The sequence below is a fragment of the Ictidomys tridecemlineatus genome, unplaced genomic scaffold, assembly GCF_052094955.1.
Source record: "Ictidomys tridecemlineatus isolate mIctTri1 unplaced genomic scaffold, mIctTri1.hap1 Scaffold_191, whole genome shotgun sequence".
Classification (NCBI taxonomy): domain Eukaryota; kingdom Metazoa; phylum Chordata; class Mammalia; order Rodentia; family Sciuridae; genus Ictidomys; species Ictidomys tridecemlineatus.
Window position 1 is genome coordinate 222,598 of NW_027521642.1, and position 72,089 is coordinate 294,686.

At 39.5% G+C, this 72,089-nt stretch overlaps 1 protein-coding gene across 1 annotated transcript; it reads right to left on the bottom strand.

Annotated features, from left to right (window-relative positions):
- Positions 1 to 16,198: 16,198 nt before the first annotated feature.
- Positions 16,199 to 37,430, bottom strand: LOC144372925 (biotin--protein ligase-like). Its single transcript, XM_078036125.1, has 2 exons — positions 37,128 to 37,430; positions 16,199 to 17,140 (listed from the first exon to the last, which is right to left on the bottom strand). Exons 1-2 carry the CDS (start codon positions 37,171 to 37,173, stop codon positions 16,224 to 16,226), a joined length of 963 nt encoding a protein of 320 aa, XP_077892251.1. The 5' UTR covers positions 37,174 to 37,430; the 3' UTR covers positions 16,199 to 16,223.
- Positions 37,431 to 72,089: the final 34,659 nt, after the last annotated feature.

Below are 72,089 nucleotides of genomic sequence, written 5' to 3' on the forward strand. Positions count from 1 at the left end.
CTTTTCTTAGGTTTCCACACCTGCAGTATCCTTCTTTGCCCTCATTGGAGAATCATCCTCAATCTCTTCCTCTGGGACACTCCTCCCATCCTCTGTATAAATCCTGAAAGTCTCCCTGATACCTTCTCAGCGGAAGACTTCCACATCCTCCTTCCTCTGCTCTTGCTATTTTATTCTCTGTCCCAATGGCATGGCCCAGATTCCACCTGAGAGCACCCTTACTGCTCGCTCGTCTTCACTACTCTACCTAGCCGTGCATCTCACCATTTCGACCTCATCAACGTCCCTCAATCTGCCCCATCCTCTGCATCTCCCCTGCTACCATTCTTCCACACCATTCTATTTCCCACCTTAATAGCTGCAATACTGTCTTGATCATCTTTCTCTTCCCATTGCTCCTCCACCTTGGCCTTTAGCATGAGTGCTCTTCCCCAGCCATGCTGCTGCTCTCCTGCTTAACTGAGTCTCTCAGAGACAGTCTACATTTAGGGAAACAAATTAGCCTGCATCCGCATTTCTTCACAGCCTCTCTCCCCAGTCTCAGCTCTCACTCCTTACTTTCCAATCTCCCTTCCTGGACTTTATGTTCTAGCCTTACTGAGTACATGATTTCCCTCAAAATGCCATTCTTTCTTCTACCTCAAAGGTATTGAAAATGCTAACTTCTTAAAAATACCCACTACTTTGATTTGTCACCTTGATAAGACCTTGAAATTGATTAGATCCAGAGGCATCCCTGATGCCCTTTGTATTGCTAAATCTGGATCATTTACTCCTCCACTGTCCCCCCACCACACCCTGACATATCATGAACATATTTCTCTCATAATAGTGCTAGGATTTTGCTTTATTTCATTCTCCACAAGATTCTAAGGTCCCTGAAAACAGGGATGTGTATTATTTGCCATTTTTATCTCCATTGTACTGCAGAAGAAATGGCACAAATTAGATGCTAGGTATAAGTTTGATGAATGAAAGGATGCTGTTTTAAATAACCATATGAACTAATGATTAACTATCCTTAAAGCATTTCCTGTGTCTAAATTCTACATTATACCTTTTGTTCATTCCCTTGACCACAGGGAAATTCTAACAAAAATTATGTAGAAATAAATACATTTTGTGGGAATCTTTGAGGCTCAAAATACTAGCAAGTAACAGAAAAGCAAAAGTTTTATGTAATTTAACTCTAAGTTAATTTATGAAAGCAGGAAGATTTGTGAAATTAAACCATACATTATAAATATCATTATAAATTAAAACATTGAGACAATTTGGAACACTTTAGATTCCATGGCTTGATACCTTTTAAATTCCACCAAAGGCAAAATTTCAGGACATTTAATAACTAAAGGAAGGAATGCTTTCCATATTCTAGCTCACAACCTAGTTCAGATCAATGGAACATTTTGTTAACTTAGACCAAATACAGGAGAGCTTCATCGTGTCCACGTAAAAGGAAATTAAACAGGAACCACACTTTGTTTAAGAGGAATCACAGCATTTTAAGTAGCTAGTTTAGAAGAATGAGAACACTGAGCTCTGATCATGTGCTGCTGAATACTGTCAAATGCTCAGCCATTGAGGAGGAAAAAATGGTCAACCAGATCACTCATTTGACCTTGTTCAAATTCCAACATTCACAATGGTTCTGCCTGCTTTTGTTACAGCACTTGATTTTAAAGTGGCTACTTGAATATAGGTAGATATTACTTTATAAATCCACAGGAGTCCCATAATAATTTGTCCCATAAGATATTTACATGTGTGCTCATATAAACAGCCCTAGGAATTTAGCAATGTAACTAAGTATTTGGCGACAAGAAAGTAAAACAGGCAGGGGTTATGTGACACTGCATTTGTTAGTAGACTGGGTACTAATGGTGATATGCAGGTATCTAATCAATTAAAAGCAAAGACTTTAAAACTGAAGAATTGAGCTTACTTTTTTTATAGCTGGGAGTATAACTCAGTGGGAGAGCACTTGCCAAGTATGTATGAAGCCCTGGGTTTATCTATAAAGTTTATTTTTAAAAAATCAGATGGACATGTACTATATTCATTTTTTAAGCACTCTTTAGCTCCCTTTTATTCTACCTACCCACTATCCTTGGAAGAGAGAGGATTCACCCCTAACCTCTCACTTTTTCTGCTTTAATCACCTGACTTCACACCATAAGAACAGCAGGGATCACGCTTCACACTTCATGAAAGTGAACCTAAAAGTGCTCATCCTTTTATCTCAGAGTCCTTATTAAAGATCAAACTTCAGTGTGAAACAAACAGGAATATGAGACAACATAGATAACCAGTATTGTTCCTAGTTAAGGAGGTTTCCTTGTTCTTAATTCTGTTACCGATGAAAAGCCATGAAGCCATTCAGTGGCAGAGAAACAGAAGGAAAGGCCATAGCAATGTGGACTAGTGTTTAAACATGTGGAAAGTGTTTAAAATCAAAAGGCTTTATGAAATTACCTGGCAGGCCTGGTCTCACCCCCTGGTATTAATCCATTAAATTCCAAGTTTCCAATTTTGCAAAGATTTCAATGAAATCAACACATGTGCATCAAAATAGAGCTAATGTATTAATATTATAACTTCTTAAGTTATCCCCAATGTCCCAAGTGAGTAATTGGTGTGTGATAAAGGATCAAAAATTAAATTGTGTTTTAAACGGTTACATATTACACTCCAATCTCTAACATATCACATGATCCCCAAATTGTGAAAAAACAAACAAAAAAAATTTCTTTCAAACTTAAGTACTCCTAAAAGGTCAACAACATGTTTCTAGTTTAAACGTAGATAATATTTTGATGCCTTTAACCAAATTTTAACATACATGATGCTGATTAATGTAGAAGAGCCCAAGTCATCAAATATACTTACAGGAGGACCTGTAGGGTAAGGGGTAGAGAGAGAAGAAGAAGAAAAAGGGAGAGATGAATTAGTGAGTGTGCAAAATGCTAAGACTAAGTAAAAGCTTGAAAGTTCTTCATCATTCTCATCACAATACAAGGGACATGGAAGTTACTAAGAACTCAATGATTATTGGTCATTTTGTTCTAGATATGGACTTTTTTAGGTCATGAGCTCCTTGAGACCATCTCAGAAAAATGCCTGATACTGGCACAAAAATTTTACATACAATCTCATGGGATTTTCAGATTCCTCAAGATCTGTTTGTCAATTACTGAGAGGGCCATCATTTTTTTGTGGGGGGGAGTGCAGGGGAGCCAGTACCTGGGATTAAATAGGGATGCTCAACCACTGCGCCACATCCCCAGCCCTATTTTGTATTTTATTTAGAAACAGGGTCTCACCGAGTTGTTTAGCACCTCCCCGTTCCTGAGGCTGGCTTTGAACTTGGGATCCTTCTGTCTCAGCCTCTCAAGCCAATAGGATTTCAGGCATGCTCCATCATGCCTGGCCAATTATCTTAAGTGAAGTCTGTTCCATTATAAGTTTAGATAAAATATGAATCAAGAAAATCTTTGGTTATTTAAGACAGACCAGTTAATGAGAATTGATATCTAACTTCTTGAGTTAGGTAATACAGCCAAATCAGAAATGTACCTGTGATTTGTTTTAAGAATTGTTTTCATTCTTAATGAAAATACAATACTATCAAAACATAAAAGACTAACTCCTAGTGTTTTTGCCAGGATTTCATTAAAACTATGGATTCTCTTCAAAGCCCAGGCAAAGTCTAAAAAAATCTCAGTATTTCCTGCACTATATGTTCAATTAAAGCACCAATTCTAAGTAGCAAAGAAGTTGAGAATTGATTTTTATGTTTCCAATAAAACTTTGCATAAGCATAAAATTTTCTTTTTCCCTTAAATGCTCTCTTTCTTATAACAAAAACGTCATTTCCATAATTATGTGACTTCAGCAATATTTAGTCACTTCTTTTACCTCAAATTTATAAAGCAGCCTATTTAAAAAGTTTGCACTTGGTGAAGGGATACCTTTACAAGTTTTCAATTATTCAGTTTCAATGAGGTTGAAAGATAGCTTTTGAGGATACTTTTAAAGAAATCCAGCAGCTATATGGCTCACATTAATGAATTTTCATAATCTCTTTTTAATTTGACAGTTCTTTTCAAAACGGAAAAGGAAATGAGACCTCCCCAATCTCCCAATTAATCTGCAGTCTGCTCCTCCTGGGTTAGTCTCCTAAGGTTTCAACACTCAGTAACTGACCATTTTGATACTAATAAACAACTTACAGAAAAAAAAATTCACAGCATGTTACAATCAAACTTTAAATTACCTTACCATGAAAGTAGGAACTAATGAGCTGATAAAAACTTCATCTGGCTATTTACATTTTTGGAACCTTAGACTTCATAAAACAAAATAGTAAGTGAACTTACCTACTGGTATTATCGTGGTTGCAAAAATATTTTAATTTGGCATTTCCATTTTGGTTTGCCTTTAGGGATTTGGCCTGAAAGCTAAAATGACTGGAGAGGGAGTCAGGACCATTAGTTCTGTTTCAAGTTTGGCTCATAAAAATTGCATGGCCTTGGAGGGATCACCTGACTGCTCCAGGCCTCTGTTTCTTCAACTACAAAATGAATATGCTGGATTGAATACCAATGCTCTTGTCATCACTAGAAGTTTTCAACTATACAAGAAGGATCAAAATCTTCAACACTTCAAAAGAATGGGAATAAAAGCATGACAAAATTGTGCCAGTTGGATGACATAATAATAAAGCTTTCCAAGGCATGTGCCTCAGTGTCCTAAGGCAGATATTTTTGCAAAAATCCTGTATTTCCTGACTCCCTACAGAGATGGAAACATGGGCAATGTCACCACACTGTGCACAGCTAAGAAACCCTCCAGTGGGCACAGCAAAATTGGGAGTCAGTGGTTATCAAACTGCAATTAATATTTTGTAAACTTCTTATGACTTGATAAAAACAAGAAGAGTAAAAAAAATATCTAAGTCTAGTGTAGAAGATTTAAACATACACTCAACCTCCAATAAGGCAGTAGTATCATTAATTAGAAGAAACAGATGTGGGGACCTCACTGGAACATGAATGACACAGCAGCTGAGAGAGACTTACCAGATTCTCCTCTCTGACCCCTCTTCCCTCGTTTTCCTGGAGGACCTGAAATACAAAAAAATACATTTTTGAGTGCACTTTAACTTTTTTTCCCAGGGTGGTGGTGGTGGGGCATTGCAAAATGGTTAGTACATGATTTCTATATATTTTCTCACTGTTTTAAACCACCAACTTCAAAAAGAGACCTGATGTTTGTAAAGAGCAATGTTGTCTTTAGTGTTTCAGCAAAACTGTTAAGCTCTATTTAATTATAAGCTGATCCGATCTTAACATTAGAGTCAGAATTTTTGTTCATCCTGCTTAATATCATCAGTAAAGAAAGGTTTTGCAAAGCAAAGTGTTTGTATTGAGATTTTGTTTGTTAAAAATATGTATTTTCTGAAAGTTTTAGTATATGACCAATAGAAAGTACTGATTCCCCAGTGACTACAATTTCTGCTCAGTCAGGTTTATCATAATCTTTCTAGAAATATTTAGTTAGCCATTAATTAAATGTAATATCAGTCAAGGAAAAGAGCTGTAAAATATTTCTATTTTATTACATGTGAATATATGAAACTTCTTTAACTGATAATCACTTGAGTAAATTTACCTCTCTTAACTGCACTGCATTTGGATAGTAAGTTTAATTTTTCTAGAGATGGGCTCATTTAATGAATAGTCTTTGTGAGGATGCTATTCTAAAGGTACAGAAAAAACTTTTTTTCCAGTGAGTTGACTCTAAGGACCACCAAGCTGGTATGTATCATACTTAGCACAAAGTTCTAGACATTCATAGCTTTCAAAGCCGTTATTCTCAATTATATAATTTCTGTCTTCATTTCCTTAGGTAGGAATAGCTTCCACTGAATTATGGTTCAGGCAAATAGAAGAGAATAATTAGCCCACCATGAGAATGGAGGGCCTATAATATTGTTGGGAAAAAAGGCCAAGGAAAATAGGGAGCTGACTGGATTTAAAGCATGAGTTGCAGTATAGGCTTCAGCACACAGTGACTCTCAGTGTGACACAGAGCCACCAGCTTACACATGGAAACACGAATACAGAAAACAATAAATGCTGGAGAGGTTGCAGGGGAAAAGATACACTGGCAGCTTATTGATGGGACTGCAACCTGTGCCAGCCACACCAGCCCCTCTGTGGTCTGCTGCCCTTGCCTGGCTGGCCAGACTCCTGGTTGGACGGTGGCTTCCCAGCCTGGGTTCCCAAGGCTGGGATCCTACTTCTCAAGTGCTCATCTGTTGACCCCAAGCACCATCATGCCACAGTGGATGGGCCCAGAGGGGCTTCTGACCTCAGTGACACTGTGCTGAAATCTGTCCCCTCACAGACTTCAGGGCAACCATCGACAAGAGACACCAGGAGCCAAGATGAACCTGGAGATGTGGTTTGTTTGGTCCACCCATTTTGAACCAGGGCTAACATTTAGAATGGGGCTATTTCACACCACCTCTTCTGCCTCTTCTGAAAACACAGCAACTCTTCCCACATGGCAGTCACTGGCTGGGGCCAAATGGGACAGACTCTCCAACTGGACCAGCATGTCCCCCAACTGGCCAGCTGCACTGTCTGCCCTTCCTCCTTCCTCCACAGGTATCTGGTGGAGGCCACTCATCTGGCCCCGATCCAGCAAATACTCCCCTGGGGCCCTTGATGACACTTTTCTAGTTAGGTACATGCTAGTTCATCAGAGTGAGTCTAGCAACACCGACCCTCGAAACAGAAAGGGCCTATAATTTTTTCTTAAAAACTTAAACAGAGAATTAACATATGACCCAGCAGTTATGCTCCACCCAGTCACCCAAAAGGGCTCAAGCAGGGACTCAGATACTGTATGCCGCTGCTCAGAGAAGCAGCGTCCACCAGCCAAGAAGGAAATGAACTGTGTCCATCGACAGATGACTGGATAAACAAGATGTAAAGGGGGCGGGACAGGCATTAGATATAATATTTAATTTAATATTATCCAGCTTAAAAAAAGAATGAAGTTTTGATACATATTACAATATGGACGCATCCTGAAAATATTACGCTAAGTAACATAAGTCAGTCACCAAAAGACAAATAACTGATTCCACTCCTATGAAATACCTAGAATAGACAAATTCATAGAGGCAGAAAGCAGAACAGAAGTTATCAAGAACTGGAAGTTGAAAGAGAAATAGAGAGTAATTGATTAATGGAGAGTTTCTATTTGGGGTGATAAAAAAAAGTTTGGGAAACAGTACCGGTGGCTGAACAACACTGTGAATGGGATTCACACCACTGAATTGTACCCCTAGAGATGGCTGACGTGGCAGTTTTACTTTACAGATACTTGATCAGGAGAGAGAAACAGGGAGGAGGCCTCGATTCCTTTATTCCCAAGAAGCTCCCTGGTCTCTGTGAGTTCACCTGCCACTCCTGAGCCAGATGGCACCTTAGCCACTCAGGGACTTCTCAGAACAAAGTCTCTTCCAGAATGACTTTCCACCCGGACCGAGAAGCAACCAGCAGCCTCTTTTGCCAACAGTATGAATGCCACACCTGTTGCACACTCGCTCCCTGCCGAGCACTGTGCTGGGCGCCCTGGACCTGGGTCCCTACTCCTCCCCAAGCCACACCACTGCCTCAGGCAGCATTAACAGCATGCCCAAACCACAAAGGCAGTTAAGTCACAGAGCTGGAATTTGAACCCTTGAAATAAAATCTGCCCGCCCCTAAATCCTTGCCCTAATTTTTCTCCCACAAACCTCATCCAGGAGACCCACGGGACCCAACACAAAGGAACATAGGAAATGCCTATCTACTGCCACCAAAATGCTGATGGCATCACAAAGAAACATACACTCACATGGTATGCAAGCATGAGGCAGTGATAAACATGGGCAGGGCTTGGAGCTGGGCAGTGGGGTGGAGGGAGCTGGGCAGTGGGGTGGAGGGAATTTGAAGCTTGGATCCACCACCCACTAACTGCAGCTACTTAGACAAAGATCCAAGAGGACATTTTCACATTTTACCACGTGAGTGAGTTATGACTGACCTCCGCACAATCCAGTTTTGGCAGAAGAGATGGCACTTTGAGAAGAATTCAACAAAGAACTGCCTGCAGAGAAGCAAAGTGCGAGGGGCGGAGAGGCACCAGGGCCAGCAGCAGGGACGACAGAGCCACTAACAGGAGCTGCTAGCCAGGAGAAGGAGAGGTAGGGACACGGCTCTGGACTCTGTCCATCAGTCCAGCCAGCGCATCCCAGTGATGTAGTCAACCAGAACTAAGAGGAAGGGCACCCAGAGAAGAGCCAACAGCACAGAGAGCAGGGTGGACAGTGTGGCCAACACCCTCCAGGAGGGAACACCATCGTAGCTCAGGGCTGGCTATGTGGACCCCTGGTTAACCACTTAATCCTTGCACTGGCTGGCCCCGGGGTGCTGTATGAGCTTCCGCACATCCAGATCTTTCCCCAGTGCCTAGACCAAATCTACCATGGCAATTCTGCGGCTCTGAAGGATCTCCCACGTAGGGTCTCACTATCCGAATCCTAGGAGTTGCTCAACGGCTGAATCAGGCCTGGTCATTTCCAGATCCCACCAATGCCCGGTCCATGTAGGCATCCAATAAATGTCTGCTAAGCCATCTTCCTTTTATCACGTAAAGTGATAGCTCAGGCTCATTTAACACAAAGTTTTAGCTTGGGTATTTCCGTTATGCCCACCCTAAAGAATATACCAGAATGGGCTGAGGTTGTGGCTCAAAGATAGAGCACTCACCTAGCATGCATGGGGCACTGGGTTTAATCCTCAGCACCACATAAAAATAAAATAAAGGTATTGTGTCCACCTACAACTTAAAAAAAAAAAAGAATATACCAGAAAAGACAAGTGTTCCAAAAGTCTGCTCACAGGCCACTCTTTCCTCTCTGTTCTCAGTCCAAGAGTCCCAAGGTCCCAGTCCCGAGTCCACCATGGTCAGAGCTCCCAGGAAAGGTGAGGGAGCACTACCAAGGGCCAGTCTGGTCCACGTGGGAGGAGCCCCGGAGTAGACAGGCACTCCCTCCCAGTCCAGTCCAGCTCAGGAAAGGAGGGAGAAGCTCCAGACCATGACATCACACTCCCCTAGGACCCGCAGTCCTCACCCACAGGGCCCCGCCCCTCCTACAAGGGGCTTGTCTACAGGACCTGAAATGCCGCAGATGGCTTTATTGTGGTGTTTCTGTACGACACAGTGGTGCTTTTCCTTCTAGTATCTGAATGCATGAAACAGATAAAAGATGGGGAATTCTGAGTTCCTGAGATGAAGGTACAAACAAAAGCCCCATCAAAACTCCCCAGGTATGCATCAGGAGCAGGGCAAGCTGTCAAGAGTTGGGTGAGGAAAACACAGCAAGAGCATGTTTCTTAAACAAGAAACAATCCATTGCTGCATTTTAAAAAATATTATTTTAGTTGTCAATGGACCTTTATTTATTTATATGCAGTGCTGAGAACTGAACCCAGGGCCTCACATATGCAGACAAGCACTCCTCACTGAGCCACAACCTCAGCCCTCATTGCTGTACTATTAATTTTTAAAATTAAACACATTACCTTTGATTTTTCTAGACCAGGTGCCAGGCACTGGTCAAGCACATTCTAAACTTTAACTCATTCAACCTCCCAAAAACCTATAATAATCATTATTACACTGTTATTTAAATAATAATTCTTTGTATCATAATGTATATTATATATAATCATATAGTACATAATTATATTTTATTAAAATAAATTGTTATTATGATATTTTATTATTGGCTTATTTAATAAGCTGTTATTTAATAATAATTCACACAGAACTTCCACAGATATTATTTCACTCTGTCCTCAGGGAATCCTGTGAGGCAGCTCTCGGGTTTGACATCTGTCTTCTCCAAGGAGCAGATGGCATCCCTCTGTAAATTCAGCTTGCCAAGGACCCGAGCGGTCAGGAAGACAGTGCCCTCTGTTGGGGCGAAGGTTATATTTCGTTCTTCTCAAGGGAGGGCAGGTGAACCTGGTGTGTACGTCACCTGGGCAGCAGGGTATTTTCTGAAGCTACATGGTCACATCACTAAACTGAGATCCCCCTGTTTAGGGGAGACAATGGAGAGACACCCCCAAGATAATCAGATTGTCACTAGGAATAAGAAACTGACAGGCAGGGCCATGTGAAGGGATTAGAAGGAACACACACCTGTAGAATTTGGCGGCCTGCCCGAAACCTGGTTTCAACAACAGGGAGCAAATGAAGACCTGAGGCCAGAGAATCCCCAAACACATCCCCAGCTCAGGGCATTTTTCTTCTAGACACAAGTGACAGGGATGGAGATCCAGAGCACTTCTGCCACAAGATGGCAGACGTCTGCACAACACAGGGAAGCTGGGACTTTCTCATCCAAAGATACGCTGAGGAAGGCCCAGAACAAAATAACTCATTTTTATCCCAAACAATTATGGTTCCCAAATGCAGCCATCCCTCGGGATCCATGGGGGACTGGGTCCAGCACTGCCTTCCAATGCACACTGAGGTCCACAGGTGCCCAGGTCCCTCATAGCAAAGGACAGAGTATTTGCATTTAACATATGCACATCCTCTGAATCCCCTAAATGAACTCCAGATGACCTGCACACCTCCCAAAATGTGAGTGCTGTGTGAGTAGTATCACACTGTTGTCTAGGGAGTGAGGACAGGAGGGAAGCCTGCACGTGCTCAGTAGAGACAATTAATTTCTCCACTGTCTTTTGCAGTTGGTTGGCTACACCCTGAGATGCAGAGCCCACAGATGTGGAGGGGCACTGTTCACTCTTGACACACACAACAGGGATCTTCCCCCTAAAAAGGGTCATAACTTGCAGACCTGACACCTCCTGAATTCCAGTCTTCTCCACCTCCCTTACCTATGCACACCAAATCAAGTCAGAGACACCCGCACATCAGTAAGAGGGTTCCTAAACTCAAAGTCAAAGCAGAAATGGAAAATCATGATAAAAATCAACATCAAAGCCAATGGAAACAGCCACAGAGCGGAGTATGAGGTGCTCACCTCCGAAGCCAACAGCAGGTACAGGGGCATTAAGGCAGGAGCTTCTCGCAGGTCACAGCTGACACCCAGGGCCAAGAGGGTCTCCTGGAGGAATTCGTATCTTCTCATGTTGCTGGATTTCAGCAGGTCGAAGTCTTCTTGGGTCTGCACCATGAAGGATCTGGGAGGTAGTTCTAAGTGCACCTGGACAAAAAGACAACACTTGTTAAATCAAGGCACTTACAGTCTCAGAGAGCTTCTTCAACGGGTTTTCTAAAAGTGTGAATCCCTCTCCTCACCAACAGCAATATAAACTTGGGACCTGAATATCTGAAAAGTAATGGCAATAAAAACAAAAATATTCAAAAGGACCCTTTCATTGTTGTTGTTGTTGTTGGTGGTGGTGTTACTGGGGACTGAACCCAGGGGTGCTCCACCACTGAGCTACTTCCCCAGGCATCTTCAATTTTTATTTTGGTGGCCATCCTGGGGGTTAATATCCTGAGTTGCCCAGGCTGGCCATGAACTTGTGATCCTCCTGCCTCAGCCTCCTGAGTTGTTGAGATCACAGGTGTGTGCTACCACACCGGGCCCTGAAGGGCCTCTTGCACTTGTTGCTATCAGGCTGAGACATTGGGTAGAGTCAACCATGAGGGGTTATCAAACTCTTTACAGGTTGATTTTTATCACCAGCTGTGTGACCTTGGGCAAGTCACTTTAAGTTGGTTGTAAGCCTAAGTCACCTGCAGTATCCTTGTGCTGAGAGCCTAAATGAGGTGTTACTGAGCTCACACAGGGAGGCAGAGGGCCAAGCTGAAAACATCCACCCTGTCCATCAGTCCAAACTGGGAAGCAACCCCTGGAGGACAGCATGGGGAGCATCTGTAGGAACTGGAACACAGGGGACCTCCCCCACTGCCCTTCTTGACCTGGTGCAATTCTAAGACTCAGAGCCTCACGTGCTTACCCAGACCTGCTGTTCAGTGAAAATCAAATCATCTCTACCACCAACGTCTGTCTCGAACACTGGAACTTCCAGCTCCCCCGAGATCAGATTTTAGTTGTGTTTTAAAGCCTAGAGCTTCCAGGATACCAGCAAAGTGACCAGAACTGGTTTGCTTTACTTGGTTTTTGTCCACTGTATGGAGACCTTCTGACCTGAAGATTAGGAAAATAAAAAGCAAGGTGCCAGCCTTGGGTACCTGCACAACTCTCGATTCCCACCTGAGCTCTGACCAAGCCAAAGACTGTCCCAATATACTGTCTACAATGGTCCAGATGCTAACATCGAGGCCACATCTGAAAAGGTTTGCAAACACTGTCCAACATGGTTCCCATGCTCCAGTTAGGCATCAGTGGCTGGGGCTTCCCCACAGACTGAGCAGGCCTGTCAGTGGGCAGCAGGGTCCTGCCTGTCCTCCAGACAGCCCTGGGCAGGGAGGAGGCAGAAAGCGGGAGCATGGATGGGATCTGTGTACTCCTGTCTCCTTGCCCCAAGATGGGCCTCTGCTCTCAAGTAGACACAGCCAGGCTGGTGGACAAGCCACACCACAGTGGACACACTTCCTTCAAGTGAACAGGTGGCCATCCTGGGGGTTAACATGCCAGGAGTTAAAATGAAGGAGAAATAAAACAAGCACAGTTCTGTTCCCACCAGAGCTCAGGGAGAGAGGGAGGCACTGAGTGAACACACATGAATTCACTGGATGGGGTGAATACACAGAATATTCTAGAAGCTGGGGCAGTGAAACGTGCTGAACTCATCCTCACACGAGAAGGACACCGAGGGGGACTCCATACACTGAGCCACCATTAGGCCTCTGAGTTCCAGGAGACAAGCCACTGAATGGGGAAAACACTTCTACTTACTATCTTACGGTTTCAAGATTTTAGGTGCTGGGCCTGGTACAGTGTGGCACATGCCTGTCATCTCAGCAACTCTGGAGGCTGAGGAAGGAGGATCACAAGTTCGAGGACAGCCTCAGCAACTTAGCAAGGCCCTAAGCAATGTGCTGATGGGGGCCATGGTTGGGTACTCTGCTATAAAAGCAGAACCAATCCTGCCCTGAGTTAAAGACTCTGTCTCAATAAATTAAAAAGGCTGAAGTTGTAGCTCAGTGGTAAGCACTCCTGGGTTCAATCCCTGGTACCAAAAATAAAATTTAAAAAGAAACAAAAAATGCTAGTTGCTGGACTGGGGTGTAGGTCAGTGGTAGGACACCTCCTGGCATGCACAGGTCCTGGGTTCAATCCCTAGCACCACAGGAAAAGGTTTAGGTGCCATGAGAAAAGAGGCTGCATCTGGCTCTGTGCTGTTAATAAGGGACAGAACAGCACCATGGGTGTGTGTGTCAGGTGTGTAACTGGTTCTCCACGGTGTCAAATCTCAGTCTCACCCTCTGCTTATAAAACTACTACCACAGAGACAGGCCCATCTCCATAACTAAGCTTTTAAACTTCAGGCTTTTTAACTGGACTGAAAGTTAGAACATCTCTGGCTACAAATGGGGTTAAAGGCCTCTAGCAGGCAGAGCCGAGGGATCCTGCCAACCATCCTAACATGCACAAGAACCATCCCTCCCCACAAAGAGTTATTAGGCCCCAAATGTTGATGGGGCCATGGTTGGGAACTCTGCTATAAAAGCAGAACCAATCCTTCCCTGAGTTAAATCTCAATAAGAAGACACAAAAATCTTAGCTGGGCGCAGTGGCCCATGCCTATAACCCCAGCAGCTCGGTGCTGAGGCAGGAGGATCACAAGTTCAAAGTCAGCCTCAGCAATTTAGCAAGGCCCTAAGCAACTGAGCAAGACCCTGTTTCTAAATAAAATACCTTTTTAAAAAGGGCTGGGGATGTGGCTCAGTGGTTAAGAATCCCTGGGTTCAATCCCTGGTACCAAAACAAAACAAAATCTTTCTAGATCCATTTTTGAGCTTTATCTGAACAACTTCATGCCATACTCTTGATACATTTGATATCAAGAGTACAGCAAATAATAGCTTTAATCCATGGCCTAAGATTTTCCCTGCAAACTTGGTCAGCACCGGAGCATCCAAATGTGTCCTTTTTTCCTGCATCACTGAAAGTGAGCGGGCATCTAACAGGCAGCCTGCCTGCTGGGGTGCCTCAGCCAGCACAGCTGTGTGTCACCTGCAGTACTTCTCCTCCTCATGACCAAATTAATCACAGAGATGAAGACGATGAAACTGAACAGTGAAAGGAAACTGACCAGATTATAATATTTACTGGTTGATCCCGCCGAGGGATCACAGCAACACAGCCTGAGGAAGAAACACGGATTATGTCACACAGAAGACTGGAAGTCATCTAAAATAAAAAATGGCATCCTAATCCTCAGAATCTGATGTGTGGAGCGGCATCATGTTGCCTTTTGTCCTCGGGCTACGCACTGCAGTATCAAGTTTTACGACAGTGATGGGGTCAATTTAAATGGTGCAGCCAAGAGATTGGCTGTGTAACTAGAAGAAGTGGATCGCAACAGTGCTGAATCAACTTCCTACTACAAATCTGCACGCAGAGGCGGTAAAATTCGCTCTTCAGAACTGAAATATGGCTCTCGGAAGTTGGGTGTTTAGGTGGATTTTTTGAGAATGCAGTCACTATAGTGACCATATTTGCAGAGAAGATAAGAAGTACATTTATTAGAACTCCAAAAACCAACCCAGGTGGCTTGCAGCCCTACAGGAAACCTACTTAGATTGCACACATTCATCTGGACCAATGTCCAGATTTCTTAATCTTAAGCATCTCTGTCCGAGTTCTCATCAGAACAGATGGGTGGGCTTTAGGATAGCACAGAAACCAACTTGACCAACCGGAAGGGCACTGGCTCAGAAAACTCAGGGGACTGGAGCTTCCAGAGGGACAGGAAAGAGACAAGACCTACAAAAGGAAAACAAAACAGAGGAAGTGAACGATTCTCAAACCCAATAAATAAAACCAAATCCAGGATGGCCACCATTGGGAGCCTTCTGGGCAAAACACCTTCATCTCCTCAGCTCTTTAGATCCCGGTGCCTTGAGGAGGGAGCATTCCTCTAAAAACTTGTGCGCTCAGTGTTCAGGATTTGCAGTAGATGATGAATGATGCTGATCTCCTCTGTGACTTTTCCCCCAACAACAAAAAGCCAAAGGGGAAACCACAGAAGAGTCCAAGGACTCCCTAAGCTTGCGAAGGAAATCTGCATTTCTCTTGTCCTTCTTCCGTTTTCTTCTTACCTGTGTATGAGTATGCCATTATAAATCTATGCAACTTCCACCTTATTTATTTATTTATTTATTTTGGTAGTGAGGATTGAACCCAGTGGCACTTAACCACTGAGCGACATCCCCAGCCCTTTTTATTTTTTATTTTGAGATAGGGTCTCAGGGAGTTGCTTAGTGCCTCACTAAGTTGCTGAGGCTGACTTTGAACTTGTGATCCTTCTGCCTCAGCTTCCTGAGCCTCTGGGCATGTGCCACCAGGCCCGGCTCAACATTCTCTTACTAGGAAGTTTCCTCAATGCTTAGTTTTAAGAGTGACAGAAAGGAACTGTGGATTGGAGGATGTTTCTAACCCTAACTCCCTCCACGACTGACTGCAATATTTTAACAAGATGATCAGTCACTGATGTCTGGAATCACCACCCCTGAGTCTTCCAACTTCCCACATTAAATAAAGGCTCCTGATATTACCCAGAGTGTACTTGAAGGCACTGTGTTTCAGAAAGACTGCAACCAGTAAAGATGGGAACAAGAAAGAACTTCCGGGCTAACGCTTGCTTAGCAAGCAGCCCTCCTGCCTCCTGCCTCCTTCACAACACGGGGCTCCTCGGGGTTTTCACAAAAGCCCTGCACCAAACTAAACTTCCCCTCACCTCAGAACAACTCTCAGTTGGAGTCAAAAGTGCCCAGTGAGCCAGGCAGGCTCAGCCGAGGAGCACTTGCCCAGCTCACGTGAGGCCCTGGCCTCTCTCCCCAGCACCGCGGCATACAGCATTGAGACCTATACACATACAGCCTTCAAGAGCATGCTCCTTCCCAAAGACACCCAACAGCATCACACCAACTCAGTACCTGGCAAAGAATGGCTTCCCCTCTGCAGGTTCCAAAAGGCACTTGCATGATCACCTGTCCTTGTCCTCATTGTCCAGGTGGCCCTGGAGCTTTCCAGGACTGAGCTGCTTCCCGGGGCCCTCCTCATAAACACAGCCACTGCTCAGAATGCTGAGCTTCACCTCGCTCTGGTCAGCCTTGGAGAAAACCAGGCTCTGGACTGTCTTCTGCAGCACACCCTTGCTTGTCACCTGCAAGCCATCAAATGTGAAGGATGAAGACAGGCCTAGTACCTTCCTTCCCTGAGAAAGATAGGCTAGGAACTTCTGGTACAGGTCTTCAGGGATGAGCTCCCTGATGGCAATGACCAACAACAGACAGTTGTCTGGCCATGGGTCCCTGAGCACACTTTCCTCCTGCAGGTGGTACAGAACATAGCTGTCGGTGTCCACACAGTCAGCCAGGATGGCCCGCACCTGCTGGAGCCACCCAAGGGCCTCCTGGGAGTCGGGGCCTACGTACAGAAGGATGTTGGGCCCCTTTCCTGTGATGTTGACTCTCCTCCCTTCTTCTTTAGGGCAGATCTCATCGGCAACACCCTCCAAACTGCTGCCATGATCATGGGGAAGGTCTGGAATGTTCTCTGCAGAAGCAAACTTGACCGAATCAATGGTGCTATTCTCAAGTTCTAAGCATTTGTGGCAACTAGACAGGTGGAGATGAAAATGCTCCAGAGGGCCCGCTCCCTGCTCAGTGTCCCCAGGAGGCTCACTCCCAGAGGCACTGCCCCTCCTCGGCTTGGAAGAACCTTCTGGAAGAGAAGAACCTTCTGGAAGAGCCTTTGGGTCATCCTTGCCAGGGTGCTCCATAAAGTCCCGCACAGGCTCGGTCTCCAGGGAGGGCTCAGGGTTTGGCTGTAGGACTTGGGCTTGCTTGTGTACAGCCTGATCCTTGAGTTCCTTCAGAGCAGAGTCTTGCAAGTGCACAGCTGGAGTACAGGAAAGATCACAGAGGGCTCATCAGCACTTATTTGTCATGCAGCTGGCAAAAGAGCCTCACCAGCTCTCCACATTCTGCCACCTACAGTATGGCAGAGCCACCTGCACAGCTCACACTCACATCCCCACCTCAACTCTGGGCATCCCTGGGAGCCACACAATCACTGCCACCAGCTGGAAGGGTGCTCCTGAAGACCCCCAGTGAAATTCCTGATTTCCACATCCTTCCTACTCAAATCAGAACCCCAGATCATCTTCTTGACTGGTGAAGAAGGTGAGATTAAGAGGGGAGATTTTGCCTATTAGAGATTCAACTAGGCTAGGCTGTTATTCTCCTACATGACACTGAAACTGAGGAATAAAAAGGACACATTCATAGACCCTACCCAAGCATGCCCCAGGAGGAGTCATGCACAGGACACTTCAGAGGATCTGCGAAATGGTCTATCCAGTGCAACATAAGCTTACAATAACTGATCCAAAAAACAGGTATTGAGTGCTTTCTGCACATGGGACACAATATTAGGCATGTGTGCATGGTAAATCAGATTCCCAGAGCCAATAAGTGGCACTTACTTGCCCCTGAAACAAATGAAAGCGTCACACACAAGCCTAAGGAAAGCAAATCATGTGCTACCTGTCCAAAACTGTGAAATGCATATTTAAATAAAAAGCCTTTAGATTTAGACCTTCACAGTACAACTGGCTATTATTCCCTTTCAGTCAGAACTATAGGCGAGAACCATTATATTGTGTTATGTTATGTAAAATAAACACTATAAGTCATCCAATATGGATGCTATGTCACAGATATTGCAATTATAAAAAACCCTGGTTTTTAATTAAGCACTAAAGATACATCTCCCTGACCCCAAAAAACCTCAACACTTGTGTGAATCATATATTTTCCTTGTTAAATCAAATCAGTTTTCTGAATCAAACTGAAACCAAGCACTGCTCTAAGTTACACCAACAGCAGCACTCCAGAGTCTATAAGCTGACAACCTAGGACGTTCCACACAGGATAGAAACATTTCCTAAAGTTACGTACAGACAATCTTTTGGGGCACCAGTCCATTATCCATCTGGAGAACATCAATCTGGAAAACATCGCCAGAATGTTTTTGTTTTGTTTTGTTTTTAATTTTTGAGACAGGCTTTCACTAGGTTGCCCAGGCTGTCCTTGAACTTGCAATGCTCCTGTCTCAGCCTCTCCAGGTGCTGGGATCACAGGTGTGAACCATGCCCTATGTTATATGGCACACCATGTCTTTGTTCTTCTGTCAAGAAGGGGATGTTGAAATCAGCAGGAATCAGTCAGGACCCTTCCTGAGAAGTTTGCAGGGAACCAAGCACGAAAATTAATAAATGAGAATAACTTGAATTCCAAATCCCACAATACCTGGAATCAATTTTTATATATTCAAGCTTTTTTTCTCTCTTTTTTCCCCCTAAGCACATCTTTTCTATTTTGTCTAAGCCAGGGATCCACCCCTCCAGGTTCTCTTATAGTAACATTTGGAAAATTAGCTGCTTCCATGGATCAGAATTTCAGAGTAAAGTTTCCTCCAGAGCCCAGAGGGTTCCATTTTCCATGCTCAAAAGATGGGGGTAGAATGGGGCCTGGGTCCTAAATGGGACATCATTATCCCAGAGGTCTCAAGTTGTCCATTTAATCAGTGGGCCTATTAATTCTGGAATCCAGTGTTTTCAGTAGCGTATTCCCTTTGTTGAAGTGCACCTTTTCAGGTCAAAAAATTGATTTGCTCATTCAGAGTTCTGATCTAGTGTGGGGTTTATTACCAAGTCCCTTATCTAGGTGGCCACAGTTTCATGCTCTACTAACTTAAAATCCACTGTATGTAGGGAAGGCAAAATCAGACAGGAAGATTGGGGAGTTAGCTGCTTCTGGGAAAGAGAGTCTTGGTAGTGTAGGCCAGTTTTCAGGTTGATTAATGATGTATTTGTTTCCTAAATATTAGACTTTATTTACCCATTTCAAAGCGTCAAGAATACCTGCAGAGTTCCGGGGAGAAGGTGCTAGTCAGTTTCCCAGTGCAAGCCACCCTTCATTTCTACAACGATGAGTCTGAGCTGGATTCAGATGAGGAAGAGCAAGGGGAGGAAACGCAGACCTACCATCTTCAGTGCCAAGAGTCAGAAGGTCATCAGGAAAATGGCCCAGGGGGACAGGGCAGAGGCGGGCTGGTAAACCCATCTAGAGAAGGGGATGGTCTAAGGGGCGGCCCCCGTGGTAAGGGTCAGCTCCCTCGTGGTGACCCTCCTGGGGGCAGTGAGTGTGTCTCATGCAAATGAATTGGGTCTCTCCCATGTCTGCCCCACTGTTCCCTGGGGCTGCTGCAAGACCCCTGCTTGTGTCCTAAAGACAGCCCCGGCAGGGCATGACATCTTCCACTAGATATTCAGAGGCTGGGAACTGTGTGCGCTGCCTCTGCTTAGCAGGCTGAGAACACAGCTTTTACTTTTTCTTCTCCTGGTGATTCTTTTTTGGTGCACTCACGCAGACCTTTTCAGAAAAGGTGCCAGGACAAAGAGGTCTGTGTCCACACAGGTTGTTATCAGGAAAGGCCAGCTTTCAAAGCTCACTCAGCGTCATCACGCTCCTCATCAGATTACAAGTGATTCCTATTAATAGACTGTCACCCATGCTTGCCTCTCACTTAAACAGAGTCATAATGCAGCTATTTTTGCTTTTGCAAAAATAATTTAAATATTAAATCCCAATTTTAACTCATTGTCCAATGAAAAACTAGGTGATGCTCCGTAATTAGAGAGTTTGTTTCTTTAGAGACTAATTATGAACTCTGATAATCAGTGTCAGCCTTTGCCTGGAAGGAAATGAGTCACCTTCTCATTAGTAATCAAGTTTGTCCATTTTTTAAGAGTGACCCAGAAATTCAAGGATATGAGTTTCAGCAATACAAGACAGAACATCAGACACCACAAACATTATACACAAATAGGACTAAGGCAGAAAAATTAAAGTCAAGGAGGTTCTTGAGGTACTTTTTAGGATGACTGAGGTTTCAGAAAGGACAAGCTGCCTGGTGAAATAAAATGTGTCTGGCTTACACAAGAACCAACATTTCAAAATCTTAAAGGGATGAGTGTTTAAATGACTTAAGGCACTGCCATGGTCTAGGCAGGAGAATTTAAACCACTATTAAATGTTTTCCACACAGAATAGGCAGTCCTGGTTTATTCTGGATAATTGAGGGTTTGGATATGTAGTATATAATCAGAGGAAACAAGCAGTAAAGAACAAGAGCTAATTTGGGGTAACCAAAGACTTTGCTAACAGATGCTTCCTTACTCTGGATCCCTAAAATGAACAGATTCTGACCAATATTCACTGGACAAAAGAGTTTGAGACACCTGAATTCTCAGCTAAGAAACTGAACCACGCAGCACTATGAAGACCAGCCCTGTTCTCTGTTTTTCTATCACTCCCTCTACCACAATCCATTCTTTTTCTTGCCCTAGAGATTCCTGGACTGTTTGCTTACAAAAGAGTGTTCACAAGCCTACCTGGCTGCTCTGTCTGGCAGCAGCACAAGAATCAACAGTCAAGGCCAAAAAGGTCTGGGGAAGGGAATGGTAATTGCTCCCAGCTGCCCTCTGTTCTGGTCCCCTGGTCCTCCCCTCACCCTTTTCTCCAGGCATTCCATCTCCAAACAAAGCTAACACATGCTAAAGAATGATTTTTCAAATCGCTTCCCTGTCACTGTGAAACCAGATTATTCCACACACCGTCTTATTAAAACCTCACACAAATGGAAGCAGAGACAGAAAAGAGCCACCAAAATGTAGAAGTTTTGAAGTTCTATCACTGAAGAAGAAATAAAGAAACTGGTATTGACTACTCCAAGTGTTAATAGTGCTTTCTAGTTTCCTCAGTAGCCCCACCCATCCTTTTTCTATCACTCCATCTCCTACAGCTCCAATAATATTTATTCCAAGATTTAGAATCTGAGTAGTACACCAAAAATCCTTCGGTCCCATTGTAGTTGTTCCTCATGGGATGCTCAGTAGTTCTTGTTTTCCGTGCCACTTCAGGAAGTTTTATCTTATACACATATGTATACGTCCTCCCCCCAGCAAGACTTCAGAGGGCTGCCACTCTTCTTACACAAGAGAAACAGTGTGCACAGACACAAGCTCGCATGGTACAACTGTGGATAATTCAGTCATAGGCCTCGTGGTTTTTCTGCCTGTTCACAACACCCAGCATGGTGATCGGGCATAGTAGTCTGCTCAATAAATATCAGTGTGATGTAAACTAAACCTTTGTCTGAACAGAGAGAATTCTATGGTGCTTCAGAGTCCATCTAACCCTACAGCATTCAGGATTCAGGGTCACAGAGAGAGTAACTGCAGGAAACTGGCTTGAATCTACTCTAAATACCACTGTTCTACACAATCACCAAATCACACTATTTTCTCACTAATCTTCTCTTCATATTTATTTGGGGGGAAAAATTTGGACAAAATTCTCCAGTTCAATGTGTTCACAGAGTAATACCACCTGTCACTTAAATAACTTTCTTGTTCTTTACTTTCACTTTTCTTTCCTAAAGCCCCTTTCATAATGATCAAGTAGGAGACTACTTTGGTGAAGAACATTTTAAATCGAAGGTATTGCATTAATAATGATAATGGTACTAGTCTGAGAATCAGCAACCATTTTAGACATATGAGACTAAATGCTTAGTGATAGTTACTAATAGTGAATAAATAGGTTCTAGAAAATTTGGGGAAATCCAAGAAAAATTCCAATTTACCTGACATCAGTATGTAAGGCAAAAAAACAGGACAAATATGGAAACAGCATACATAATACTCACACATATACATACTCATACAGACACACACGTACGACAGCGGAGGTAGGAGAGATACTAAACTTTATTCCTACCTACAAAATTCCTACTACTGGACATTGAGAAGAGGGCTTAATAAAAACCTCCATCATACCCACACATTTATGCTAGCTTAACAAATAAAGTCTACAAGGTTTTCATTTTTAGTGTATTCTGATATGCCCTACTCCTTTGCTAGCACATATAGATAAAATTAAAATGAAGGACTTAATTAAGCTTCTCTAAATCCTGAAAGAGAAATATTTTTCCATTCTGCTTCCAAGAGAAGGGACCAAAAAAAATTCCTACATGAAATGAATGGTGCTGACAACCCACAGTTGAATAATAAGAAGGAAACTTCACATAGGATTATTGTTAACCTGGAGACTGTGTTGAAAGAAGTCAAGCTAAACTCATATCTATTAATGCCAGGTTTACAGGCCACACAGCACAAGAGGGAGACAGACAGTGAAAGCAGACAATGAAAGTTTTATTGGATGGGGAGCCAGAGGCATCTGGAGCTGTCAAAACAGCTGGAATTTCCTAGAAAAGACAACCATAGAAGAAGCAGCTCAAAGTGTGCATAGAACTCTGATCAAATCCTTTAACAATTCACTATGCAGAAGCATATGGGATTCAGGAAACCAAGAGGAAGCAAGAAACTCAAGAGTGAAAAAGCAGGCAGAAGGCTCATGGTTAGAGCCTTGCCAAATTAGTGGGCCTTGATAAACACTCCAGGGTTTGGTCAAGCCCTCATACTTTCCACAGAACTCTCTGAAGGGTCCTTAGAAATAAGGATCACATCTCAAGACTAAGATTTCACCTGTTAGAAAGAGAAGCAAACCTATTCTCAAACTAAGCCTCCATCAGATCAAGGTTATCTCTCAGGAATGGAACTGCCTACTAAAACAAAATTCAACATTCTTTAGTAGAAAAACCTTTTAAATGCATCAACCACAATGTCCAGTCAATAATTAAAAACTAAAGCACACTCAAAGTAAAGAGCAACTGAACCCATAGTCAAGAGAAGAAGTTGATAGAAACATAGCCACAGACAACCTAGATGTTAAGGACTGACAGAAAAAAAAAAACTTTAAATAATAATTGATAAATGTTTTTATAATACACATTTTATAAACTGTATAATTCATAACCTCACCTACCCCCAGCATCTCAGCAAACTTGAGTTTCCCATGATTTTTAATCAAAATAGGATTTGGAATGGGTTATTTTTGAAAACCTGGAGCAAACAACTTGAAAGTGATTAATGATATCCAAACTTAATTATATATTTACACCTCCCAGTAGGACAAGGGAGAGAATAAAATGCCTTCTCTCTGTGTAGTGAGAGGGCTTTATTAAAACCTGACAGCAACTATTTAGCAGCAATAATTGAGTTTTATGCGAGATTACACAGATTCCCCTTGTCTGGCATCACAATCTGATCACACACTGACAGGGTAGGTAAGTTTCTAATAGTGAGGAAAAAACAGTAGAGCTTTGCATAAAACCAATTTTTAAAAGTACTTTTCCTCATCTGTCAATGTGATATTATCAAGGGTTTCTGTAATTTCTATAAACAATCATTATGTTTTAGCTGAGTCAGTAACACAATGCCCTCTTCGAGGAGTCAGACATCTTCTGTTTTAAAAATCACTTTCTACCAATTCCCACCCTCCAAAAAAAGAATTTGGCTTCAAATTTATTTTCTTAATCCACTGAGCAATCTCATGAATAAAAATATAATCACATACCCTGCATGCCTGATATAATTTTCATAAATCTTTCTAAATATTTTAATATTTATTTACTATTTTGTGAAAATATTTACTGGACCTCCCGGCTTACCTTCTTTCCCCTGGAAAGGAAAGAAAAGAAAGAAAAAGCAAGGCTGATTAAGATATATTGAAAAGTATACCAAGTACACATTACTTTTGCTTAAGACTCTGTGAAGGAATCACCAACTCAGCCTCTGTGGTGAGTTCTTGCTTTCCCTATGAGTACAGATGGTGACTTTGCCATTCCTGAAAAGGCTAATCTTACCTTTTCTGAAGTAAACACTCTTTTTACAAGTTCAGTTCTTCATATTGATTTCTCAGATGAGAAGGATGGCTTTTCCATTTTTTTTCTTATTCTCCCTTTCTCAATCAAGGACCTTGCTTCCCTCAGAGCAGGATTGGAAGATACCAGAGGGACTGACTGACCCATCCAGAACTTTATATCCATAAATATTCCATTCTATCAACAATTAACACAGGCTCAGTGACAGAATTTATGTAGCTCTATTTTTGTTAGCCACAAAGGAAGTTCCCTGCTTCTGAGTAGTGTTTCTCACAGAAAATGTATTGAACATCTTTTACTTCAAGAAACACATTGTTGGGATTGGGGTTGTGGCTCAGTGGTAGAGTGTGTGAGGCACTAGGTTCAATCAGCACCGCATATATATAACTAGAATAAAGGTCCATCGACAACTAAAAAATATTTAAAAGAAAGAAACACATTGTTGAGCAATAGCAAATACCAGGTACCTTGCCTCTCTGGTCATGCTTACGAAGTCTGAGACTAGAACTCACATACCTGCTTCCTCACAAAAGTGACCCTTACTGTTCTCTCCAGGTAAGTGCTCAGAGCTTTCTCCCCTAGAAATTTTCTCTCCCCATGGCAGATCATAATCTATAGACCAACATTCAGAACCTATGTGAGGGCTGGGTTTGTAGCTCAGTGATAGAGCACTTGCCTAGCATGTGTGAGGCACTGAGATCCTTAGCACCTCATAAAAATAAATTTAAAAAATAAAGGTATTGTGTTCATCTACAACTAAAAACTATTTTTAAAAAAGAACCTATGTGAAATTCTCCCCACATAAATCACCACATCAAATTATATCCAAATAACTTGGCTCTCTGTATGGTACTACTATTCCGGATGCTGCCTAAAGCAAATAAAATAAATAAAAGGAGAGAACCTGTATCTTTTTTTTAATGTTTATTTTTTAGTTGTAGGCGGACACAATTGTGTGTGTGTGTGTGTGTGTGTGTGTGTGTGTGTGTGTGTGGTGCTGGGGATTGATCCCAGGGCCTTGTACATGCAAGGCAAGCACTCTACCAACTGAGCTGTATTTTTATGTGGTGCTGAAGACCAAACCCAGTGCCTCATACATGGTAGGCAAGCGCTCTATCTCTAAGCCACAACCCCAGCCCCCAGTATCTAATTTTTGAAAACAGTTAAGAGGCATATAAATTGAAGAGCTTTTAGTTCAGGAAGCACACTGTTAAGCAATAGCTACATGGCTGGTCCTGTGCAAGTTATTAACCATGAAATATGCCTAAGATCAGGACCTCATAATCTAGTGAGAGGAAAAAAATATCAACAAGTAATCACAGTGTAATGGGTAAACTGCACAAGACAACTGAATAACAGAACTGAATAACAAAGCAAGCAAGCAACTAAGGCACCAGATGCCTCTAAGAGACTAAACAAGATTTCAGTGACCAATTCTAAGGTATTAAGTTCCCTCCCTTATTATCTCCAGTTGTAGTCCCATTCTTAGAGGAGAATACACCACATGTTTTCTTTGTCAGCTAGAAAAACCAAGTGAGCAGTCCATAATCAGTTACATAAAATCTTTCATTTCCAATGTTATCTTTATTTCAATCCAAACAAACTATTGTTAAGCTTTACTGTCATCACAGCTTAAAATATTTTCACTTTGTTAAAGAAAACTGTTTCTGACTTGGGAAAAAAATAAATGTGACATTAAAAAAGTTAGATCCTGGTGTCAGAATGAACTCAATTGGCAAAATTTTTACAATTATATGAAGAAAAAGAAGACAAATATTATCAAATCTTATTTTTCCAACATTTTCCCTGAAATAAATAGAATGATACTTTACTATCAAAACTTTTCAGTTAAGATTAAAAAAAAAGATCTAGAGAAAATATAAAGAAGCTGTTTATGAAATTATCTCACAGCTTTCCTCAAACAAGAAGTCTGGCGAAGTGTAATGCATTCCACTGTTGTCATGAAGGAAGAAAGGAAGGAAGGAAGGAAGGAAAGAAGGAAGGAGGTAGGTAGGTAGGGAGGAAGTCTGGTGAGACCACAAGGCTGGAGAAAAAGAAAAGAAATGCTCTTGACTCAAAAACTAGATGGCACAGCCTACATTATCCCTCCTCCTCCTCAACAGTGATTTAACCCCACAGGATGCCCACTCACATCCCTGCCCCAACCTTACATATGCATATACTGGGCTAATGAAGGGTCACAGAATATACATCTTATACATCTTCCTCCTTCACAGTCTCACTTTCAGAACTGGATTTTTTTATACCGGGAGAAAAATTTTATATGATTATAATATTACACTGGACAGAATTAAAGTTACTATCTAGAGTTTATCTTAAAAATAAGATCATAGATGATAAGAGATTCTAAGGCTATGTTTTAAACTGAAAAATATAAGAGAACACACTCAATATGTATTAATTAGCCACTCACTAAAAATTCCTTTTTTTAATTTTTATTAATGCATATTAATTACATAGAACAATGGGTTTCACTGTGGCATATCTATACATTCATAAACATATTTTTATCATTTCAAGCCTCATTTTCCCCTTCTTCTTCCCCGCCTCTCCACCTGATCCCCTTTCTTTTCTCTAATAGTCTCCATTCTATGAAGTCTTTTTTCATAAGGCAAAATATAATGGTAAGATAGCAAAAAATTCTTATTGATCATTTATCTGACATCCACATCTTTCTATATTCATCACCCACTAAAACTATAAGCAAAGTCTAAAAACCAATAACATTTCATAGAAATATTAAAAATAAAAAAACAAATATTTGGAATCATACTTTTTTTTAAAGAGAGAGAGAGAGGGAGAGAGAATTTTAATATTTATTTTTTAGTTCTCGGTGGACACAACATCTTTGTTTGTATGTGGTGCTGAGGATCAAACCTGGGCCGCATGCATGCCAGGAGAGCACACTACCACTTGAGCCACATCCCCAACCATGGAATCATACTCTCAAATAATATTTACATATTTGAAAAATGTTTATATTATTTTAAGTGGTACAGAAGCAGAGGATAAAAGAATCTACATTAAAATCACAATTATAATAACAGACACAAAAAAATAAAAACTATTAGGAATGCATTGAAATGTTAACCATGATATTGGGTTAGAAGTGATAGGAAATCCCATTTCTCAAAAACCCTTATTCCTTATTTTTAACTTCACTCTCTTGGGTAAATTTAGTAATCTGTCTTTTGGAAATCTAGCTTATTGGAAAAAAAATCTTAAAAAGGGAACTTTCTGTATGAAGAAGATCAATATATATATATATATATATATATATATATATATATATATATATATATACACACACACACACACACACACACACATATGAAAATCTATTTATATTTATAAATAGATTTTCATATGTATATATGAAAATCTAAAAACAGAAGAATGGAAATAAATCAAATATGCAACCAAAGGACGGTAAACACAATAAATTCATCATTAGTGTATCTAATCATTAGCATTAAATTTATTAAAAATGCTTTAAGATATTAAAATATTTGTAATTACCAAAAAAAGCAGAACAGAAAATTGCCTTATGTATTAAAAATGCATTAACAATCAATGAATTTTTCAAATTTAAGCATAGGGAATAAAAGACCAAATATGTATACTAAAATACTAACACTGGTGTGACTACAGATTTTTTTAATACTTTTTTAGATTTTCCAGACATCCTCAACTATTTCTAAATGTATCTACTTCCATATCTCTCCCCCAACAAACACACACACACACACACAAAAAAATCTTATACAGGTGCCAGAGAAAATCAAAGTATAAATATGAGTTAATTATGTATAAATACAAGGGCTAATTTTGTTGCTATGTAAACCTACCTGAAATTGTTACAATTATTGTTTTAGTTATAACTATTTTCTTTAAATCTCTTAGAAAATATGTGTCATTGGGACTCAAATTGTCACTTACTTGAAATAATAGCAATGACATACATGTCTCAGGATATGTTCTTTTTCCTAAAAATCCTCATAAAAATTAGGAAGTGCTTTAAATAATATAATAAAGTAAATATGCTTAATGCTTCCAATTAAAGAAGAGCTAGCAAATTAAAAGTCTTATTCACAGCAAAGAAAAACATATAAAAACTAATTAATAATCAAAATATATATGTCCTTTTCCAGGCATAATGACAAATGCTTGTAATTCCAGCTACTCAGGAGGGTAAGGCAGGAGGATTACAAGTCTGAGGCCAGCCTCAGCAACTTAGCAAGACCCTGTCTCAAAAAATAAAAAGGGAAGGGAATGTAGTTCAGTGGTAAAGGGCCCCTGGTTTCAATCCCCAATTTAAAAAAGAAATAAACAAACACACACACACACACACACACACACACACACACACACACACACCTCCTCAAAACTTCAAGGAGTTGTGACACTTTCTGCACCAATGCATATGAAAACCAAGAATTAAGCAAAAGTATCTGTTCAACTTATTATACTTACCATTTTGAGAAGGTAAACAACTAGCACTATCTACATTTGAGGCTACTCATATAAGAAATGCAACAGAATAGATTATTAGAAGGCAGTATTCAATTATTCTTATTTAATGTTGGATAAGTATGCCAACATAGAAATCTTTCCCTGCTATGTACCAGGTAAAATAGACTACTGAAAATGTTTCTGACTTAAAAGCCTTCCATAAGGGGGGGGGGGAGGATGAGATAAAAAGAGATGAATAAAAAAAAATCACAGAATTTAAAAATGCACCTGCCTCCAAACAAGGCAGTACACTTTAGAATATAACCACAGCTCCTGATTCAAAACCTTATTCAGCAAGTAAAATAGTATTTTGAGGGGAGGCTATTTGTTAAATAAAAACACATTATTAAGGAGACAACATCTGACTCCAATCAAAATATTATCATCATGTTTTCCTGACCTCATAAAACACACACACACACACACACACACACACACACACACACACACACACTCTTAATATGAATAAACATGTGTATGGGTGGGAGAGCAACTCTTAACCCAGAAACAGGTTCTGCAACACCACAGACCCAACCTGTCTTTCTGAGAGGATGAGTCCATCTTGGCATGATGTTTGGCTGATACATTCAAAGAACCCAAAGTTACTGTACAGCTGCCAATAACCTGCAGAAAGAACTGACTTGAAGACAAGGAACTGACTTGAAGACCAGAAACTGCCCCAGGCAGGCCTCTGGGGAAAGGTGCCCCCATCCAATGGGAAGAGAGACTCAGGCCCCACACTGCCTGGCCAGAATAGCAAAGGCAGCACAGCTGAGTCAAGGTCACTGGCCTGCAGTTCAAGAGGGGCAAGGGACAGCAAAATGATCCCCCAAGAGCTTGTTCAATCACATCTACTAATACACACGTTTGAGAAGCTGGTAGAACAGGGTTTTGCCAAGACAAGTACAAAAGGGTGAGGGAGATCTTGGTGTGATTCATCAATGCCACCTGCAGTGGCAGCTCTGGATGTGCCCACACCGCACCTCAGTCATTGCCTGACTATGATGAGAAATATCTTCAGGATCTTCCACAAGGACCAGAGACCCTGCGCCTAATAGAAGATAAAGTAGGCCCAAATCTATATCATGTTGGCTTAGGAACTGATTTCCTTAACAAGACTCCTAAAGCACAAGAAGTAAAATCAAGAATCAATAAAGAGTAGAATGAATTGGACATTACTGTCCTATGAGCATATATGGTTATATGGCCTATGTAATTCTATATCATGACAACCAGAAGAATAAGAAATTATACTCCATATATGTATGTCAGAATTCATTCTATTATCTTGTATAACTAACAAGTACAATTTAAAAAAAAAAAGAACTGGATCTTTCAAAGAAGATATTTAACTTTAGCCTGTCCTAGATCAGGCCTGGCATCCAGGACTGAGGACATAGCTCGCTCATTCTCTCTCACAACAAATCCATTAACAGACATAATAGACACCACAACATGTGCTAAATTTATATATATACCCATGCCAACGAAAGGGTCCTTATCTTTTCCCCAAGTTAAATTTTTATACTTTTAAATTACAATAGGGAAACAGAAAAATGGCAGAAAGTATGCAATAGCATAGAAGTCCAGAAAGTGAGCTGGGACTGCTAATGGTATCAGGATTTGGCTTTACTTCCCCAGGTTCTACAGCTCTTAGTCAGTTACCCAAACTATAGGAGGGTGTAGATAAGTGAATAACTGGTTATATTTAATATTTCTATGCCCAACCATCTTGTCTCCAATGATGATGTCAGCTCTTGGAGGAAGGATCATAACTCTTACTTGGTCAATGATTCCCACACATCTAAAGACTAGAATACCCTGAACTCTGCACCATGTGATGCCAAGGGAACACATGCAAATTAATGTGGCAACACACTAAAATCCCCCCTCACATACCACTAACTCAGCAGAGTTGCAAAAATTAAAAATCTTAAAACTAATAGTTAAGGATCCTATCAGAGAATACAAAGAAATGTACATATTTACATAACAAACTAATACAATAATTGCTTTACTCCACATGACTCAATTAACCCTCTTTCTTAGGTTATTTCTTGTTTGCACTCTTATTTTTAAGGCCATGATGTGTTTTCTATCACATAACTAATATTCCCCCTCAAAAAGGAGAGAAGAAAGTAAAAAAGACAGCAAGCAAGCCTTCCACCACTACCAAGGAACACTGCATGGTTTATCCCAGCCAGAGCCCGTGAGGACATCCTTTCAAATCAGAAACCACTTCCTTCTTCCCATCAAGGACAGTAGCATCAAACGTCTTTATAAGAGAGAAAATTTTGGGCCCCTTGCAGACTGTTCAATTCTGCTCACGCCCCTAGAGTCCCCCTTTATTCTCCTTTTCTCACTCTATTTGCCGGTATAACCTAGACACTTCAAAATCGAGACTGCCTGAAATGAGTGACCTGATATGTGTTCTCAATAATCCATCTGAGAGAAGTACCCATCATTGGGTATGCATTTACAGGTTCACAAAACTGCACTCTCAAAGGAGACATCCTTCACAAGATTTGAAGACAGAATTCCTTAATGGACACCAAACAGGCCGTGGAACCCCTATGCATTCTGACACCTCAAGTACCATTCTGGTGGAGGGAAAAGAGGTCTTCCTCCAAAGTTATCCATATACAAGCATGTCCTAAGACAGGGAGAGTTAGCAGATTATTATGTTTTTTTTTAAAAGAGAGAGTGAGAGAGGAGGGAGGGAGGGAGGGAGGGAGAGAGAGAGAGAGAGAGAGAGAGAGAGAGAGAATTTTTAATATTTATTTTTTAGTTCTCGGGGGACACAACATCTTTGTTGGTATGTGATGCTGAGGATCGAACCCGGGCTGCACGCATGCCATGCGAGCGCGCTACCGCTTGAGCCACATCCCCAGCCCCAGATTATTATGTTTTAAAGATAAAACAAATAACTTTATTTGCCTTAAGGGAGAATCAAAGGAGCTTTTTTCTTCCAAGTAAATTAGGCATTCAGGAATACACAGGCATAGTCAAAGGGGAAAAAAATGACCATGGGACCCAGACAAGGCAATCTCTCTATGGCATTCTCCAAAAAAGCAAACAAAGTACAAAGCAAAACTAAACCTTGATTTTCCAGATTCACTCTGTCTTGATTCCAATTTTCCGTAACATTAGAATCAATTTGGCTATTTCTTGAACACACAAATTCCCAAATACCACTCCGGACCCACTGAATCAGCATCTCCAGAACACTCAGTATTATGATCAAAAGAGGGGTCAGTGAAACATTGCTAGACAAATTTTTTTTCTCCCACCAGGGCCCACCAGGATAGAAGGTATGCAACATGTAAGCACCCATCTCAGATAAGATAAACTTCATGTTCCTCATTGGGTTTCATTCCTTTTACTGACAGGTGGGTGTCTGTTCAGCAAAGGTTATATAACCACCCCATTTGGATCCCTGTACCCAGTCAGTGCTCAAGACCCTGAGAAAAATTCCTGAGACAATGCCAATGGGTGCAAATCATAAAGAGGCAGATTACAGCTGAATATGAGATCTAAGAATTATAGCTGGTCAAAGATTGACTAAACTGCCTCAGGAGACAGGGAGTAGACTTTCACCAGAGGTGGTCAAACAGCGAGAAGGTATGCTACCACTTGTCCAGGATGTTATGAGAGAATCTCATCAAGCATGGAGTTGATAGAAGGACTAGATGAATTGTGAAGCTCCTGTCAACACATAAGCTTACAAATATGAAAATTGCAGTCACTGCTAAGTAACAAAAAGAGATGGCACAAAAGTCTAGGTAGGGTCAAATTTCAACTGATGCTGTCTTCAAAAGAGGAAGCAAGAGGGACAAGCCATTGACTCACCATCTATCTCAAGTGTGCCCCAAAGTGGCAAAGCGGGAGCCACAGGTGCTCAACCATCACCTGCTGCTCAGGTGACTCTGCATGTTGGGTGTGTGCCAGAAAAGTTCTCCTCTTCTGTAGGACAGAGAAGGGATATGTGTAGTAGAGTCCCTGCCCTCAAGGAACAAAATCTTGTTCCAGAGAAAACTCACTTATCATGTGGTTCTCACAAATATTTATTTATCATGTCTCACCTTTAGAGGTCCTCCCTCCAGTGGTGTTCAGGAAATATGCACATATCCTCCTAATCTAGTAGAGGTTTGTAATAACTAACTGAAGATGAAAAAGAAATCAAAATGTCATTAAAACATTAGCTGTAATGTGTAAAAAATACTATTTTAGAAAATGACTGGTCCTCAAGATGACAAAATTACAATATGGCATGACAATTCTGAACAAAATAATAGAAAACTGCTGACCTATAGTAGTAATACAGGAAGCAGTAGAGAGACAGAGAGACTCTGTCTCTAAATAAAACACAAAATAGAGCTGGGCATGTGACTCAGTGGTTAAGTGCCCCTGAGTTCAATCCCCAGTACCCCCCCCCACCACCAAAAAAAGCACTTGAAGATGTATTAGGTATTTTTGTGTATGTAAACCCATTTGTACACAAAACGCATGCAGTATGGAGAGTCAGAAAGACCCAGGACCTGTGGACTAGAAGAAAGGAATTCTATTCTACACTCTACAATGGCTCTGTGACGACAGACAAAGTATATGAGAAAATGAAGGAGCAAAACAGTACCTTTCCTACAAAGTTAGGAATAGACCAATTAGCAATAGACCAATGGAAAATTCTTCTTCTGGCTCCTAGTTCCATGAGCCTTCCAAAATGCTACACATAGAGCAGAAAACCTTTTTTCAAATCATTTGCAGAGAAAGGGTAGAAGACAAAAGAAGAATCAGGAAAGGATGGAAGGAAAATGAATGGGCCAAGTTGAGACATCCACTAAAGATATCCAGAAAGGAAATGAAACACTTAAATATGAACCATCAACACAACATAAAGATAATGAAATAAAATCTCATTCAAATCATGTTGGAATTATTTACTCTAAAACCATTTTGGACAAAAAGATAAAGGCTCCAAAAATTAAATATGTAAATGATCCTCAAGGAAAAAGAGACAACAAAGAAGGAGGAATAAGAATTTATAATATCATTCAAATATAAGAAAACTTCTACAGAAACAATGGAGATACTTTGCACCCAGATGAACAAGAAGTAATTACATTATATTCTATAGCTCTTATGTTAGCAATTTCTGAATTTGGGAGTCAGAAGGGTTAAACACTAGATTGGCTGGCCAAGATTAGGTTCATTGTAGGAATTATTAAATTTATAAAGATCCCATACACCACCTGAAGGCAGAAAAAGTGGAGTTTATCAATGAGTTTCAACCAGGTTCCTGTGTCAAACTCATTTTATAAACCTTAAAAAACATGGAGATTATTAAACATACTGTAAGGGAATTCCTGAGCATTGAGTCCAAGAATCACTCCAGCTGACTCTGATGCTGCCAGGACACAAAGCTTTGTTCAAGCACAATGGAAGTGTCAGGGAGGAGGATCACTAGGAATGGCATCAGAGAGTGGGAACTAGATCAATGCAAATTTTGTGGGCAAAATAGAATTTCTGTGGGTGTGATATTTTTAAAATGTATTGAAAGACTGCTCTGAAGCATCCAAGCATATCCCACTGAATTTAGACATTCTTTAAACATCCTGAAGTCAGCAACTACAATCCAGGTGAACCAAAAGTTGTTCCTTTATGCCAAGAGAAGCCTACTAAATAAAGGCAGTAGAGTGGGAAGGGAGTGGAGATTTGTCAACACATATCAACTTTTTAAAAAATCAAAACATAAGGAAAAGAAGAGACACTACAAATAACCACTCTCTCCCCAATAGATTCACACCTCAAAAAAGAGGAAAAATCATATAGAAAGACAAAGAGAAATAGTTTTAGGGTAAATTTCATCTCTACATGAAAAAAAAACAATTGCTCTTTGTAATGTTGGGATTTTTAAAATATTTGTTTTAGTTGTAGCTGGACATAATAACTTTTATTTTATTTTTATGTGATGCTGAGGATTGAACCCAGTGCCTCATTCATGCTAGGCAAGTGCTCTGCCACTAAGCCACAACCCCAGCCCCTGAAATGTTTTTAAAAGCAATAGAATTCAGCTGAGAAATTATCTAGCAAGCAGCAAAAACAGGGAGTCACTTCCCAATGCAAAACAAAATAAAACAAGGAACAAAGGGTGGTCCTAGATTTGTGTTTAGACAATCAGACAGATGGGCTGACAGCTCCTTGCTTTAGGAATTTGGTGATGTTTAAATTAACAACTGGCCATAAGCCAAACACAGTAACACTCAAAAGTTTGGAAGGGTGTGTTATAATTAATTGGTACCTTGACAAAACACAATCATAATAGGATTCAAGAAGCCTTCACTGCTAGACTGTGAGATTTAAGATTTGTACTAAAAAACAAGGTTTTTAATCTCTTCTATTATAGTAGTTAAGCACCTAAAGAACACCTGTCTAAAAACCAAAATGACTAAATCCTACCCTTTGAGCCAACTTGAGTAATACTTTCAAGTTTACCCTTTATAAACTAAGTAGTTATAGCAGTACCTCACCAGATCAGAAGCATATAAGGGGATATAGTTCTGTGCACTAGGGTCCTAGAATGAAAGAAACACTATGTGGCAGAGTAATTCTCTTTCTGACATCAGTCTTATCACTTAATACTTGTTTGTAATAACCTTACAGTTGTATTGATTATTTCCTACAACCTCTAAAGGTTATGTCTTTAGTCCCATTTCATAGATGGAGAGACTATAGATCATGAAGACTAAATTATTTACTAAACAAAATAAGTTAATGGGAGGCCAAGGACTGGAACCCTCAGAATATTCCATTGATTATATGCCTCTTTATCCTAAATCTACACTTATACTGAACCTTCCACTCAAAGAAAAAGGAAAGGTAAAAATAACATTATATCATTTTTATTACATATATCAGAAACAACAGTTTTGCTTCATCATCACATAGCCTCCAGATCCACTTCTGAAATTCTTAGGGACCTAATAGTGTATGAAATTTGAACTTTCCAAGAAGTATCTGTTTGGTACTGAACAACCCAGTACTGTTTTCAGGTGATAAATAACCTTGTTCTCTCTTGAACATCTGTGATTGGCATGTTGGCAGCCTGTTAACAATGAACAAAGACCATATTTTTCTGAAGTTCATCTTCTCCTTTTCTTTGAAAAGAGACATAGTTCAAGCACTAGTTTTTTGGAAAAAGTAAAAATCTTCCTTCAGATTAGGCTCAGGAAAAGAAGGGGCCCTTTCAATTCAACAAACATGCACAAGACATCACCACCCCACTAGAAGCACAGAGTTCTGAAAGAATAAATTCAGCTCCTGTCCTGAAAGAACTTTCTGAACACCTATTAAGAGCCATGAGTTTAAAATACATCCTTTTAATTAATCCTATTAGCTGGATAATTTCATTCCTGTTCTATTGGTGAGTTAATATAGCAGTTTTGAATCCAGAATTACAAAGCAGAGCCCCTCAAATCCAGCTCTTTCCACAAAAAAAAAATCTAAAGAAATTCAGAATTTAAAGAGTGGGTGGGATGGGTAAAATACGATTCTTTTCTTGCTCCAACCCTGTTAGACTGTTGGGAATATTCAACCATAAAGAGGCTTTTTCTACCGAATCACTTTGAATCCACTTTTCCTCGCTCGCCCGGACCCACCCCACCCCCAACCTGCCAAAAGAGCAGCAAAAGCCGCTGCCAGGTTGGAGGAGTTGATGATCGTCACACCACGTTCCTGGACACATTCTGAAACAGCAGCAGAACTCCGCTCCTCGGAAAAAAATAACAGCAGTTGAAATTTTTAAATCATGTGGCTCAGCATGCAGCCACACCAGTTTCTCCGCTGCTCCTGCCTCCACCTTTCAAAGACAGAGCTACACTCCCGACTCATCAACACACCCAACTCATCCAGAAGGCCAATCCAGTCAGAGTGTCAAAACTCGGGCGCGCCACAAAACCCTGTCCTCATCCCAACCAAACCCACACACCCCAGACTGCGCGCTTCCCTTCGGCAAAACGAAGTCCGGCAGTAAAGGGACAAGCCCTGGGGCTTGAAGGCCCTGCCCCGCTCACGGCTAGCCAGAATCTGGCATTCCTTCGCTCTGCCCATCCGCGGCCCGAGGCCAGCGGTGGTTCGCCTGGAGCAGTCAGCTCTAGGCTCTCCCCTGACCCCCAGGAAACGCGGAACCAAAACAGCAAAACCGTCCAACTCCAGTGCTCCGAAGAGGCAGTTTGTGAGCCTCGGTGCGCGGCCTCGCTCAGGCAGAGGAGGCGTGTGTGCAGCCAGTGGCAAAGCCGAGAGGAAGGCTGTGGGGAGCGCGGGGGAAGGGCCCGCCATGAGCAGGGACCCACGATGTCCAAGCTTTCAGGAACCAAATGGCCCTGCCTTCTCTGAAAGGACGGGGGTGAGGGGGAGGTCGCTTCAGGTGGCCGGCATGCCCGCCGAATTGAACCCAACGCTATGCGGCCAGAGCGCGGGGGACTGCGCCCCCCAGCCAGCTACTCACCACGCGCCAGCAGCGCCCACAGGAGAGCAGGGCACAGGGCGGGCATCTTCTTGATCGCTGCCTCCTCCTCCGCCGCCGCTGCCTGGGCAGATCCACATGGGGAGGGGGTCCCAACCCAGGAGCCCCACTACTTCTCCCCTCCTTCAGCTGCTGCGGCAGCTCACCGCCAGGCACTACGTTCGGAAGCTCAGGCTTGAAAGCCTTGACTGCCTGCACCGCGAGTCCGCCGCTCCTGGCCGCTGCCTCAGCCGCCTGCGGAAGTTTGGCTGAACCTTTTGCGGGTGTGCAGCGAAGCAGCCTCGTGTGTCCTTCCGCCTCGGCCGCCTCCCCCCACCGCAAAGCCCCGCCCCCTGTCCCCACAGCCTCAGCCCCGCCGCCTTGGGCACCCAGGGGTTTCACGCAGGAAGAAGCACAGGCACGAACTCCACGCGGAGGGATCTACTATGAGAACTCAGACACCCCGACTCCTCAACCATCCTTCCCCAACCGCGCCGGGTCCCGACGCGCCTTTACAGGGTCCTCGCTGAAGCGCCTGCCTGGGAGGTGCCTCTGCTGAAGGGGGTGGGTGGAGGACTCTGAACTTCAAACACTAGGGTTTGCCAGAATCATGAACTTGTAGGGAGAGACATACCTAATGTTTCCCCTCACACACATGCACATACATCCACCCTCTCCCCTGCCAGCTAGAGGAGTGGGACCAGTGCTGTCAAAGAAGGAAATGGGGGCTAAGGCGCCAAAGTCCATTTAGAAGGAACAGGATCATCCCCTGGGCTGTTTCTTTAGTTCAGGTTAGATATTTCTTAAACAGCTTGCTTTGCGTAGGAGTGTGCCTGAGACAGAGTAATGATACCTAAGATGCATTAGTAATGATACCTAAGACTCTGCTACTGTGGGCTAGGGGATTCAGAGAAGATTTTCATAAACTATCTGGGGTGAGAGCAAGATATTAAAAGGTCAGTAAAATGTGTATGAGTAGACCAGCTGAGGATATTGTAAGAGCCAAAAATTGGGAACAACCTAATTGCCCATTCACAGGGTGCCAGATGAATAATGTATAATATATTTACCAATTGAAATGCAATTGAAAAGATTATCTTCATATATAAAGATAGGGATAAACCTTGAAAACTAAATGATAGTGAAAAAAACATTGCAGAGGGAAACATAAAATGTGCCATTTATGAATATCTAATTTTTTTCAAAACAATTCTATATGTTATTTGTGCATGCATATGTATACAGTAAAAGAAAATAACCAGAATACTGAATACTTCCTGGCAGGACAATGGGAGATGTGATCTGGCCTGGGTACATGAGGGTTTGTAAGAACTGAAATTAACAACAGACAACAAATTGTGTGGGCCTGTCATTTCAAGGAAGAACCCACATAAAAGAAAAAGTAAAGGAAGGGAATAATAAATAACTTCTAGCACTTTTAGTAGTTAAGGGAGACACAGAGGAATATGGGGTTGGGATCAGATCATACAGACTTTGAATGACAACTGGAAAGTGGAAACAAGAGTGTTATCTCTCAGATCATAGAAAACCATTGAAGGTTTTTGAGACTTGGAAAAGGAAGGTTGCTGTGATTATTGATTGTCAAGAGCAAGAGTGCAGAATTGATTGTCAAGAGCAAGAGGGGAACTGGAGCTCCAGGACCAGTCAGGAGTTTGTGAAACAGTCCAAACATAGGGAAGTGAAGCCCTGAACTAATGAGATACATGGCAGAGTGGAAAGGAATTGATGGTTCTGAAAGAATCTTGAAAAAAAATGGCGGGGTGTGATGGGACAAGACTTTTGTAGTTAATTGGATGTGGGAGTTTATAATTCTATGGGATGGGAAAGTCTCCCCATAGAACCTCTCCCTGACTCCTACAGAACAAAGTCAAACTTCTAAAAATGGTACATACAATCGCTTTTTCTCATTGGTCCCATCTCCTGATATCCCTGCCCCCATTGTGAACTTTACACAGTAACAGTATAGAATGACTTCAGATTCCTCAAATATATCTTGCTGTTTCAGACTCTGTACCCTCTGTTCCTTTGGCTTGGAGTGAGTCTTATAGTCCCCTTCCCTCCTCCTCTTGAAGAACTTCTAATCATCATTCATCCTTCACTCCTAAGAGGGTTTGCCGACACTGTAATGAGTTTCTACCTCTAACACACAGTCTCTCCACTGTACTGCTTCCTTTATCTTACACTGATATCTATTTTTCACACAGGAGTTTTGTATTTCTATCTTCTCAACTAGATTAGGAAGTCTTCATGGGCAATGACCATAGCCTTATTCACCCACAGTGTCTATCACATTATAGATGTTGAACTAGAATATGAAACAGTACAAAACAAGTGTAAGTCACCTCAGTATGAATGTACTCCCATGATGTTACAAAACTGTACTAAGTATTTTAGAACAGATAAGCAAGTACTATTACTGAAAGTAATGCTAGATGCTAGAAACATATTATTTAAAAAATAACATTTGTCAAAATACTTTTGAAATTTCCCTTATGCATATGTTTTTTAAAAGATAATAACATTACTATTTAGTTCTTGACCCTCACAGTCTGATCATCCTCTTTACTCACTACAGATATTTCACAGTGAGTTGGCTATATTCAAATTTTAAAATTCACCTGCAAAGATCAGATTTGTCACTATCGAAATACATTGAGAAAAAGGTAAGGGTATTTATCCCTGAAGAGCAGCTCCAAAAATGACTATATGTCTAACAACATTATTAAAATAGATGTGTAGTTCCCTGGTGGCTGTTTAAAAGAAAGTAACTATTATGTCCAATATAGCTTTTGTTGAATTTGTTGTAATGTTAAACTCACTGTATATGTTCTGGCAAGAATAAGAGGAATAGAGTAAATGTTGTGAATGGAAGAAGGCTGGGACTGAGCAAGTGCTTTGAAAGACATGTTTTGAAGCAAAACATAAATATAAATCAATAAAGAAACAAAACACAAAAAAAGGAACTGAAAACCAAGGGAATAAATTGGGACCAGAAAAGACTAAGAGATATTAACAAGCCCAACCAACCCATCAACCAGTAAATATTTACCATGGGCCAGATCCTGTGCAAGGATTTGAAGGATAAAGAGAAACAAGTAAAGAGAATTAAGATCCAATATGACAAGCAGAGTGTTGTAGATTCACAACTGAGGGACTGTGAGTCAAATCTCAGCCCACAGGTGATCGGGGATGGCTTCCAAGAAGAACCTAACAACTAGCGTAAGAATTGGAGGACAAAACCATTAATTTAATCAGGTGCAGAAGAGGAAATTTCTCACATTTACAGGTTTAAAGCTATTCCAGACACACAGCAACATGTATAGAGGCAGGGGAAATGGAAATCAGAATTTGTTTCCTGAATTGGGAAGAACTCAGACAGAAGCTGTGGGAATACAGAAAAGATGGGCTTGGACACTGAGATTGGTAACTGCTTAGATGAAAGAGGAAAAGTAGATCAAGGAATCAGCAATTCCTTGAGGCATGATAATGCTTTTCCCAGATACAGAATGTAAAGGAGAAGGAAAATGAGTTTGATAGTGAAGATAAGTAGGCAAGATATCAATATAGCTGGAAGGGGGAAACTGTTCTGGAGTAACAGCAGTAGCTATTGTCAGCCTTAGGGAGACCTGGGTGTAACCTGACTGATTAGCAGAATGGAATTGCACTCTTGAATTGGCATCTTCCCAAAATTAAGCCTAACTTCCATTGTGTATATATATTTCTCTGATCACTATCAGAAGCCTGGAGTGACTCATAATGATATCACTGACCATGTGAAATGCCCAAATATGCCTGAGAATGTCAGCCCCAAATGTACTTAGCAGTTTACTCAAAACTGAATTGTGAAATGGTCTTCCCCAAGAACACTGCTTCTAGTCGTAGCAAATTCTACTTCATAGGAGAGATTGGCAGGAAAACATTGACAAAGTCCTAAAACTAAAAGTCAGTCTCCAGGACCCAATTAAAATATAGATTTTTATATAGACCTTCAGCAGTAGGAAAAAATGAATAAGAGCTACCAGTACTTTTAATCAGAACTTAAAATTACAAATATGTCTTTATTAATTAAGACTCACATGTAAAATTGCCTACCAAAGCAAACACAGGATAAAATAACTAACTAATTTGTTCTCATCTGTCCTCTCAGATCCAACAGTCTATAAAAACCCTCAGGGGTAGAAACTCTGGCTTATTTGCTAATCTTGCCCCAGTTTGTAGCATGTAGTATTCAGAAGTGCTCAATAAATGTTAAATAAGAAATATATGTTTCTATATAAATTGGGGAGAAATGAAAATCTAAAAGAATATTTAGAAGTCTTGGAGAATCCCAGGCGGAGTCAGTTAAATGCTATTAATATTGAAGTCAAGATCCTAGGGTAGGTATTAAGTATAAGTTTAGTTACCTCACATATCTGACTACATAACCTAGGAATCCAAATATGTGTGGTGAGATGTTTGTGGAAGAAGGGATTAAAAGTGAAGATTTCTTTCTTTTAATAATGTCTTGCTATGGCTGGGACTGGGGCTGTAGCTCAGTGGTAGAGCACCCGTCTTGCACGTGTAAGGCACTGGGCTTGATCCTCAGCACCACATAAAAATAAACATATTGTGTCCAATTGCAACTAAAAAATATTTTTCAAAAAATAATGCCCTGCTTTTGGGCAGTGCTTTAGAACTTTTAAGCATATTATCTCATTTGATCCTCAAAGCAATCATGGGAAATAGGGAGGCCACTCATTATTATCCCCATTTCAAAGATGAAAATACTGAGATAAAGTGTCTTGCCCAAGGCTAACCAAGTACTTAATAATATAGCCAAGGCAAAACCTCACTATTTCTGACTTCTTATTCAGTCTCATTCCACTGCATCTAGGAAACATATCCAACATATTTAATGTGAGGACCTCTGAGCAGAAAGCATAGTTGTTGTTGTTTCTATATTAGTTCAGAGAAACCTGACCTACTGTCATTGGGAGACCTAAACAAGTGAATATGTTCTTTCATTTTAAGACATTTTGGGGGGAGCACATCCTTGATTCTGGCAATACAGACATAAATAAGACCAACCCAGCTCCTGCTCTGTGAAAAGCACAGTGCATTGAGGGAGGCCAAAACATAAATAACATAACTACAACAGAGATAAGTACAGGGCCATGGGAAAGTAAAGAACACTGTGATTAATTTCAAGGCCACTTGCATTTCCTCCAGTCCAGCCTGCCAAATGTGAGCTGAGGTGGCCGATGCTACTGATTGTAAACAGTGTGAAGATGGGGATCATCTCTTATTCATCTCGTATTTCTGTTTGTAAACCTCACAATAATAGTTTTTTGCCTTCAACAGAGTAAGTGCTCAATTTAATATTCTGAAATTTCCATGAAGTTTGACCAGAGAACTCGTTTGTTCAAGTTCTAAAGAACAGAGGTTTACCTCAATATTGAAGTCATCTGAGAATTAGGAGCCAGCCAGACCCTTCCAATTGTCTCCGAGTATAGATCCAGTTGTCTCTGCTGTGATTAAGTGTACAAGTCATATAAGTAGTTGTAATTTTGGCTTCCTGACATATTTTTATCCTTTTAAAAATGTATCTTAAGGGGCTGGGGTGTGGCTCAGCGGTAGAGTGCTTGCCTAGCACATGTGAGGCCCCTGGGTTTGATCCTCAGTACCACCTAAAAATCAAAAAATAAAGTAAATGTATTTGGTCCAACTACAACTAAAAAAAACCAAATATTTTGAAAAAACCACAAAGGTATCTTAATGTAATTAAGGTTGAAGAGAGAAAAGTTTGAGGTTATCTTTGTCTAATAACCTATTCCTGGGTTGAGAGTACAGCTCCATGGCAGAACACTTGCCCAGCATACGAATGTTCACTTTACCACTACCTGACTTAAAATCCTCTCTGACATATTTTATACTGAGAGGTATCACATTTTGCTTCCTAAGTGGGTGTATACTTTTCATATATAATGATGTAAAAAAAAGCTGACCTGCATGTATCTCAGTCCAATAGCATCTCCTCAATTCAAAAGCATCATAAATCCACAACTGTGTAATTATGAAACCACACTATTATTGGATGAGTCTCAGTGCTTCAGACACTAAATTGATTATGCAACTCTGAATATTTATGAAATATTGTGGCATTTGTTCTCAGAGACTATTTAGTTGTTTCTACCCAATATTCTTATATTTTGCCTTCAGAATTATCCAAGAAATTCTTGAAAAGTGTCCAGGCACACAGAAATTTTCTACCTTAAAATATGGAAAATCTTCATATCATCTAGGTGCAGATCACATCTAAATAAATCCCTTGAAGCAGAAGAAAAGGGAACATTTCTCTTATAATGTGGAATTCCAAAATGATTAACTAAATATGAGAGTGGGGGCATCAAAAGTAATGAGGGGAAATTTGTTTATTAAAAAAAAAAACCTCCTTCAAAGTAAGTAATTCATCAGGAGATAATTAATGGCTGGCAACAGGTATTTATAATAGAAGCATACATGGCCTTAACGATAGGATTTACTTCTGAAAACACTCTAATTAAAAAGGGAAAGAGTAATTTTATAGGAAAGTACAAATCAGTGGTGTGTATGTCTGTTAATGTGTGCAAACAGACAGAGGTAGTAATTGCTGGGCTTGGACCAGGTATCTGTTGTCAAAGATAATAGACTGTAAATATGCAAATAGGGTTTCTTATAAAACTACAGGTATGGCAGTATTTGGGGTCAGTTCAGGATAGAATGTGAAATTGGAATTCTGTGTATGAGAGGTGGTTGCATCTGAATTTCCCAGATAAAAAGTTGAGTTTTTTTTTTAAATCATTTTGGTCTCTTTTAGGAATACTACAATATAACCATTCTGTCATTTTGTTTTTTAGTTGTAGATGGACACAATACCTTTATTTTATATATTTATTTTTATGTGGTGCTGAGGATTAAACTCAGTGCCTCACATGTGCCAGGCAAATGCTCTACCACTGAACCACAACCAAGCCCCACTCTGTCATTTTGCTCAGACCACTGGCACAACCAATTTTCTTTCAAAGCTTTGACTTCTTCCTTCTTGTAATACTTGGTGAATGTATAAGCAGAAATGGAAGAACAGATAATGGTGAGACAGAATGTTTCCCACATTAAGATTTCTATCTGAGCCCAGTCTTTCCTTCTGCGAACAGCCCTGAGGACAGTTCACACTTCTGTTGGTTTCTTCTGTAAGATATAGTTGCCTCCAAAGAGCCTTCCTTAATAAACTCTCATGGCCTAGGATCCTTGTCTCTACTAATGACCATCATTTGAGAGTATTACTAAAGACAATGGTTGGGGGAATAGATTTTTTTTAATATTTATTTTTTAGGTCTAGTTGGACATAACACAATGCCTTTATTTTTATGTGGTGCTGAGGATCGAACCCAGGTCCTGCCTGTGCTAGGCGAGCACTCCACCGCTGAGCCCCAATCCCATCCCAGCCCAGGAATAGAAATTTTTTAAATAAGGTAAGGAATGATATGGTGAGCACCACCTACTAACCTAAACCCAAGTGCTGGAATTAGGAAGGAAACTTTAAGTTTCAAAAAAGGCAAACTTAGAACATGCAGAAAGTAGTATACTTCCTTACTCATCCACCACTTGGGGTTTTGAGGAGAAAGTGGAAGTTAGAAGATTTGAAGGGAAGAAAAACAGAAGAGTGGGAGAGGAAGGTGAAAGGGTCCTCTGGAGTAACATGCACCTATTTAGAAGGGCGGAAGTAGAATGCACAGGAGCAAACAAAGAAGCAAGGTGGAGTTCCCCCTTGTATGACTCCCTCTTCCACCCTGAAGGCCTGGGATAAGCCCACAGTAATGTCCCAGCAGCAGGAGAGGCCAGCTCTCCAGCATACCTCCCTGAATTTCCTTCAAAAAATTTAATTTCTCCTGGTTCAAATCAGTCCCTTCCATCATAAATATTCATACATAGTTGCAACACTAATGACATTGATCATGATCGTGGCAGCCAGCATTAATGGGTGCATACTGTATGTCAAGTACATATTAAGCACTTTACCTATTTTATTGTTTGTAATGCTCCAAACAGCTTATGAGTCAGTATCATTTCCACCTCACAGATAAATTAAAACCAGAGGAAGTTGCCCAAGATCACACAGCTTCTAAGTGATAAGCCCAGGTCCATCTGACCAACCCCAGTGACACAGTTGACCTCTGCATGCTAATATTTGCTCACAGGTCTCTGTCTCAGTGACCCAATCCCATCTGTTGTTCAGATGACCCACTTGAGTGCTAAGTTGTCTTCTAATTACTTATTATAAGTCTGGTCTCTTAGTCTATTGTGAGAAAAAACCTCTTTGTGCTCTCCTATAGCATGGTACCCAACCTCCTGCTTGGCAGCCTCCAACTCTGAGGCAAACCAAAGACTGCTTTTCCTTTCTCTGCCTGCCACATGGGAGGTCAGACAACTTTGTTGATTGGTTCCACACTCCCACACTTTATTTTGAAATACTTACTTCTAATATTCTCTTCCTAGTAAAAAACAAAAACCAATAGAGAAAGAACCAATTATATGTACTGCTATAACTTCAATTGTAAACACGAAAACATCAATTTAAAAGTTAAAGGAAAAATTACAGGGTAGTAATTCACACCTGAATACAGTTTTTTATCCTGGGATTCTCAGGTAATTTATATATTATAAATATTTTATTTTGGTGCTACATAGATGCTATATGTAGCATAGTTATTTTCTGCAGAAAATAACTATTTTATGCAGTGTTAATTGAGATACAGAGCTAGAATACATTCTATATGGGTGTTGGGACCTGTATCCAGAAGTTGTATATCTTATTGAAGAAACGGCCATTGGAGTCAATACCCATATGCTGCTTTCACTGCCAAAGTCAATTGAATGGGTGAACCCTTCTTTATCTTAAATCAAGGAGAAGGAGTGCCCCCTAAAGAATCTCCTGTTGCAGCCTTTCCCCTGCCCACTTGCCCCCTCCATGGCACTTACAAGTCTTTACAGTCTTCTCTTTCCCACTTCCTGTTCCCTGTTTCCTTCCCAGTAAAAGACTTCACTTCCTACTTCTCTGAAGACATCTCCCAGCTCAATGTCACATCCCCTGCAAGACCTTCCCTGTCCCCAACAATTCTATTACTGGCAGGCCAGGACATCTAAGAACTTGCCAGACTCTCCCCCTCAATCTCCTGATCTATCTCTTTTGTTGCCACTTTTTCTTCCTCCCCTTGTATCTCAGAGGAAAGAAACTTCCCTTCTTTCAGTGCTAATCCACTTGCATCGGCCCCTGATTTCATCCTCTTCTGCCTTTACCAGGATCATTTTGCCATTCATTATCCGTATGCCTCCAACCTATCTCACCATTCATCTCTACTGGCTTAATCCCCTCAGCCAACAAGTTTCTTCTAGCCTATATAAACACACACACACACACACAAACACACACACACACACTTATTGTAGATAAATGTAGATACATGTATCTTTCCTTTTATTCCCAAACCTTTTTAAAAAAATATTTTTTAATTGTCAGTGGATTTTTATTTTATTTATTTATATGTGGTGCTGAGAACCCAGTGCCTCACATATGCTAGGCAAGCACTCTACCACTGAGTCTTAAACCCATCCCACTCCCAAACCTTTTAAGAGAGAAATTTATCCCTTGCTGTTCTTAATTCCTCAACCCATTGCAGTATCCTCTTCCTATATTTACTGAGAATCTGCACATAAAAATGATGTAGAAATAAAGATGGACAGGGGAGTTCCTATTTCCAAGAAACTTCTAATAAGTGCCATAATAAAAATATATGCCAAAATTCATAGGAGAGCTGCCTGGAGGAAATTGGAGAAGCTTCCTAAGCAAGTGATGTTTGCATTAAGCCTTAAACCATGAGTTTGGTATTGCCAGGCAGAGGCTGTACATATACTGAGTAAGGGTAATCATATGACTGACAGAAGAAACAACTTATGCAGAGAATTGTGAAACCATAATATTAGGGATTACCAAATGCCTCAATTGTAAGAGTTAGTTCCTAGTAAGGAATGCGTGCAGAAGAGATAGAGAAATACTTGTTTAGGCCAGTGGCTCTCAAACTTTAGTATGCACCAGAATTACCCAGAATATTAGTAAGGAACTCCAGTTGCTTGACTCCATTCTTAGAGTTTTGGGGTGAGTGTGGAATGAGTTGGATAATTTACATTTGTAGCAAGTTCCCAGGTAATATGGATATTGCTGCTCTGGGGACCACACTTTGCAAATCACAGTTTTAATCATCCAAATTCTGCTTGTATTATCCTAGTAAAATTACTTTTAGATCTCTTTAAAGATCTCCAACTGCAAAATCCAATTAACTGGTTCTCAGTTCTGATCCTCCTTGATGAGTTTTCAGCATTTTGCATTGTCCACAATTTCAGTAATCTTCCAATCATTTCCCAGTTTCCATTCTCACCTTCTTTCAGTCCTTTCACTAAACTGAAGCCCCAAGGATTGCCCAAAATACAAATATAATCCTATCACTGTATACTCAAAACCCACCAATGGCTTCAAAATTCACAGACACATAGAAAAATGCATGGCTTTCTGGCCTTTTCCGCTGTTGCCTCATATTGTACAGCCTATGTCTGGGCTCATGAAACTACCAGGCAGTGACATGCTATGGGCTCATGTCCTCCTCACCTCTGTGCATATACTTCCTTTGCCTGGAATGCCCTTCCTCCCTGCTCTCCCTTACCCATTGTGCCCTCACCTGTGGAATCCCAGCTAAAGGCCTAGTGCAAATGTCACCTCCTCAGTGCAGTCTTCCTCAGCCTCAAGGTTCCTTTCCCTGAGCCCCTCTAGAGTTAGTTTCTACATATTATATGTTCATTTAACAATTAGCTGAATGTGTGAGTACTGTATTGGGGTTTACAAAAGTATACACTCTAATCTTATTAGTTTTGTTATTCTCATAGAAGATATTCCATATAGGTGTATTGAATAAATGCTGGGAAGATATTCTATATAGGTGCATTGAATAAATACTGAGAACACAGCACACACTCTGAACATGATGATTTGGGTAGGCTGCCTATCCAGTGGAACCAGAAGTGGGCAGGTAGGCAAAGGAGAGGAGGAGGACATAAAGAGAAACTTCATTAATGAGCCAAAGTCAAACGTGCCACCTCACAGCCACCTGACTCCCTGATTGAGGAGTTGAACCATGTATTTTTATTTAGCATGACTCTCTCTTTCTTTGATGACACAGTAGTTTGTCAGCTCTGTGGACCTGGCAGTTAATTATGAAGCTGCCTTTCTTGCTTTTGGTAAAATACTTGTGGGGGAACTTATCTAGAGCTAAGGAGCAATATCTGTGGAGACTGAGCAGAAAATACTTTGGTAGCATGGCTTGATGCATATACCATCAGCCATTCACCTCCTCTTCCAGCTCAACTGCTGAGGAATGCTGGGAGAGTCTCTGACTATAAGAACATATCCTGTCTGCTGCCATTCTTCTTATCCTCTTTCTTTCTTCCACTCTCTCAGTCTTAGTCCTGCACATTCTGATTTCTGTGGTGGCCAGAGCCTGCAGAAATAAAGCAGGCCCATATTGCTATGCTTCTATGGCTAGGCTGTATTCTCCTCATTTGCTAGTAAAACCATAAAGTTAAGAAAGCATCTATCAGCTAATGAGAATTTTTTTTTTACATTTCCTCATCTTCCTCCAACTCTGCAACCATTCCTGTGAGAACAGCCTTTTACATAGTGACTCCTATGTGCTAGGTGTTTTGCATACATGATCTCATCAAATCCTCACATCTTTTCCAAAAGGTAGGTATCTTTTTCTCCATTTAACAAATACAGATACCGAAGCTCACAGAAGTTAAATAATTTGTCCAAGATCAAAAAGCTAGCAAATGTAGGGGCTGGAGTTGTGGCTCAATGGTAGAATGCTCACCTTGAACATGCAAGACTTGGGGTTTGATCCTCAGCACCACATAAAAATAAATAAGTGAAATAAAGGCATATGTCCAACTACAACTAAAAAATAAATAAATAAATAGATAAATAAATAAATAAATAAAAACCTTAAAAAAAAAGCTAGCAAGTATAGAGGTAGAACTTGAATTCCTGGTACAATAATTTCAAAGCTTGTATGTTTTCTACTATTCAAACCATCTTGGAGAACTGAAATGGCCAAATGTTAGAGTCAGCCATATCACAGCAAAAATTAAATTCAATACAGTGTAACTCCACATCACATATAACCACACGAATGGGATCCTAATTAGAATAAGTTATACTCCATGTATGTGTAATATGTCAAAATACACTATACTGTCATCTATATCTAAAAAGAACAAATTTTTTTAAAAAGAAAAAAATTAAATTTCAAAGTAGTTTGATTTCCAGGGCAGACCACAAATAAATACTATATTGAAAATTCTTTGGATATGTTTAATGTTGCAAGAATTTACAAAACTTAAAAATTGATACTACAATGTGAAAATGACCCAGGATTGGAAAAGCTATCGGTTACTCACAGTGTCCTTTGTTTTACTCTTCTGTAGCCAGTGGCCCCTCTCAGTTGGATGTGTCTGATCAGGGATGCTTCCCTGTTACTTCAAGTTGTACATTCACCTGTGATTTGCATACTCCCTGGGAATGTTGCCTTTTAAAATCTTCCCTCTTCTCTCTCTGGAGCACAAAGTATGACCAGATAGGAGGAATAAGATTGTGTCTACATGCACAATTATTTTGACAAAATATAAATTATTTTTTCTAAGACAATGCTAGTTTCACTTAAATGTTGATGAGGAATTTTAGAGGGTCAATTTGACACCTAAAACAGGCTTTCCTCTATATTTCTTTGTTCAACTTGTGCTCATGGCATCAAGAATAAACAGAGCTGGTGATAACATCCATCACAGAGTTATTAAGCACACAGAGTGGGTGATAAAGTCAACAAGAAGCTGAAAGCAAGATTTACCACGGATAAGCTGCCAAGAGTTGGCTGTAGATTCTAAGTGGACACTGTGGCTCATTCATTTTCTCCCTTTAGATTTCCAACCCAAAAACATCATCCCTGCTTTGGTGTTTATGACAAGAGTAAGAGAGTAGGAGACAAAGAAACCATGGGTGTCACATGTAGGAAATGAATACAATACATTAATGACTTGTCTAAGACAAAATGCAAAGACTCGGTAGTAAATTCTTGAGTGCTATGAAAGAATAAAAAAAGACAATTAAAAAATTAAAACAAAAATAATATGCTAGAGGAGACACAAATGGTTGCTTCCTTCAAGCAGTATTTTGTTTTCTTGTCCTAGCTATCTCAAGCTCAGCTGAGGTTCTAGAGTCTGTCTATTATTCAAAGACTTGAAATTGTTTTCTTTGGATTATTCCCACTCCTATAATTTTCTTGCCTCTCTTTTCAAAAGTAGGTTAAGGATGTTCAGGTTTCCCTGAAGCTTCTTAAGGAGTTAGTCATGATTACAGTTGCATCTTTTAAATTGCCCAACCCGTTGAAAGGCTGCCATGAAAGGAGCTTTTACAAACACAATCTGAGCAGTGTTTTTCATTGTCTTATGTTGCAAAATGTGACCCAGAAGTTACCTCCAAATGGGTAATTAGCATAAAAGCTGCTGAAGCAGAGGAGAGGAAGGTGGGCTACTGTCCTCATGGAAAAGGCTGCTGCTGTCTCTGCATGGGAACATGTACACTGAAAATAAAAGGAGGAGAAGCTTTTTGCTGATAAGTGTGAGAGGGTTTTACACAGCTCAGTGGCACCTAATAAGTGGTCACAACTGCTGGGTTAGAATCCTCTCTAGAGGCTACTTGTCAGTCATGGACCCTAGCTGCCTGTTTCCTGACCATCTACTCTTCTTGGGCTCCTCTTTAAATTAGATTAAAGCTTCATCACTCATCATGGTACTTGTCTCCCTTTTCTTCCCCCATCATTGCCCTTCAAGGGAGACTTTGTAGAATCTCACCTATGAAATTTTAATAGTGGCTTACAAGTGGTTAACTTTATGTGTCAACTGTACTGAACTAAGAGTAACTCAGAGAGCTAGTAAAACATTACTTTGGAGTATATCTGTGATAGTGTTTCCAGAAAAGAATAGCAATTGAATTTATGGACTGAGTAAAAAAATTAGTCTCACAAGTGGGCATCCTCCAACCCACTGAAGGCCCAAAGAGAACAAAAAAGCTTAGAGAAAGGATGAATTTGCTACTCTCTTCTCCTGTGCTCAGGTATCAGTGCTCCTGGTTCCTCAGTCTTTGGAGTTAAGACTAGAATTTAAAGATTGGTTTCCTTGGTTATCAGGCCTTCAGACTTGGACTAGAACTATACCACTGGCTTTTTTGGGCCTCCATTTTACAGGCAGGAGATCATGGAACTTTCTAGTATCCATAATCTCCTGAGCTAATCTCTCATAACAAAGTTCTCTCTCTCTCTCTCTCTCTCTCTCTCTCTCTCTCTCTCTCTCTCTCTCTCTCTCTCTCTCTGTCTCTCTCTCTCTCTTTCTCATATATATATATATATATATATATATACACTATATATATATCTATTTTTTTCTATCAGTTCTGTTCCCCTGGAGAACCTTAATATATGCAGATATATTGTGATTGTAGTTTATATACAAGTTGTTTTTATCCCCCCAAAACCATCCTCACTCCTGTTGAGAATGCATGACCTATCTGATGACAGACAGTAGACTGATCTGGATCACAATAAATGGAGATCACAGAATTTGATGTGATACAAAAACAATTTGGGAAAAAATGCAGGCAGATAGCAAGTGTAGGAGTTTGTCTAAATAAGGCTCAGGTTGTGACAGATATCTGGCTATAAAGCCTAGCCAAGCAGAACACAGGGTGGATGATGCCGTTGAAGACAATGTTGATGGAAGACATGAGAGCAAGGTTCAAGGTAGACAGAGGCATGGAGAGTATTCATACACTGGGTTAGATAGTGCCTCTTACAGAAGAACCCTCTTATCCAGACAAGTTCCCTGGAGGAGAATTTGCTCGCAGTTCTGAAGCTAGACTTAGACATTCTATCTTTGATTCTAAAGAGCACGGACAACTAAGCTGATTGTTTCTCATTGATGAAAATCTGCATATTTTTGGTAAGGAAACATGTTATGTTTGTCCCTGTATTCCCTTAGAACCATTCACATCTCCCAGTACTTTTAATCCTACATATCAGATGAATGAACAAAGCCATCCAAACTGATTTAGAAGTGGGCAAGAGTGTCTGCATCCCTGGTATTCAAGAAGGTTGAGCTGATAGGAGGTCTGGTGTTTCTCTTCCTCAAGTCATTTGCCTTCTGGAGATGCTTCCTCTTCTGAGCTAAAAATAGTAGCATAACCAGGGCCCTATGTAGGGAGCTCTCAAAGTTATGCTTCTGACAACCCTTAACATCTCTTAGTGATTAAATTCAGTAGGCTCTCTCATTGATTTCCAGGTACACAGTGCATCTGGTGCTAGTGTGTGCTCTTTTCTTTTTGACTAGGGTCAGCACTAACTCCACCTTTCATCACACTCTGCCTCTTGGAGTCTTCTGAGTACTCTCTGCAAATGTCTTCTCAGTCTCTTACTTCCTCCTTACTTTTCATCAAGGGCACCCTTTTTATCTTTCGGTTGCTTTCTATTGCCTGACATGCTTTTTGGTTTATATGCTCAATGTAATTTAGTAAAATTGTTGAGCACTTGCTATATGACTAGCACTGGAATAAGCAAAGTGTAGTCCTTGCACACTCTTTTTTTTTAAAAAAAATTTGTAGTTGTAGATGGACAAAATGCCTTTATTTTATTTGTATATGGTGCTAAGGATCGAACCCAGTGCCTCGCACATTCAAGGCAAGCTCTCTGCCACTGAGCTACAGCCCCAGACCCTTGCACACGTGTATGGAAGAACAGATATAGATATAACCAAGCAAAATGCAATGTAAAATATATAATATAGACATGTACAAGATATCTTAGCTACTCAAAGTGATTGATTCTGTCTTGAGAATATCGTAAAAGGCACTGCAGAGGGAAAAATTTGATCTGTGCCTTAAGAATGAATAGAAACTTATAAAACAGAAATGCTGAAGAGCATTACAGAGAGAGATACGGATGAGAAAAGCACATCATGATCGATAAGAATTTGGAAGTCCATGTGACTGAATGGGAAGTAGGTGAGAATGGATCAGGGCAAGGGGTGATGACTACATGGTAGTTTCAGTCACCAACTAAATCTTGATGATTATGTAACATGAAAATGTGTGTGTGTGTGTGTGTGTGTGTGTGTGTGTGTGTGTGTGTGTGTGTGTGTCCCTCCCTCCTTCCAGGCTGCCATGAGCTTAGAACTTTCTCTTCCATGCCCTTACACCATGACATTCTGTCTCAACCTTGGGCCAAAAGCAATGGAGTTAGCCAACCATGGACTAAGATCTCTTAAGTCCTTGAACTTAAGAGGACTAGAAGCTTTCATTAAAAACTAATTAACAATGTACCTGGCCAAGCCTCTTCACATGGTGGATTTCCATGGCTATGATTCGAACAAAAACAGAATATGTACCCCTTAGGATGGACTGGAAACACTTGATGCTTATTGCCATTAGTCACATTCTCTCTTATAAGAGCAGTTGCAAGAGATCTCATGGCTAACACCTTTCAAATTCAAAAATACAAAGTTTCTAAAAATATAAAGTAATTAGCAATAGGTAAAACCTTAATATTAATGACCACTTGCTCTGGAAACTAAAGAAATATAGTCTCCACCCTTACACACAATCTTACCTTACTTTTATCAGCAGGCAGTTAACAAATATTCACGGTTATCATTGCATTGAAGACTTTCACTGTCCACCATGGATATTTTTAAGAAATATATTCTGGTTGATTGAGTTTTTTTCCTCTCATCATTTGCCTTCTCACCACAACTGAGGAAGCTGTATTAGAAAGGAAGAGAACTGAATGTGAAATCCTATTTGTCATATATTTACTTCTTGAACCATTGGTTTCTTAGAAATAGAACATTTTTAAACATTAAAAAAACACATCAATTGGAATTGAATAGTTGACAAAGAGAATAATGGCTCCCCAAAGATGTCCGTATCCTAAACCATTAAATGATAGCTGCTTACATGGCAATGGGGACTTTGCAGATATGATGAAGCTCAGGGAAGATGAGATCAGATTATTCAGATAGGTCTGATGTAATCACAAGGATGCCTCTATTAAAAGAAGGTGGAAGTGTCAGGGAAAGAGATGTGACAATGGAAGCAAAGGGTGAGAAGAGCAAAGGGTGAGAAGACACAGCCATCAGCCAAAAAAAAAAAAAAGTGAGCAGACTCCAGAATCTAAAAAAGTGAAGAACAGATTATCTTTGCAAGTTCCAGAAGATAAGCAACACTGGTGATTTTAGCCCTATCAAGTTCATTTCAAACTTCTGATTTCCAAAGAATAAAATGATAAATTTGTTTCTGAATCATTAAGCTTGTAGTAATATGTTATGATAGCAGTAGGAACCTCAGATGCAAAGGCAGGCGCCTAGGCAGGATGTGGGAGTTGAGAGCAATCCAGGTAAAAGGGATAGCAGAAACCATGGCACAGAGGCATAAACTAGCGTGACTCACCCTTAGGACCAGGTTGCAAGTAGTTCAGTGTTGCTTGAGTTCAAGAATCACCAAGTAAGTTGTAGAAGACAAAGCTGGAATGTGAATAAGCACTAGATGATATAGGCCTGACCAGGAACTGCCCTACCATGGAGCTTAGATATTGCTTAAGTGTACAAGGTAAATCCAGACACTTTAGTAGTTTAAAACTAAATACTGAATTTTCAGTTTGAAAGAAAGGTTGAATGGGGAAGAGCCTGAAACAGGAAGACTACTTAGGAAGCTATTGCAAAAGTCCCAGCAAGAGGTGGTGTGACTCAAACTAAAGCAGTGTGAGGAAGAGGTCAAGGTAGTGGCATTTAGGACCCAGAGGGTGACAGAATATTGGTGGTAAAGAGAAAGAGAAGAATCAAAGATGATCCCAGGTTTCTCCTTGGACTTGGGTGGATGCCCTTGCTATCTACTAAATGGCAAAAATTGAAGGTTCCTCCAAATGTTTTTTGGTTTCATATTTTCTTTATTTCTGTATCCACTAGATTCATTAGTTCAACCAACTTGTGCCTAGGCTGTCTTTAAAGTCTCCTACCCATTTTTCCAAATTCTATCATTGCCCATCCTTAGTCTAGTCCTAACCTTGTAGTTGGAAAAATTAATTTAATTATTCATCAGATACTTATTTATTGCCTACCAGGTACCAGGTACCCCTAAAGACTCTGGGAATGTTGTAAAGAGCAAAGCAATTTTAAAAAATAAACTAGTCTAAATTTAATCTAGAAGATCTTCTTACTAGGCTCTTTTGGGGCATTTTCACCTCCAGTTCACATCTATGATTACTTTCAATTTCTTCTCACTATGTATGTATATTTACTTTCTTTTTATTTTCTTTGGTGTGTGTGTGTGTGTGTGTGTGTGTGTGTGTGTTCTCAAGCCCTCTACCTCCTCATCCCAAATTAGCTATAAAGAGTCTTAACTTACAAATGTGATCTAAAGTTGTACTTCTGGGGCTGGGGATGTGGCTCAAGGGGTAGCGCACTCACCTGGCATGCGTGCTGCCCGGGTTCGATCCTCAGCACCACATACAAACATAGATGTTGTGTCTGCCGAAAAACTAAAAAATAAATATTAAAAAATTCTCTCTCTCTTTAATAAATAAATAAAGTGGTACTTCAAATTCTCTGTGGGGTTTAATTTTTTTATTTGTATTCTTAAAAATGTCCAAACTTGTGGTCTGCGTCCTTTTAACCCTGACTACTACATAGCTTGTGCCACATATGACTCATTGTGTGAATGCCATAGTTCCCAAACTCATTTATACTCAGCTCACTGAAATCAGCCCACTGATGACGTGCTCAGATGTCACAACATTCTGAGTTTTCTCTCAAAACTTCTAAATGCTTACTCTGGATTTCAGCACCATCCGCAGACCACATTTTTACTCCTCATACTTATTCTCTTACTAGAACAGTTTTGAGGAATTTAGACAATTTTTAAATACACGCTTAATTATAAAGTAAATCTTTATAATTAAAATTAATTGTAAAGTAAATCTTTATAATTAAGAGATGAAGAGCTGTGGGACTTTTCTCTTTTTTGGCATACCATTTTATCTATCCATCTATCTATTTGTTTATTTATTTATTGAGTACCAGAGACGAACTCGGGACCTTGCACATGCTGGGCAAGCACACTACTGCTGAACTACATCCCCAACCATCTGCAGTCCCTTATAAAATTTTATTTGGAGACAGGGTTTTTCTAAATTGCTGAGGCTGGCCTCAAACTTTGAATGCTCCTCCCTCAGCTTCCCACGTAGCTGGGATTACAGGCATGTAATCAGTTTTAAAAATAAATACTTCTTAATTCTCCATTGCTTTTCATGTTTTTCTTTTATTTCTTTAATCAACTACTGCCTTAACCTAATCTCAACTCATACAAATGAAGAATGAAGTTAATGTGAAAGACTTTCAGTTCTTTTTTTTCAAAGATTCAGCTCTTTATCAAGTTCTTATAGTCCAACCACCTCGACTTCACCAGCCCTAATTAGATGAAGTTATTTAACATAAATCATAGTTTTAATTTAACCTCAGGCTTATGAACTGGATGAGAGTAAGAGAGAAAGAAGGAGCCTTTTGTCTCTGGGTCACTGGCTCAGGACTGGGGCTGGCTTATGCTGGACATCCTCCAGCCCCCAATGAGTATGTTTGAAACCTTATATTATTGCTCATTCGGGACCTTTTCTCGGTCCTCATCATCCATATCCTTTCTTTGTTTTGACATTATGAACTCTTTGTTTCCTGTGAACAAACTCTTTCTATGGCTTCTTGACTCCACATTTGATTTCCCCCTATTTCTGTGCCTACTCCATTTTCATCTTTGTGTTCTTATTCTCTCTCCTTCTTCCCAAGGAAATCATCTTAGACTGCTCTATACCTCTCACATGTTCTCCAGATGCTGTCTTCGGTGCTCTGGACTAAGTTATCATTTAGAAATCCTCATGAGCTAAACTCTTTCCTGAGTGTGACACACATAGTTTCAACTGCTTTCTTAACATCTTCATTTAGGTATCTCTGAAGAACCGCAAACAACTCTGTTACTTCCTTGCTTTCCATATCACAATACCATCTACTTCAACATTCAATATAAATAAACTCATGCAATCTCTTTTTTTTTGCCAATGAATTTTTCTTTCTTTTTCTTTTTTGTTCTTTTTAGATATACATGACAGTAGGGTGTATTTTGACATATTATTATACATAAATGGAGTATAATAAATAAATGGAGTGTGCAGAGTGCAATAGAATTTTAAAGAGTAGGGTAAACATCTGCTTTCCAAACTGGATTGTAAGCTCCTTCATGTTGAGTCCTATGTCTTTTTCTATCTTCCTAATGCACTCATTCACTACCCAATGAGAGAGGCTCTGTGATGCTCATCCTGGAATCAGGGAAGGGAGCTGTAGGCGGGCTGTGTTCCAACTTGTGAGACATTAGCAAGTCACTCTGTACTTCTGTTTTTTTCATCTATAAAATGGGAGCCTATCCAAGATCATCTTTCAGTTCTCTTTTGCTCTTATTTTCTGTAATTGTATAAGGGAGGGTCCTTGTTTTTTCAGTTTGCAGTCAATATTTGGTAAAGTAATAACAATAATACTGGTTTACAGAGGTGTCAATAGATCAGTGCACCAAGTACAGGTTGACCAAAAGATTATATAAGCTATTCTCTGAATAGTGAGCAATGATTCTGGTTGAATTCACACAGAATAAGGATGGGTTCTTCCTGCTGTGGTTGTGTAGTCTCATCTCCTTGAATGTTTCTTCCTTTTTAAAGGAAATGAACAGAACTGACATTATTATTACTGTGGGCCTTTAAGGCATAAGACCAAGACATTTCAAAAGACACAAGCAGTCTGAAGAAGTCATCCATCTAAACTTAGTTCTTTCTTAATTAGCACATCAGAATGCCCAGAGCTCTGTCAGGCTCTCCATATTCCTTTCATAGTTTCCATGTTTTTGACTTTGTAGACTATGCTCTGTCAGTTCTGTTTCTGCTTCAAGATCTTGCTGGCCTTATCACCAGAATATAAAACTTAGGATCTCTAGCCACAGAGCACATTCCTATTGACCACAAAGAAGCAACAGTTTCTTTTATTCTCCATGTTATTTGATCTTTATCTTGATGACATACTAGCCTTCAACTCTTGAAAAACATCTCTTTTGTCCCCACTGATGATATGATTGTATTATCTTTTATCCAGTGATTATTTTCTTAATTAAATTTTTTTCATCAGTGTACTTCTCAACCATGATCTGTCTCCACAATATTTGAATAAAATTACTTGAATTTAATTTGTTAAAGATTTGCCTCCAATTTTTTGAACTTAGTCATTTATTGGCTTTTTCCTAAGAAATATCATTCACTATCTACTATTGAACTCGTACATATAAATTATCTAATTTCTTAATATAATATCTATATTTACTCATAAAACAAAAAAATCCTCAGTTGGATCATATTTTCATAATAAACTATGTCCACATGGGTTTCTTTTACTGTAAAAATATAGCTGCTAAATTTGTTCTGGGCCATAATTTTCCAGAGTAGCTTGTAAACCAGCCACAGTAATTTGGAGATGCTTCAACTGAGTTGAATTTTCTTTAAAACAAGGCTTTAGAAGAGGAAAAGAGGCCTGTTTATTACCTTGAAGGACAAAAAGAGAAAGATAGTGGTGACAGTGCCCATCCCTTATCCTCTCACACTTTAGGTAAAGTAGGTCAGACAGTGATGCCAGTAACCCCATGTGCTTTGACTTCACTGGGTATGGGTTTTGTTTTCAGATACTTCTTTTTGGACAGTAAGCTAATGGGGTGGATATGGTTCTCAAAATATCATGTAAACAAATAAGATACACAGTAAAATCAGTTCTTCCTCCAGATAGGGGCTCGGTGGTCTTATACTGCTCCCTTCTCCACCCTCCTATGGTAGGGAAGAAGCTGGTCCATGGCTAGTCCATCTCCCAAGGCTGTTACATAAGAAACACATATTCTAATGTATTTATTTACTCCAAGAGCTATTCAGAGCATCTAGTTTTCATTTTTTGAACTGCATACGACAGGTATTTGGGAGTAAGAGTTCAATAATTCTTAAGAATCAGAAGAGTTTCTTAAACTAAGTCACTATGACACAATAGAAAGTTCTAAAATTCACAATAGCTCTTCCTTAAGGGCCTGAGATGATCTGTAAAAATAATTCACTAATCTCTTGATCCACAAAACCCCACAAAATTGTGCAAAGCAAGAGATTCAAATCTTCATTTTCGCTTTAAGAATGCCCGTAAAACTGCCCAGGCAACCAAGTACTTAAAAGGTGACACTTTGAAGGAACAATATGTTCCATTACAGAATTACAATGGTAGATGTATCCTGGCCAAAAGCCCATTTTGAAGCACATGCTCAGCATATGTAATGCTTAACTTAAGGGTTTTGATATAGATTCTCTGGTCATTGAACACATCCAAGTGAAGAGAACACCCAAGAAATGATGCCATATTTACAATTCTCATGGTTAGATTAACCCATGCACAAGCTCCCCTGCCAAATAGTGATGGTCCTCACTGAAAAGGTACAGATTGTTCCTATACCAGAAGAGTAGGATGTATAGAAGAAAAAGATATTGCAAAAAAAGGAGGGGGGGCTGGCGTTGTGGCTCAGTGGTAGCATGCTTGCCTGGCATGCATGAGGCACTGGGTTCAAGTCTCAGCACCACATATAAATAAATAAAATAAAGGTCCATCAGCAGCTAAAAAATATTTTTTTAAAAATAAAAGATATTGCAGAAGAAATGGAAGAAACAAAAACTTACTGCTTGGGATTAAATTTAGCATAAAATAAATGCAAATGAAAGTTTAAAAAATCATAACAGGGCTGGGATTGTAGCTCATTGGTAAAGCTTTTGTCTCACATGCATGAGGCACTGGGTTCAATCCTCGGCACCACATAAAAATAAATAAATAAAGATATTGTATACAGTTACAAGTAAAAAAATATTTTTTAAAAATCAACAAATTTTAAAACAAGCACACCATCTAAAACTTATACAGTATAATTTGAGCTGCTCATTGATCTCATAAAGTCAAAATAATATTCTGTAAGAAAAGTCCTAATATAGGCTAATACTTTCTGTTCCTTTTCTTATCTCTAAAGTGGGATAAGTATGAAAAATTTTAACTGTCCTGTGCAAGAAATAATAATGAAAAGGAAAAATGTGGTCACTCTAGATTAGTTATTCTCATAAATAACTAAGAGTCTTTGAAAAATTAAAATATCACAAATTAGTGAGAAATCTGAGTGCTTTCCCATTTACTTTTTTGCCTGGTTTTTCATAAGGGGATCAATTGTGAAAAGGCTAGTCTTATATCAAACCTGGGAGAAATAAAAGGAAATTGTGTATTGCCTTAAAAAAATGACAGGAAAGGAAAATAAAAGGTACTTTTTGTTTTACAGGAAGATTTCAATTAACATAAATTATATTTATTGACCATTAATTACATTGGCATGTGCATTGCCTTTGCATCAGGCAGCAGACATTTGTTAAAAACAAGTTCTTGAACAAGTGGTTCTCCATGATCTAGCCTCACAAAAGTGCTCTATTTCACTTATTTTGGTTCTTAAAATGTTACTATCCAAACAAGTACCTCTTGTGAAAAGAGGGCAGAAAAAGATGAATTATTTTTAAAACTAAACTTGTCACTTTTAGAAACAAACTTAACAAATGTCAGTGGTGACAGGTAATCATCTAACACATGAATGCCAAACATATAAACAGAGCTAAGTGTTGTTTCAATAAACCATTTACTTAGAGAATGTGGACTGAGATAGCCAATGCTGTAGTTACCATGTAACATGGGGACTACGAGTGCAACCTCCTGAGTCAGACTGTTTGGGTGTGAATTCTGATTTTGTCATTTGCGAGCTATCAGATCTTGGACAGTCTTGGTGCTCTGATTTTCTCATCTGTGAAATGAAAACAATAACAATATCTACCTCATAGACTTTGGTGAAGTTATAAACGGAATGAGTTAATGAATGTAAAGTGATTAGAAAAGCACCTGTCAGCTGGGCATTGGGATGCACACCTGTAATTCCAGCTACTTGGAAATCTCAGGCAGGAGGAACACAAGTTCAAGGCCGGTCTGGGCAACAGTGAATTCCTGTCTCAAAATTAAACATAAAAAGGGATGGGGATATAGCTCAGTGGCAGAGCATCCCTGGGTTCAAGTGCTGACCAAAAAAAAAAGTGTATGGCCTAGAGTGAACACTTACTAATTGTTACAAGTTACACAGATTGATTGCTTCTAAAATTTTTTGTAACAGTGTAGGACTGAGATTTAAATAATACAGACCACATCTGAAAAGTTCTGAAAGTGCTTCCCCAAATCTTCTGTCTCCTGGAATCCTCGCAATTTACATCAAAGCAGAGGTTGAAATCTTTTCAGCTAGAACCTGTAATCATATAGCCAAAATTAAATGTGCTTAAAAAGAGAACTTTCAGGCTGGGGTTGTGGCTCAGAGGTAGAGTGCTCACATTTGGCATGCAAGAGGCACTGGGTTCAATCCTCAGTACCACATAAAAGTAAAATAAAGGTATTGTGTCCACCTACAACTAATAAATAAATAAATAAATAAATAAATAAATAAATAAATAAATAAATAATGGACTTTCAATTTTTCCTATTATTCTCTTCTTCATTGGTATAACCCTCCCCCCCAGCCCCCAGCACAGGGAATTGAACCCAGAGCTTTCTTCATGGTAGGCAAGCACTGTACCTCTGAACTACATCCCCAACTCTGCTGTAACATTTTTTTTCAATTAGTGTAATTAGAGTTCTAGTTAAAGAGACTGTTTTGGATGCTGTAAGGAGGCAAGTCTGTATCTGAATAAGCTATTGTAGAAATTTCTACCATCATGCACAACATCATCACTTGGGGAAAATATATTCCATGATGGCAAATAAGTATTCATCTCAATTCCACTCAATAAATCAAGGGTCCAGGATTGTTGACTACACCAGAACTGGTTCCTTGATTCCCTTCCTGTACTGAAGAGGAATGTGCTTGCCTGAGAGACGAGGGGTGATCCTGCAGACCTACTTGAGCTGGATGGAATGGGGCACTGCCAGGTTGCCTTTGTGAGTTAGATGGCTATTGAGTACTGTGTCCTAAAGTGCTCAGGGTGGGATCTTCCCTCAAAGTTATCTTACAGTGACTTAGAATCCTTATACTCCACTGTGGCCCCCTTCTCTGACTTAGGGTTTGTCCATGTAATAATGTTGTGATGGACCAAGTTGTTTCTCAGGTCTGCTACTGCTTCTCCTGAGTGATTGGAAATACACCTATTTTAGGTGAACATCAAGGCCTGAAATTTAGACACTCTGTTGTTGTTTTGGTACCAGGGATTAAACTCAGGGGCACTCAACCACTAAGTCACATCCCCAGCCCTATTTCATGTTTTATTTAGAGACAGGGTCTCACTGAGTTGTTTAGTGCCTTGCCATTGGTGAGGCAGGCTTTGAACTCATGATCTTCCTGCCTCAGCCACCCGAGCCGCTGGTTATGCTATTGTTTTAACAACTGAAAAGTCAAAACCTATCCCCTCTGCCGTAACTATATAAATATTATTTGTAAAAAAACATAAAAGGGTTAATTTGCTGATCAAGTATAAATTATGCCAAGATGAGAATAGAAAATAAGCACAAATTCCAGAAATAATATAAATAACATCTCACCCAGGCCTTCTGCCCTGAATCTGACCCCAATAACCAGACTGAAGTCTGTCTCTTATAGACACAGTCCTGCCCCATCACTGTGCCAATGAAAGTCAGACCTTAGTCCAATTACTTCTCCAGAAAAGAGAGGAAAAATTCAGGAAATAGTTTCTTATTTCCATTCCAGCACTTAGTCGAATGCCTGGCACAGTGCCTGGGACATAAAGAACTTTCAGCAAATATTGATTGAATGAACAGATAGGCTGCCACCCACCCCACAGCCAGTAGGACTTGAAATGGATTTAGCCTCCCAAGACTCCATTGCTGGAATTTCTGTCGAAGCTTTAGGATTTGCTTTGTTCCTGAGTCTGTTTCTTCCAGTCCGCTGCCTGGAGGCTGCTGCTTTTTAGAATTTACTTATCTTCAGTTATCTACTCCTTTTGTTTCACCAAAATAAAAGCAAGTAATAATACCAGCAGCAGAACAAAAATGGGGTACACTGTCCCCAGAAACTAACAGGAGAACCATCCTGCCTGGTTGGGAACAAGGGCCCAGGGTCCTGAGTGTTGTGATGGGTCCTGAAGGTCTTCGAGGAGGGCAGAGGAGGCCACTGTTATGAGGCGCTTGATGTTTTTCCCCTTTGGAAGCCAGCACTATTCAGTGCCCACCACGCATGAACTTCAGGGGCTCTACAAGGCGGCAGTGTCTCCCTTTCAGACATGGGGAAACCGGCTTTGAGGTCACTCTGCTAGAAGGTGTAGAATTTGAATCTGGGTCTGCCTTTCCGTGTTATCCCCCCCCCCCCTGTGTAAAGATAGTAATTTAGTGGTCAGGGCTGCCATAAACAGTGGCCATGACTCTGAGTTCATGGGAAAGTTCACGGTTACTGCTCCTTCTCTTCCTGCTGCTTGAGACCATGCCCCAGAATAAATTTTTTTTAAGATTTATTAATATTTTGGGGAGTGGTACTTTTTGAACTCAGGGGCACCCAACCAATGAACTACATACACCTCCAGCCATATTTTGTATTTTATTTAGAGACAGGTCTCACTGAGTTGCTTAGCGCCTTGAGGTTGCTGAGGCTGGCTTTGAACTTGTGATCCTCCTGCCTCAGCCTCCCAAGCTGCCAGGATTACAGGCGTGTGCCATTGGCCCAGAATTCAGACAGACTCACTTGTGATGCAGAGTTACAATATCTCTTTCCCTCAGACAATGAATGATGGGTAGTCATTGATTTACAAGGGGGCTAAGAATGTTGCTGGGGCTAAATATTTCCTTCAGTAGTGTTTCAGTCATGCACAGACATGTCTGGGGAGATTTCCAAGGTAGGCAGATTGCTGGCAAGGATACAGGGGCCCAAGTGAGGGCACAGTCTCCTGAGGAAGAAGTCTGCAATGGTGAGACTGGGCTTTAGACCTGCAAGGTTCTGGCCAGTCTGGCTGTCATAAGGCAGGGCCTAACCTACCTCCTCTGGACATGTCTTCCCAGAGGAAAACAAAGAAGGAGCCATTATATGAGAATGTATAATGCTCTAGGGCCTATTGGCCAGTGGGTAATTGACAGTAACATCTGGAAGAGAACTTTTCCTTTCTTGCTTTGAAAGAGAATGCCTATAGGCACGGGGTGGGTGTGTGTGTGGGTGGGCTGTCACAGCCCTCAATTTCTCATAAAACCTGCACCATGAGGTTAAATGTGATGGCTGGAAAGTTTTCTTCCAACTTGGAACAGGGTAATAGTAGATAATTTTAGTTAATTCTGTGATAACTCTTTACCTTCAGCATTAATGTAAAAAAAAAATGGACTGTCTGACTTCCTGTTTTTCAAAAGCATCATTGATGGGTTCGACCAAGCAGGACTCCACACTGACATACTGCAAAGAGTCTCCTCGTTGGAAAAAGTGCCTCGGTTGATGCTGACAAGTCGATGCTGTCCAAGCTCAAGCATGAGTGCGGGGCTGCATTCCATGAGTCCTGTTGCTGAGAATCCCTCATTCCAATGCTTTGTGCTGCTCCTTGATTCACTCTTGGGATACTACAGCCATTATGACTCAGTGTTCTCTTTTTGCCATGAGGCATTTTAATCTTCAATTTTAGTTCTATATTTAATTTTTGTTGCTATGATCTTTCTAGTGATGAGAGACACATCTTAAAGTTCCCAATATTATTGTGTTGTGATCTGTTTGATTATCGATATTGAGATGGAGCTCTTTGATTACTTAGATGCTTCATACTTTGGAGAATATATATTTACCACTATTATTTCTTTCTGTTGTATTACTCTGCTAAGCAGTATGAAAATGGAATTTTGTATCTGTTCTGATGAACTTTTGCTCAAAGTCCATTATGTCAGATATGAAAATAGATACACCTTGTTTATAAGATCCATGTGAATGATATGTTTTCCCCATCCTTTCACAGTTAGTCTGTGTATATATTTTTCTAAGAGGTGAGTCTCTTGGAGACAGGCTATTGTTGGGTTCTTTTTTTTTCCAATTCAATCTGCCAGTGTATGTCTGTTGATGAGTTGAGTCCATTAACATTCAGTGTTATTATTTAGTGATGATTTATGTTTCCTGTCATTTTGGTTCATTTCTAGTTATCAAGTTGAAATAGATTCTACTTTGATTAACTATTCTTTTAGTTTTAGTTTCTGTATCTTTTCATTTGCATATTTTATTTTTTCTTAATAAAATATTTATTGAGTGTGTTTTATAATGCCAGGTTTCTAGTTGTGATTTTTTTAAACTTTTGTTTATTATGGATGTTTTATCTCATATTAAGATCTGATATAATTTAGTATTCTATGTAGAAACCGTTTTCTTTCAGAGCTTAGTATATATTATTTCAAGACCTCCTAGATTTTAGAGTCTTTGAAAAATCAGCTGAGATCTGGATCGGTTTGCCTCTGAATATGAACAATCATTTTTCACTATCAGGTTTTAAAATTCTATTATAAGTAAAATTCTATACTCATTCTGTATGTTAGGCATTTTCATACTATTGTGGCTAGGAGTGTTGTAATTCTATATATTTGGAGTTGTATATACCTCCTGTGTTTGATTTTTCATTTCATTCTTAAGATTTTGGAAATTTTCAGTTCTTTCATTGAAAAGATTGTTCATTTTTTGTTTTGAAATTCAATACCTTCATCTATCACAGTTAATCTTAAATTTGGCCTTTTCTTATTATCCCACACATATATATTTTTAAAAATTCTGTACATGGTCTGGTAACATCTTTTCTCCATGATGAACCTTATTTTTAAGATTATGCACTACTTCTTTATTACATGAATATTTGTCCTTTAAGTCATCTAGTGTATTGGTTATGCTTTGCCTTGCATTTTTAATTTGGTTTATTGATTTCTGAATTTTGAAAATTTCTGAATGATTTTTCTTTAGAACTTCTATTTCCTTATTGATATTTTACTTCTTGTGTCTTCTCTGTGATTTTACTTTTTACATCATCTTTTATCTCATAGATCAGTTGAAATATAAACTTTCAAAATTCCTTCTCTGATATTTTCTTCACTGTAGTTTTTGTGGAATCTGCTTTTGAGTCATTCTGGTTTGTTTGGTATGCTTTGTTCCCTTGCTTGTTCATATTGTTTGTGTGTCTATTCATGTATCAAAATGGATCTCTAGCAATAGAACTCCTATTCTGTGAATTTCTAGTGATCCTATAGATATCTTGTGGCTCACAGATTGGGGGACAGCCAAATAGTTGCAACCAGCTGTGCATAAAAAATATAGAACTAAATTGCATACTTAATTTTTATTTTCACACAAAGTTAATTGGCACAATAAACAGAACTGTATCAATTTATATCAGTAACGTCAGTAAGTAATCATGAGTTATATCTTTCATAAAATAAAAGAGTAGGTGTTTTCTATAGCTTCAATTGTATTAATTGTTGCTTTAGCATTAGTGGTGGTGTGTGGAGTTTTATAAACCAAGAGTTCTGGGAGAAATTAAAAATAGAGTTCATTATGAAGAAAAAAGCAATGGTGATAGAAAAGGATTAGCAGTTTCAGGATGTGAGTAGAGCAGAAGCAAAGTGATATACAATGTATTGTTTATGAGGAAGAAGGAAAAACAAGTAAAAGAAATAAAGAGTAAAGTGAGAATAATGGAATTTGGTTGTTTGTAAGAGAAAAGAAATAGAAACAAAAAGAAATAAAAGATTTGAAACAGAACACAAACTCAATCCAAAATAGGCTAATTGAAAACTTTAACCCTTAACAACAGAATAAGGAAAAATAACTATGTTTCAGAATAGTACAAATTAGAAAGCATAAACAAGTATATACAATACAAGTGTGTGAATGTCCTTCATGTATCCATCAGTACACATAAAAAAAACTAAAAAGAAAAAAAAAAAACAGGATTGTTGCTGAAAATATGTGCTTGCTGTCTCTTCCAAAGTGTCTTTCCATCTCTCAGTTTCCATTCTCCATGGGATGGTATGCGGAGCTGTGAAAGGTGCTGTCAGCTCCATGCCCAGGGTATAGGTCATGCTAGGTTCCACAATATGTTCTCAGGGGAGGCAGTGAGGTCCTGTCTTTGCCCCATGTGTTTCATTTCATGGGTAGTTACTGGGCATAAATAAATCAATGCACACCTAGGACTTCTTCTCCCCAGGGCTACATTCACGGGACAGGGAAGCCAGTCCTTTATCAGTTCTGTTTCTTCAGGGTACTGTTCTTTCTTACCTTCTTAGGTCTGCCCTCAAGCACCAAGGTCCATCACTTCTGCTCATTCAGATTTTGAAGCAACTGCCACTGGTCTTGAGCACAGCTATGTCAAGGGAAGAGAGGAGGACAGGCTCTCTTTGGCCTATCTGACTAGTATTACCCCCAGGAGAAATACTGTCCATGCCAGAAATTCTCCTGATTTGCTAGGCTCAGTTTATGTCTTGTGGATGGTGTCTGCCAGATTTATATATCGGACTGAGCCCCAACACATGGATCTAAATTCTCAATCTGAGTTGGTGCAGATGTTTAAATATGTCTCCAGCTTCAACTCTCTGTACATTCCAGGCAGACCAGTGGTGACTTTCATGCCACAGTTTAATGAGTAGGATAGCTTGACCTTCTGGTCCCACATTCTGCATTCCAAGACTGTCTGCAGCACTATATATATATATATATATATATATATATATATATATATATATATATATATATATATATATATATATTAGTTTTAGGTAGACACAGTATCTTTATTTTATTTTACATGGATTGAAACCAGTGCCTCATGCCTCATGCATGCTAGGCAAACACTCTACCACTGAACCACAACCCTAGCCCCTTGTCTACATCAACTTTCAGTCTTTTTTTCTCCTAATGTACTGATTTCCCCCACTCACATCAGATCCTAAGCTCCAGCTCTGTTTCTCATCTTTGTCTGATATACCCCAAATTCCCCAGTTTTCAAGGTCTCTGTCCAATATTGAGTATCAGTGGGATGCTTTTATCTCCCACCTCACAGAGAAGCAGTTTTCTCACTCTCTGAGTCCCATATGGTGGAGCTGTGAGGAAATCCACTTCCTGCTAATTCACCATCATGTCTCCCCTTGTTTGACACTTATATATTTATGCTACTTTGACAACAATAAGATTTTCTTTCATTTTTGTAACTTTTATTAAGGATTATGATTATGGGACCAATGATTTACTTTTAAGTATCAAACTTTTATAATTCCTGTTGTTTCTTCCTTGCACTTGGTAAGTACAAAGTGGGAGACATAGGTGTTGTTAATGCATTCATTACTTACCTGTCAGAAATACAATTAATATAAATTCTAAAAATTTCTCCAAGTCTGGGTCTGGAGGAACATTTTATAATAAAACATTAGAGTCGTAAAATTTTATATTTCTGTTTTTGATTAATTATATATTTTACTGTTTTATTTAATAGTGAAAGAAAGTCCTAAAGATGACTCATTAAGAAGGTATGAATTTATAGATTTTAAATTAAAAAAAAATGTCTATTAACTAAGTGGAGAGTGAAGGTAGAAGGATTTGTTGAGTATTCTAGTGTAGGACAGACACCACAGTTAGTTAACACTTGTTTCCCAAAGTAGTCTTATAAGCACTTTGAAAGTATCTGTGCTATTATAATCTGTTAATTACTAATAAAGAGCTGTCATTCGTAGAGGTTGACTATTTGTCCCATATTTGTGTAATTAATAAGTTTCAGGCCTGTGTTTAGACTGTAGTATTACCTGGCTGACAACTCCATTGTGTTGTTCCATTGTACAGGTTGATACCAAGTGGGACCTATACAGGAAAAATAAATTTTATAATTTATTTCAATGTGTCTGACAAATGTATTCTAAATAACATATATATTCACATTTTAACTTTCAAATCGTGTATCATCAATTTGGAAAGTCAAAGGCAGTTGTGTGTTAATTCTGATTTATATTTTACCTGATAAGCCAGGTTATAGTCCAAGATTTTGTCCTGATATTCAGTTCAAATTAGTAATCAGGTTTTTTTTTAATATATCAAAAGATTTTATGGAAAAATCTCACAGAGCTATGGCCTCATGTTTTCAATAAACAAGAAGATCAGGCAAGTGCTGTAGACAAATTATTTTACTGGAAGTTAAGAATAACACTTTTTAGACAATGTTGTATTACTTACATTAATCCTTATAGGACATTCTAATTTCTCTACTTCCTGATTTTCCAGTTAATTTCTCTTCAATTACTACACCTAAAAATTTTATGAAGACTTTTACTTTTATACTTTTTTCCTTTTTTATGACTATAACCTTTTATTTAATTTCTATTTGTATTTTCTGTTTTGTTCTCCTTGTGTTTCTGTTTTATTTTGTCAATTAAATATTTTTTTCTTTTGACAGATCAAAAGTTTAGAAATTTCAGAATTCTGAGGAATTTTAGAAACCTTCTAGTCTTTCTAGTCTTTCAGCATGTGTTCTACATGCCAGCCAAATGATAGTTTTGAAGATGTACCTTAAACTTAAATATATTAAAGGGAGTTTTCTGGGTACAAACAATGACAACAATGAGATTTAAACTCCAGTTTCTTAATTCTGAGCTCAGTACATTTTCTGGTTATCATTTTAAGGTGATTTTTTAAAAAATAATAGATTGAAGATTGACTATAGGAACCCAACTAAAGAGGACAAGACTAGAATTTTTAAGTGAACATAGTGGTAGAGGATCAAAATTTAACTAGTGAAGGAAAGGGCTATAAAAGTATTCACCAAGAGTAACAACACTGTGTTGGGTAGGAATAAGCATTTTTAAAAAGAGACCAAAATCTCAGGGTTTATGATTAGTTTGATGAGCACAAAACAGGAATGAAGGACACAGAAAAATACAGAAATGCATATAACAGATTCAGACAACTCTTACTGCCCAGTACATTTTCTATCCCTTCTGATATCCCTCCACTAATCCACCAAAAGCAGTTGTATGAGGGCAGTTTATATTAAGGGCTACCTCCATTTAAAAATCTAAGATATTTCAATTTAAAAACCTCATGATGTATCCCAAGTTCTAAGAAAAACTTCAGTAAATGAATTCTAAAACCAATACAAGAAAAAAATTAATTAAAGTCAGAGCCAAAATTATAAAATAGATATTTTTTTAAAAAAACATAGTAATAATAAAACTAATAGTTTGTTTTTAAAATGGTAAATAAAATTGATAAACCCTTGGCCAAGGGAACTAAAAGAAAAAAGAAGATACAGACGAATAAAGCTAGAAACAAAAAGTGAAATATTAAAACAGATACCACTGAAATCCAGAAGATCTCTAGAGACTTTTAGAAAAATTATATTTCAATGAATGGGAAAAATTTAGACTATTTAAAGAATAAAATTGAAAGATAAATAAATCTAAGTGATATTAATGAAATATGTCATAAAATGTTGAATCAAATAGATAGAGAAAAACATAGCTCAATAACAAGCAAGAAGGTTGAAGCAATAATAAAAAGCCTTATTTACCAGAGGTTCAGAGGTGAGTACATGGCTAAATTTTATCAGATATTTAAAGAAGAACTGATATGAATCTCCCATTACATTTAAGAGCAAAGGAAAGATGCTTCCAAAGCAATTCTGCAAATTATTACTCTGACTGGAAAAGTGAATATTGGACAGAACAAGGAAAAATCTAGATATCAATATCCTTGAGGAACATAGTATAAAAATTCTCATAAAATCTTTGCAAACCACATTCAACAACACATTACAAAATAACATACGTATCAGGCATAGTGGTATAGGTGTATAATCTCAGAAAAGCATCAGGTTGTTTGAGGAACACTGTAATTTCAAATCCAGCCTGGGAAATTTAGTGAGATCTGTTATCAAAGTGAACAATAAAAGGTGCTGGGGATGTGGCTCCTTTGTACCATGTTCCTGGTTTGAGACTAGTCACATAAAAAAAAAAATCGATAAAAGCTTATTTTGCTCCAGGATGATTCAATACATGCAAATAAATAAAACTAATACACCATATAAAGAATCAAGAGCAAAATTACATGATCTTTTAAGAAGCTGCAGGAAAATCCTTTGACAAATTCAATGGCCTTCATGACAAAGCCCTGAGAGATTAGAAATAGGAGAATTTTATTAAAAGATTATAAAGACCAAGTATATCAAATCCAAAGCCAATAGTAAAATGACGAAGAATATTTTCTCTAAAATCAAGAAACACACAAGGATGTTCATTGCCACCAATCTCACTAATCACAGTACTTAAAATTTTAGAAAAAGAGAAAGAAATAAAAGGGATACAAATAGGAAAGTTAAAATGTTAAATTATTTCTATATGCAAATGATGTAGTCCTATTCTTAGAAGAACATAAATAATATATTATGAAAATTCTACTTTGATGAATGAATTCATCAGAGTAATAGGATAAAAAATAAACATATAAAAATCAACTGTTTGTCTATATACCATAGGAAACCTACAGAGAATAAAGCAAGAGTAATAGCTCATTCAAATAACTTTAAAAATAGCTAGGAATAACCCTAAACAAGAAAGTGAATGACCTCTTCAAGAAAAATTACACATTGATGAAAAAGGAAAATAAGAAAACAATAGGAA

Bases quoted from the DNA above. Each gene is read 5' to 3' on its own strand.
- LOC144372925 (XM_078036125.1), bottom strand. From the start codon at position 37,173: ATGCCCGCCCTGTGCCCTGCTCTCCTGTGGGCGCTGCTGGCGCGTG. The intron at 17,141-37,127 runs GTGAGTAGCTGG...CCTGTACTCCAG, and splicing joins GTGGGCGCTGCTGGCGCGTG to CTGTGCACTTGCAAGACTCT.